The sequence below is a fragment of the Mchenga conophoros genome, linkage group LG18 (genome assembly GCF_057382185.1).
Source record: "Mchenga conophoros isolate Kocher_MC1m ecotype Shallow Benthic linkage group LG18, M_conophoros_male_GT1.1, whole genome shotgun sequence".
NCBI lineage: Eukaryota > Metazoa > Chordata > Actinopteri > Cichliformes > Cichlidae > Mchenga > Mchenga conophoros.
Window position 1 is genome coordinate 26,282,221 of NC_140543.1, and position 72,089 is coordinate 26,354,309.

Below are 72,089 nucleotides of genomic sequence, written 5' to 3' on the forward strand. Positions count from 1 at the left end.
ATTCCTACATAGGGATGGGTATCGTTTAGGTTTTATCCGATACCGGTGCCAAATCGGTACTTTTGAAACGGTGCCGGTGCTCAAACGGTGCTCAAACCGGTGCTTAAAGAATGGAGAACACAAAATTGGTCCAAAAACCTCTCATGTTCAGCTGTTTTTTGTAAAAATATAACAATGTTAGCCTTTTCTGCAGCTATGGGGCATATATGGTATCACTCTTGGCTGGAAGCAATGCTTAAACAATGGAAAAAACACAAACTTTGTCCTAAACCTCTCATGTTTAACTGTTTTCCACTTTTTCTTTGGTCATTTTAGCCTTTTTAGCCAGGGTGAAGGGAGTATCTGCCATCAAACAAGAGGACAGCCGCATGTAGCTATGATGATGTTTGCTAGTTCACCTTACATGCATTAATGTAATAACGTGGTTAGCCTACTCAATGTAAATTAGCTACTCACGCAGAGAAGAACGGCTGCTGCCACCATCATCCGTCATCATTTCTGCTACACTGGCAGGGCTAGGGGCCAGGACTCTGCTCTTCGTGTTTTTGGGGGATGTTGCATAACAGCCAACCCACCCGCAGTAGATGTGCTCGGTGTGAGGTCTCGCAGCAAGCTATCAAATACGGCGCATTTCTGGGCTTTTAAAAAAACCGCTATGCGTCGCCAGGTGTTTCATCGGATTTGAGGTGTTACCTCCTTTGACAGTATCACAGTATCAGCTTAAAGCACTTGTTGCTGCTGAGTTTGCATATTTTGCTATGAAGTACAGCCAGACTTTTAACCGCTTCGCCTTGGACATTTTTAATCTGTAGCTCTGCTCTAACAGAACGTACGTACCTGGCCCCGCCTACTATCCTCGGAAACGTAAAATGATTGGCTAGAAGTGTATCACAGCTCAGGAAAAAAAAGCACCGAAATAAAGCACCGAAATGTGCGCTGCTTTTCGGTCTGGTTACTACCGTTTATGTCAGAACCGGTGCCATCATGGCACAGGACACCGGTACCCATCCCTATTCCTACATTTTACATCTGGAAGACACTAAGAGCAGCTAGATCAACAAACAGAAGATAAACATGATGGATGTAGCTTACCCGGGTCCTTTCTAATGTACAACAGCGGACAACTCTGTTGATTTACCAAGAAGTCTGATTGTATAGAAACCTATGAGATGAAAGATCCTACTGCTGACTTAGGCTACGTTCACACTGCAGGTCTTAATGCTCAATTCTGATTTTTTGATCAAATCCAATTTTTTTGTCTGGTTGTTCACACTACAAATAAAATGCGACAGCAAACGCGCTCTAGTGTGAACGCTCAAAGCGGCCCGCGTGCGCAGAAGAAGACGTCACACACAACGCGCTCTGTTTAGACCCAGACCAAACAGTATTGTTTGACTGATGGGCCTTAATATAAAGACTTGTTTCAGACTTTACGTTTCCCAATTTTGTTGAAGTCATAAAGTTATTTTGTTATTTACATATGGCCTAATAATTATCCTTATTGCTGTTTTAGAGAGGAGCAGTGCTTCAAAGGATAGTTGCAGATTTCTGTCAGAATCTGCAGATTATACCGTACAAATAAAATATTCACATTTCTCCAGCGTTGTCTTCCCAACAGTTTCACTGACATCTACACAGGATGGCCAGGAAGCGTTCCCGATGTCTTCTCCGGCGCTTCTCCGGTGCTTCTCCGGCGCTTCTCCAGCGCCGATAATTGGCGTCTGTCTTATGTCAGTGACGTAAAAGACGGATTTAATGCAACATGACCATGAATGAGCCTGAATGAGGGGTTAAAAGTGCTTCGTGGTGCAATGGAAATTAAATCAGGCTGGAATGGAAGAACAAAGTTTCAAGAATATAAAAATCTAACATTTCTACATTTACATTTGCTCTAACATTCACATGTCAGCCAAAGCCGGTAAAAACAGTCCTTTAACATTTGTGCCTGCAATGAAATGTGTCGTAGTGAAGGACAGACCCTTACACCTAAATTGTAACAGTGGACAATTATTACTGTTATTAGGCACTTTTCTACCCTTTTATAACGTCTGAGTCAAGCGCTCAAGAAGCTAAGAGTGAAAGGAGCAGAAATTGTGTTAACTGATTAACATCAATTGCTGCTTCCGTTCAGTGCACTGATGTCAAAAAGGAATGATCTCACTTGAGGAGAAACAGATGAATGGTTATATTTTTTGCTTCATCATCCAATAACTTTCTATTGTAAAGCAAACAATAAAAAATCAACTTAAAAATTAAGCCCAAGTTCAAGGTCACTGCTTTACTTTTTATGAGAAAATAGTTTGTGTGTTTTTTCATTTCAATGCATTGTACAGGAAAATAATATAATCTGCGCTTTTTGTGTGCAGTAATAACAAAATGTGACCATTTATTGAAAGATCCTTTGCCAGTACAGGTACAATCTAGCTACCTTGTAAATTCGTTTATATTCACTCTGTGTACAATAAAATACAATTTAACAACATCTACAGAATTCTTTAGATGTTGTTAAATTTTCAGTCAACCTCTGAATGATGATCACATTAACAGTAGCTGAAAGTTACTAAAAATTTCGTCTCGAATATATATTGCACCTTTATTATACCTTTACTTATATTATCTATACACTGTACAGTTTAGATATTTTTAGTTTTTCTATCAAACTTGTGCATGCTTTCTAGCATGAAATAATTTCCTTCAGTGTCCCAGTAACTCTTTTAATAAAATACTTACTTAATTGGAATATGCATGTTTATCAATAGGTTGACCAATAATGTTCTCACAATTCTACAGAAAATATGTATTTTTCACCAAATAAAACTATAAACAAGCACAGCTGCAGTGCTGAGGTACAACTTTTTCTTTGAAGTTTCCCAGTTTGTGTAGCACGGTGTTTGCAGACAAGTCGTAATCTTCCATGGAAACTTGGCAATCTGCTAGCAACCAAAGTGATCATGAGAACGTTTCTGATGCAGTGCTCTCTTTGGTACCATTTTCCACCAGCAACCTCCAGGAACAACTCACATACTGGTCAGGAAATACTCGTTCTCCCACTGTTAGTTTTATCATGTCCAATGTAGTGGACAGCTATTGAGCTATATGTGTATGATGTCATGTATGAAACCTCTCTTATTAGCTTTATGGTTCAATACATAGTGACAGTGTTTGACCAAGAATTAAGTGTAGTTTGACACATAATCAAACTAAAACCAGGAATGGATGGTTGTACACTGTTGTGATACAGACTAGCTTTGTTCTAAGCCAACAGGTGGTTTGCTTAGCTTAGCGTGAACATGCTATAGCTTCATATTTGATGAAGGATGGGAATTTGAGGGGAAGAGGCAGCTATTTTTTCAATCTTCTCTTTTCGCACAACTGTCTAGAGAGCAAGAATTTGCCAAACTGTGTGTTTCACAGAAAAGTTTACCTCTTCATATTTATCTTGACAAAAAAATGTGAGCATTCCTGTAAAAATACAGAATATGCTAAAGGCGAAATAGGCTAACTTTTTATTTTTTCAAAAAGTAGGAGTCGTGTGTGTGTGTGTGTGTGTGTGTGTGTGTGTGTGTGTGTGTGTGTGTGTGTGTTTAAACCAGAAAAACATATACTGAAAAGGGTTTATGAAAAGTGCCACCACTTTATTAGAATCCTCATAAGCAATAGATTAAATTGGAGCACTCAATAATTACCCAGCAAGGCTATGAAGTGCATTTTTGCATATATGTGCAATGTTCAAAGGCACCAATCATCATCAAGTGCATTCATTAGTGCTGCTATCATGACGCCATTTAATGGATGGTGAAGCACTTTTACTTCCTGAGTGGTGTTACTGTTTAGTTACTTTTCTCTACACAGCTGCTCGTGTCCTGTTGTGTGACAGGCTTTCAGTATTCTAGGTCAGCCATCCAATGCTCCAGTGCGACTCAAGAATGATAGGGCATGTACAGGGAAGAAGCAAAAATAGCAGCTGGGCCACAGAAGCCAAGGCTTTGACAAAGCCTCGGACATGTATGTTTCCTGACCTGAATAACCAAGAGAGCTGCCAAGCGCTCAACCAAACCTGGGATAGGACCAATTTTCTTCCACATCTATCTGCACTTACCACTTCTTGTTTAGCCCGCCGCTTCAGCTTCCAGTAAGGGAAATGGCAACTGACAAAAATGCTTAAAAAATCAAACGATGGCAACAGGCAAGCTAATCAAAGCTGAATTCATTTATATTAATAAATCTCGGCGTTAATGTGCTGAAACAATTGCTAATGTGCCTCAGACCCTGCGCCCTCCCACGAAAGCGTGGGGGCATTTGCTGTTTCGTTTCCAAACATCTTTCCTGTAATGCCTGTCCAATTACTCACACTAGAGAGGTTTCGGTCCAATCGCTGTCTTCGCTCCAGAGTTAAATAGCAAAGGCGAGACCTCATCATCATCCATTCCATTTTGTTTGCACTTTCACATTCAGCACCTGCCAAGTTACTTTGCCATTCCATTTTGGAGAGAATTTCAAAGAACAATGAGCGCACAGCACCAGGTGTATCCATGCTTTACACCGTGCTCATCAACTACAATTCATTCTTTCGGAATAAAAGGTGCAGCAAAAGTAATTATTCAGTAAAACACTTTTCTAGTCAGGCGGGAGTCTACGGCACGTTATCTGTTCAAAGACAGACAAGTGTGCACAACTCATTGCTGAACGCCGGAGCTCTTGAGTAAAATTAATCATTTTTTATGTTATTTCAACAGAGATGATTTTGCATGCACACTGACACATACATGCTTTATGCCAACGCCTTCATCTGCTGCATTGGAACTCTTTTCCCTCACTTCCCAATGTGGGAGGAAATCACAATGTCATTCTTGACTTGTACTTACTTTGGCACATCAGATGTCAGCCGGCTATAGAAGCGGTTGTTTTCAGGCACTGCCTATTAACACCACCACTGCCATGTCAAGGCCTTTCACATCATCTTCCTGGACAATTGTGATGTTCTCCGCCCTCTTATCATCCGCTGGAGGAGCCTGATTCAGCGGATGGTTGAGGCGCGAATGATCAAAATCATCCACATTTGTCCTAAAACTCAGCAGGCGGCCGAGGAGGGGGGGGAGAATGAGTCAAACGAATCATGACAGACAGTTCAAATGGAGAGGCGAAAAGCGAAGACGCTGGAAGAGAAAAAGAAAGACCGCTGGTTTGGGGTGGTGGAAGGGAAGTGGGCATAGAGAGGGGAAAGAATAAGAGTGTGAAAGACAGAGGAAGAAACAGGGGCTGGAACTTTTCAATTACACCACACACAGACAACAAAGACCCAGATTTCAACAGACTATAACAGTCTGTAGCCCTGAGGGGAAAAGCTCATTTAGTCTTTTTCAATTCTCATATTCCCTCTCCACACAAATTCCTTGTTGGAATATTTAATGTATTTCTTTTGTTGCACCATCAAACACCGTCTTCACTATCATTACAGATGTCCCGAAAGCAACAGTCGACTACCTGGGGAGGCAAATCCCCCTGTTGGCAGATTACAAGAAAACTATCTGCTGCTTTAAATTTCAAAGCATTTCAGTTGATTGAGACGGTCCAGATGACTGTCAGCGGCACTTACAGTGAGTAAAACCATTTAGGCTTTAAAGATATAACCCCTTGTTACTGAATTGAAAAACTGTCTTCCTTTGAGTTTGAAAAAGGGAGGAAAAAAAAGAAAAAAGAGCATCCCCTGACATCCTAGGAGTGCTTGCCTAACAACATTAAAGAAAAAGGGAAATCAATTGAAGCAGACTATTGATTTAACCCCATCATTGTTAACAGACTCTCCTTGCAGCCCATTTAACAGATGTCATTCAGGCTTTTTTTTAGTGAGGATGACAAACAGGGTGACAAGATGAGACAAAGGTATCTAGTGGGGAGCGTGATGTAGCCTCGCTCTGGAATTTATCTGCTTTTTTATTGTTGTGGCCCTGAAGAGGAGACATGAGAGTCTAATTAGAGATAATTTCCTGCACCTGTCGACACCAATACTCAAACAGAAAGAACTGATATCCCGCTTTTTCCTCTTAATTTGATTTAATAATTGGTTTACAGCAGCGGCTCCTCTCAGTTCATTAGGCTTTGTGAAAATCTTGTGCGGGAGGTAGTTGTGATGATGCTGCAAGCGTGACTAGAAGGGCTACCAGATGTCTCCCTTTATGTGGGACCATCCTCCTGTCCTTGAGACACTGTCCCACATTTTCACTGATTCTGGACGACTTAATTCGATTCGAACCAATCAAATTCAATTTAGTTTTATTCATACAGAGCCAAATGACAACAGCAGTCACCTCAAAGCCCTTCATATTGTAAGGTAACAACCGTACAAAACCCCAACAATCAGACGACCTCCTATGAGCAAGCGCTTGGAGACAGTCATGGCGGGGCGGCCATCTGCTCCAACCAGTTGGGTTGCTCTGTGGAAAAGAGCCAGAAATTAATAATAACTAATGACTCAAAGGGATGGTTAAACACATATAGAGTGACAAGAGAGAAGAGAAGAAGAAACACGCATCATGGGAAGCCCTCAGCAGCCTGAGTCTATTACAGCATAACTAAGGAAGAGTTTAGAGTCAACTGATTCAGCCCTAACTATAAGCTTAATCAAAAAGGGAAGTTTTAAGCCTAATCTTAAAAGTAGAGAGGGTGTCTGTCCCAAATCCAAACTGGGAGCTGGTTCCACAGAAGAGAGGCCTGAAAACCGAAAACTATCTCCCATTCTACTTTTAAATATCGCTGGAACCACCAGTAAACCAGCAGTATGAGAGAAAAGTGCTCTGTTGGCGTTATATGGTGCTACATGGTTAAGATGGGATGAAAGCTATTAGTCAAGACTTTGTGAGAAGGATTTTAATCCCAATTCTGAAGCTAACAGGAGCCAATGAAGGGAACCCAGTCTCTTTCTAGTCCCTGTCAGTATTTCTGCTGCAGCATTCTGGATCAACTGACATGCACTTTTCTAAAGTCTGGCTTTTACCCAATGTATATGAAGGGAAGGTTTTTTATTGTAGTCAGAAGAAGGTTACCCCGTCTAACAGCATACTCATGAGGGAAAGGTACAAGTCACAGAAAGTTGCAAGCTTTGCAGATTTTGGTGAATTTGATGGAAACTACTACAAAGAAAATGAAGCGGCAGTATGAGTCTGAGAAATTGAGTTTTTGTATTTTTCATTTTGCACAGGGGGGAAATATGGCGTGAGGTGAAACTGTATATGTGTTAGAACTGGATAGAAATTGCTAAAACTGTTATATGTGGCTTTAAAAAAAGTCATGCTATTCTATGAATGCATCCAAACTGAAAGCCAAAAGTGGAAACCAGAAAGAAGAGCGGAAGAAATAACAGAGAAATCAAAAAGAATGAGGCAGTATATAAAGACTATCACATGATAACACAGGAGACCATTAGAGCAAACTTAAGCTTCATTTTATCTTTATTGTATTTGCTTAGCAAAGAAAGTTGGAAATATAATATATATCTGGTCTGTACATAGTAAATAACAATTCAGAAACATGCACGCTTTATTGCATTTTTATTTTTAGGGTAGAAATGAAAATGTCAGACTACTTCTCAGCACTGTAGATGAGCACCACTTTGTGCTACACACTCACAGTGTTTGCCCCACCCTAAAGGTGACCGGATCCCCAAAAAAAGGGGGAGGATCCAAAGCTCCATATGTCCCATAAAAGAAAAACCATCATTAAAAAAAATCTCACGTTCATTCGCAAATGGTTTGAACATTCAAAATACAATTATTTTGCAAGCCACAGGTCGAACATTTCCTCTCCTTCTTCTGGAAATGAAACATCCATTTTTGTTGGAGAAGCTGTATTTATTTTTTTTTTTTTAAATTATGACGCTTGGTGTGGAATAGCGAGTGCACCCCTGAACCTGAATCACACAACCCAAGAAACCTGCTCCCCGATAATAGCCTGTAATTATTCTCCCCGGCAAATCCAGCAACGTGCAAGTGTGTGTGCCATTTAGTCATGCAAGCTGCAGGCCCTGAAGCTGTGGCACAGAACTAGTAAGGGGGGGGGGGGGGGGGGGGGGGGGGACAAAAGAAACACCGCGAGATAATTAGCCTATTATCAGACTCCGTTAAAGACCTTTAATGGGCAATATTCACCCAGGGAGAGACAAGCTGTGATGGGATATAATAATGAATAAAGTGAAGGTAATGGTGAGTGATGGATGCAGTCCTGATGCATCATCACTCCACTCATCTCCAAACTTAAGTACACTCAGTGATCATACTGTATATATTACCCTGCCAGCCTCATCATGATGCACTTGCTCGCCCTCTTGCTATCTCTCTTGGAAAAAAAATAGGGAAGAAAAGGTCTCTTTGTTGAAGCAGGCACTCATTCATCCACCAGCTCACACACAGCAAAGAGGAGATATAAGCGCCTACAGCGTCTGTCAAGATTTGTTTTTTTCTTTTAAATCTTTTTAAACAGACAATTTAGCGATCAAACAGAGCTACAGGGTGTCCCACTCACTCTGTTTAAATCTGCCCCCCCTGTTCAACCTCTGGAACTATCTGTGACCGCACGGACGTCCTCGCAATGAACTCCGCCGTCTCACCGCCTCCGCCGCTTCAACTTCTCACCGAGGAGCGGATGGATGCGCGGATGCTGGAGCAACGTCTTCCGAAATAAAATAAAAAAAAGAAAAGAAAAGAGAGAGAAAAAGTTGGGCGGGAGCAGAAAAATACCCAAGTTGGAGTAGCTCTCTGTGAAGAGAGGACACATTACGAATTCATTCATTGTGTCGGATCGCTGATTCGGAGAGCTTTTATTCTTGGCTGTGGCGAGATCGCAGGAGTTCATCTTCGGGCGCATCCTTTTGGTTCTTATTGCAAATCAGGTGAGTGCGTCTTCGGCAGAAGGAGGAGGAGAAGGAAAAACGTTTAATTGCTATTATTTCTTGTTCATTAACTCTGAGGTATCACTGCTTTGAAATAATTTTTCCGACAAACCTCCAGATCAGCGTGACGCGCTACTTTTCAGCCCTGATTATCTGTCCTCTCCTCTCAGTCTGGAGAGAATGAGGTGTCGCTGGGTGAAGCATGAGCTGTCAGAGAATCAGTCATAAGCGGCTGTCTCTGCTATGGGAGGGGGCAGCTCTCAGCCTCTGGCTCTGCTGGTGCTGTTGCTGGACCTCCAGGGCCGCCACTGCCACTGGAGCCGCAGCCGCCGGACGAGGCGACGGCTCCCCCGGCTCCCTGGGCTGGCTGCTGTCGGATAAGGGCCCCTTCCAGCAGTCCCTGGAGTACACAGAGGCTGCGGAGAGGTACCAGCAGGGCTTCAGCACCAGATACAAGATCTATAGGTGAGAAGTGTGTGTGTTTAACGCGTGTAATGTTTTGTGTGTGAGAGAGTTTCAGGTATGGATTATGAGTAGGCTACTTGCCTTTTTTTTTTCATTCCAGACGTGTTACTGGATAATTTTACTGATGAGCAATTTCAGCAAGAGAGCAACTTATCGGTGACAGCAGCTGCTGTAGTGTGTGTGGAATGCAATCCTGCACACTCTCAGGATTGCTCTCACAGGTACCGCACCTGCACCAAATTAGTTGCAAGCTGATGAGCAAATCAGAAGAACTGCTGTAAGCATGCAGAGGGCCCTTTCCTGCTGAAAGCTCATCTGTCATCTGAATAACAGCAGGCATTTATTCCTTTCTTTTGCTTTGTTTCTTTATTATCTTCTTCTTTTTAACCTGGTGCTTTTTGCTGTTGCTGGTGTTTCTAAATGACCCCTGCAGCAAGAGTTAATGCCATGGATTGTGCGTGGACAGTCGAGCTTCATCCCTTCAGGGACTTCCTGCAGTATCTGCCAGCTGCACTTTGCTGCCTTTCCAGAAACTTTTCCTAAAGCAATATATTTCTGCTCTGATTTAACTTTTAGGTATTTATCGATCATTCCCTTCATGGCTCGGGGGTTTGAGTTGCAGACGTGCAGTAAAAAGGTCTGAATTATATTTTGTGTTTATAATTCGTGTGGAGGACCCGTGTGTGTTGATATTTTGTCACTGTCCCTGCAGTCCTGCGGGGTCGGTTTGAGAAGAAATTTTCATTTCTGTGGCAAAAAGAAGAAGAAAATCGCCAAGGGTTTAGCAAAGTGAAGGAAAGACTTTGTGTGCATCTTTAGCTGTGCTATAAATCAATCGCTCCATTATCTTTTCCCAGAAATCTTTAAGACTCTGGTGTTTATCTCGTCGTGACACCTGTGTTTTTTCAATGGACCCAGTGTGACAATGTCCCAAGAGTCCTCTGACTTGAGCCTCCTTGTTTCCAGTAATTACTGGAAATCATTAAAAAAGTATCAAAGAAGCAGACAGCTTGGACTGGAAAGGCACTCATCACTGGTAATGGCTGGCTGACATCTCACCTCTTAAGGATCTTTCACCCTACAGCAGTCAACCCTGTATCCTCTCAGATGCCTTGCTCACATATTTTAAGCCAAAGGCTGGTTTTAGGATTAGGGATTAAGGATTTTAAGGATGACTCTAACTGAGATAAAAACCTGCTGTAACAAGATGATAACTGACAGGAGAGTCTTTTTAAAGCAGTTTTCATCCTCTCTGCCTAATGAGACTTATTTAATGGTTTAGAGATAAGGGAGGGCATTTAATAAACTGTGGGAACACTGAAGGCATTTTTTTAATAATAACTGTATTTTATGCACTCCCTACAATGCTGTAGACACTTCATATTTTCTATAGGTGTGCTGTGTTAAAGTGCCGGGGGATTTAAATTGCAGTTCTGCTCTGACCTCTGTAATAGCTGCACACCATACTAAAGCTCACGTGGCTGTCAGTCATGTGGAAGCAAAGCATGCGATTACGCTGTCAGCTAGCTCCCCCCCATACAGCTGCTCCTGTATAGTTTCAACCCCCCCACCCCCCAATAAAGTGTTTTCATCACTTTCTGATTGCTTTCTATGCGTACAGTAAGCCTCCACGTTTACATAAGCCAGCCCATTCCTACAGCGCTTCTGTTTTTCCACCAGTGCATGCTGATGGAGTAGCTGTAGGCTAACCCTGGGCTAGATCTGCAATATTCATCTGTCCACCAGAGACAGACACTCATCCTGTCCCCTCGTTACGATGATTGGCCGTAATGACACACTCCACACAGTCCCGGTTCCCCCAATTATTTCTTTGCCGATCATTTTTCTCATGGCAGTGATTTGATGACCTCCCAGAAGGAGAGGGAGGTACACAGAGCAGCAGGCAAGCACCGTGGGAGAGGTGGATGTTAACTGACGCTGCAGAGGGAGGGGCTGTGGGGAATGGAGAGCGAGGGTTTGTGAGTATCTAGAGTTCAGCGAGGCTCGTGTCTAAAGGGCACGGGGTGACAAATCATGGCAGCTGATGTCGTGGGGCTTTATTTTCTTTATTTTTTTCTCTTTTTTTTGCACCTTTCCTGATGCTGTGGGGGTTGCCACTTTGGAACCCAACGAGTTTTGTTGTACCCAGGCGCAGGTTACTCAAAGCTGACATCGGTCAACTGTAACAGTGATTCTCAACTTGGTGCACTTATACACGGGGGAGGGGGAGGGTATCCACACGTTTGATTTTCGGATGAACATGAGGATAAATCTGTGCTGCATTACTATTACTTTTGAACCAGAGTAATCTCCAAGCTTTTAAGATTTAACAAATAGGCAGGTTGAAAAGCTATCTATTCATATTTTAATTTTTTTGTCAGCCTGGTCTATTATTTTTTACTTTATCATGGTTCTGAGAATGAGTGCTGCTAATCTGTTGAGATCAGTGATATATTTGCACTCCAAATATATTTGCTGTACCGCCAGCAACTTATGTCCAAAGATTAAGACAAATGTGCACACTATGTCTTATTTTTTAAATCCGCTAACAGTCTGCTGTCCACAGCCTAAGGCCTCGGGTTGCCATAAAAAATAAATAAATAAATAAACAGAAAAATAAACCTTCTTGCTTGGATTAAAAGTGCATTAAAACTAGTTAGCAAGTTGGCAGAGCTCTAATAGAGCGGTGCTCTATTAAAGTGCTGATTGAATGGTTAAATCATAGCTGCTAAACCCAGTGCTAGTAGCAGAACCGATTGTTGTAATACTGCTACAATCTATATAATGTATTCACTCTTATATAATAAATACTGTTACATGAGTTTCAAATGAGAGCATTTAAGGCCAAAAGAAAGAAGAAAGAAACAGCTGTCTTATATAACATCCTTTTTTACAATTGCCTGGTAAAAATCTGACAATCGATAAACATTCAATCACTACTTGCCGTATAATCCCTTAAGTAAAAAAAATAGAAAAAAGGTTTTTCAGGGTAGTTTCTTGTACATCAGAGGCATATTGTTAAGCTCCGCTGAGCATTACAGCTTCATCGCTTGGCGTTACTGCTTCCTCTGTGTCCACCATGTATGTGAGCCATAAGTATACAGCAGCGTGTGCCTCAGTGAGGGTAACACACTTTCAAATATTGCTTTCCTCTCAACGCAGCTTGTTAAATAGCAGCCCGGGGCCTTACACACAATTAAAGACCTTAACAGAGTGAGCAAACCTGTGTGTGTGTGTGTGTGTGGTGTTTCTAGGGAATTTGGTCGATGGAAGGTGAACAGCCTGGCTGTGGAGAAGCTGGACAATTTTGGTGGCGGAAGGGGTTTGGCTTTGCCCCTCGACCCTGACTTTGTGCACGCCATCCGGCAGTTGGGGAGGAGACCAACCCTTCAGATGATTACAGAGAGTCTAATCAAGAAATACGGCACCCACTTTCTCCTCTCCGCCACTCTGGGAGGTACAGTAGAGTAGTCTGAGCTTCAAAGCGAGCCTGATCCACATAGCCTCTAATGTGATTTTTGTTCATTTTTTTTTCTAGCATATGGGGCACAGATTTTTTACTGTCTGCTGCTTTTGAATCAACAAAGCATGTAATGATTTTTCTGGATCAGTGTTTTTTGGCGTACAAAAAGGAATCAAATCGCCCCAGATTAGCGTACAACAAGTGATTTGTGGTAGGCGGGAGAACGACAGATATGATATTTTTGTTTAGCTGCCAAACCGGCACGGTTCCGTGAACAGAGGTTTGTCACTGCTGTGATATGCTGTCATTTATAAGCAATTAGTTTTTCTCTTCTTTTCTTAAGCTAACTGCTATCACAGAGCATGCTGTAAATGAACGGCACTGATTTGAGGGAAGTATTTGGCTAAAAAACAGTAGCTGGCAGTTTTCTCTTACGCCCCAAAATACAGCAACTGGTCGAAAAACCAACACTGGCCATGCACTCTGTCTGTTAGTGTCTACAAAATTATTAGAAATTCGTCATGAAACCCACCCACAAAGATGCAATAGTCGCAAAGTGTTGTTGATGTATAACAACGTCACACAAGTCACAATTCCCAGTGCTTTGGGAAGTTCTTGTCAGATAGACTGAAACCCAGTTTATACTGAGCAAATGGTCCTCCTAAAAGGCAATATAGAAGCTTCCTGATAAAATAAACACTATCAACACTTCATGTACCAGACGTCAGTTTCACCCAGAGTCACCTTTACCACCTACAAACATCAGCTACATCGCTCAAAAACTGAATGAGTTCAAGTTCAGGTGAACTGTGTTATTAGATTTTTTTTTTTTGGCAGCACTGTGGTCTGCAGGATGCATTGTCTCAGAGGTCAGAGTGGATAGATGCATCAACAAAATGTGGATCTTCAAAGCATAAGACTGTTTGCTTGTTATTTTTGCAATCATCACATGTAAGAGTTTTGATAACCACCTGCCACAAGGGATGCTTGATCAGTGTGACTCGTTTCATATAACTGCTGCTGTAATACTCGGCTATAGCAGTGTTCAGAGTTAAGACGATGTCAGCAGACCAAACTGGGTGAAAACGATTATTAGCCTTCACCAAAGCAGGGTCAGATCAGAAAACGTAAACATGTGATTTAACAACGCAACAGTTTTGTGTCATTTTGGAAAAAGAAAAATGCTCATCATCTTTCTAGATGATTTTTAAGAACATAAGATGAGATAAGATGCCACATTTTCACAGGGCTTTTTAGCCACATCTTTTAACATCTTTTTAATATCTTCATATGTGAGGACAGCTGCCTGGTTGGAAACCAGACATGAGCAGAAACAGAATCAGATGAATGATTGAATATTTTATATGGGGGAGGTGAGGGCAGGTTAAACTGGCGTGGCTCTTCTGAGGCACATATAATCCCATCTGTAGGGAAATAAGAAAGACTAACAGTCTGGCTTATTATAAGGAAAATTTGTATTGATCCTTGTTTGACTGGAGGTGGGCATATTCATATACACTGACAGTGTACTCTCCTTACAGAGGTTCAGCTGCGCTGACAGTTTAATTAAATTTAATTCGAAGAGCTTTATTTCCCTGCAAGTTTAAATACGAATTATCACAGAAGCTTTCAAATTTACAAAGGTCAGGCCGCACGGAGTGATGCTTTTCGAGCGCTAGTGGTGAGGAAACAGTTGGAGAACAGTGCCAATAAAGTAAGTACAGATAAAGTGACTCAGACCTGCTGTGACAGTTATGGCATGTTGTTAAGGTTCGCTGAAGAACACCTGCAGCTCCCTTCAAAAGGCACTCATTCCTCATCTGGCTCAAATCTGAGACGCTTTTGAGGGAAAGTAAAAGAATTTATTAATGTCCTCTTGACTCAGTAGTGAATGCAGCTATTTTCAAATCTGTTCTCTGGTGAACGTTGTTCAGATAGTATAGGAGAGAAAGACCTGGGAAAATATAACAGGAGGAAGATGAGGTGAGTTGCAGAAAGAAATTAACTACTAGGGTAGGAAGTTCAACGGCATCACAAAAAGACTGCAGTTTTCATTGTCAGGGCTGACTTTCCAAAGTGCACGTGAATCTATAAATCTTATACTTAATCAAACGTGTCTTTTTTTCTTCTCACTGCTGGTGATTTGACCGTTATATAGAATTCATCTAAGAACAGCCCGGCGCTAACCTGATTTTGTTTTCCAAGTCATTTTTTTCCATCATAATTAAAATAATTGAAATAATTAAGGAAATTTGATTAACGACGGTGAGTGAGCTCTCTTTATTCACCAGGAGTTTAATAGATGCAGAGACCTTGCCTGTGCCTTTTCCTCTAATCATCCAAACCATCAGTTCCCCCACAGTACTTAATGACTACTGTGCTTTTCTATCTAGTCTGAAAAGATACTAATGAAAGGTGATTAGTGGCGTTCTGCTGGAGCTAATGAACCTCTCATCCCTCTGCCTAAATGTTACCAGGGGAGGAGTCTTTGACAATATTTGTGGACAAAAGGAAGCTCAGCCAGGAGTCTTCGCCCTCAGGGGGCGAGGGCAGCCGGGGCAGCAACAGGAACTCAAATACTACAGGGACCGTGACCCTGGAAACTCTCCACCAGCTGGCTGCTTCCTACTTCACAGACAGAGAGAGCACCCTGCGGAGGCTACACCACCTCCAAATCGCATCCACTGCCATACGGGTATGTTGAAGGAGGGAAATTGTAAATACAGCAGCAATCTGCTGGGAAATGAAACGCCAGACATTCACTGCCTGAAGGTAGCCGTGTTGTTCTCCTGCCTTGCGGTTTGTTAGCCTCAAGCATTTGCATGAGGGAAAGCCTGATATGAAGCTGGGAGTCGGGCTGGGTGGGTTTTTGGTTTCTGTTAAAGTGAACGTGGCTTCGGGGAATGACTTTGGGGAGAAAGAAAATAACTTCTGTCTTCGTCGCCTGGCTTAAATTGACCCGGCGTGGGTCAGTATGGACCAGTGAAATACTGGGGGTTTTTAAGGCGGTGTTTTTTTTCTTTAGTTTCCTTTTAAGTTACAGTATCCATGTAACCCCGTGTTGTAGTATTTCCACTTTGACCTAGTCATTTGTAGCATATGCTTACATGCCTACATGATCTTAGACATGCTGAATGCAAACAAACAAAAAGTTTGGAGTCTCTTTAAAATGGAAAGAAAAAACAGAATGCTATTATATGCAAATCTCTCAAACCCGCATTTTATTCATGATAGAACATAGAAAACATGTCAGATGTTTAAATTGAGAAAAATGTATCATTTTAAGAAAAATATTAGCTCATTATGAATGCCAGATGTTTTTAGCTGGAGAGGTCTGGACTGCAGGTCGGCCAGTTCAGGACCTGGACTCTTCTACTGTGAAGCCATGCTGCTGTAACAAATGCAGTATGTGGTTTAGCATTGTCTTGCTGAAATATGTAAGGCCTTCCCTGAAAAAGACATGATCTGGGTGGAAGCATATGTTGTTCTAAAACTAGCGTATACCTTTTAAACACTGATGGCATCTTTCCGGATGTGCAAGCCCTCTCCTCTTCAGTGATGATGCGGCATCCATGTTTTCCAAAAATAATTTCCTGTGTTGAGTCGTCTGACCACACAGGTCGTGGCAGACGGCCGCCGCTCCCTGAGCCAGGTTCTACTGGAGATTTCTTCCTGTTAAAAGGGAGTTCTTCCTTTCCACTGTCGCCAAAGCACTTCTTCATAAGGGGTCATATGATTGTTGGCGTTTTCTGTTTCCTTTGTGTAATTGTAGGGATTTTACCTTACAATATAAAGCACCTTGAGGCAACTGTTATTGTGTTTTGGCACTATATAAATAACATTGAATTGAATACATGATGGCTACATTTCTGGATTGTGTTCTCATTTTGTGCCTTTGTCTGTTTGATGGAGCTTTAACCTGCATTTGTGGATGGCACAATGAACTGTGTTCACAGACAGTGTTTCCTTGAATCGGTCCTGAGCCCATGCAGTGATTTCCATGGCAAAATCAGGCCTGTTGTTAGTGCAGTGCAGCCTGCAGGCCTAAAGGTTACAGGTATCCAATACTGATTTCGGGCCTTGTTTCTTGCACACAGAGATTTCTCCAGATTCTCTAAATCATTTGATTTCATTAGGTACTGTGTTGCTAAAATCGTAGAAAACAAGTTACAATTTGTTATACATGTACAATGACAATAAAAGGCTATTCTATTCTATTCTATTCTCAACAACAGAATAATTACTTAGTTTTTGATCAGTTTCCTTGCTGCTGTATTTTAATATATGATCACGATTAAAGGTAAAAATTAAATGGTTAAAATAAATATAATGGAGTTAAATTCACCACAGATGAAGCATTGTTATGAAAGTATGAAATAATATAAAATTAAATATCAACTTGCAGATGTTTCTTAGGATTACTGACACATTTGCAGAAGAAAGTTTTAATTCAGGACATTTGGCTAACTCAACTTGAAGACAACTTACACTAATAAATCCTTTAATACCAGCTCAGGGACTTTTCTCCCATAACTTATTTAATCAGGTAGGATTAAGAGCGAATGCTTATTTACAGAATTGGCCTGACACTTAGGAGATTCACCTGTTGTGACTGCAGGGTAGCACTAAGTCTTTCAAATTTGTTTTTCCTGTTTTTTCCCCTCACCAGTGGTTTATTATCATGAAAATCTCTCAGCATGCGAGGAAAACGGGAACAGCAGATTTTGAAAAATGAAGCGTCTGACTGTTTATAGCTGACCACCTATAACACCCTAATTAAGTGACTCTTCAAGCAGTATTGCTCGAAGCAGGCTTTCTAAGTTACCCCGCACTCTGTGGCAAGCTTTAAAGAGGGGAGCGAAGCGAGGGGCGGTTGTGTGTCCTGTTGTATGAAACACCAATCATCCATTTTATCGTCTGAAGTGGCTATTAGGGTGTGCGCATTAATCAGCCCAAGGGGCAAATGTAGATGCTAAAGTGAGTAGCCACTGATGAAGACAAGTGCCCTCCCAAAATGAGAGCGCATTCCTCTGGTTATGCATCAGCTTGATGGATTAAAGATATCATTCCATTAATTTTCAGCCAGGCTGACATAAATTCATTTGCCATTTTGCAGCAGGTGTGGAGTTTAGGCAGACTGAAGATCAGTGTGAGAGAAAGAGAGGAGAGCAGAAGAAGATGAACACTAGATTTTATGAGATAAATAGCCGTGCATTAAAATCACAGATGGTAACAGAAATTCGGTGAGAAATGGGAAGGTGTGTGTGCGTGTGTGTGTGTGTGCGTGCGTGTGTGTGTGTATTCCTAACTTTTTTGGGACCAAAAATAGGAAGTTTACTATACTTATGGGGACCAAAATCCTGGTCCCTGCAAGTTTGAAGGCATTTTTGAGATTCAAAATGTGGTTTTAGTGACAGGGTTACAGTTGAGTTATAGGTTTAGGGTTATGGTTAGGCATTCATTTTTCATGGTTAGGGTTGGGGTAAGGGGCTAGGGAAAGCATTATGTCAATTAGATGTCCCCACCAGAGATGGGCAGTAATCCGATAATTTTTTTCAAGTAACGAGTAAAGTAAGGGATTACTATTGCAAAAACGGTAATTAGATTACCGTTACTTTCCCGTAGGAACGCTGCGTTACTGCGTTACTAAAACCGTGATTTTTTTTTTGCGAGAATGTCTTATGACAGTGACGTAAGCAAGTGCGACATTCGTGAAAACAGCTGTGTGCAGATCAACAATGGATAATATATCGATTGTGGGAGAGAGTATGAGCGTGCAGCGTTTAAAGCGTGGAAGTACTGACCTTACTTTGATTTTGATTCCATAAAAAGTGACAAAAACATTAGTGTCCGTTGTGCGTGGGAAGAAAACGTCTTTTTACAGCGAAAAAAAACCCCTAAACTTCCAAGCAAGCACCGAGTGCGCTATGACATAATGGGAAATTCACAGAGAAACTCACGGATTCTTCCACACCGCTGCAGCACACCTGCACCAGGGTAAACCTCCGCCTACCACAGTCCTGCTTTACAGGTGAAAATAGAGCAAAAGGGCCGCTGAGTCTTTGATTTTATTTATTTTCTGCTGTGTTTTACTTGCATTTATTTGAAAGACTGAGTGTAAACACAAAAAAAACAATTATTTTATGTGCTGGAACGTGCAGAAAATAGGTTTAAATGTTAAACTAATTTATTCAAGTCAGAGAATGTCGCATATAATTTTATTTTTGCTTGATGCATAAAGTTAAAAGATTAAAACTAATAAAACAAGTTTTAAAAAAGGAGACTTTCTCATTTGATTACATTTTGTATGATGGATTATGTAGAAAAAGTAGAATTGGGCTGAAAGAGCTATCGCTTTATCACCTATTCAGGTTGTAAATCGTGTTTTTAAAAAGTAACCAAGTAACTAAGTAATTAATTACTTTTGAAAATAAGTAATCAGTAAAGTAACGGGATTACTTTTTGGGGGAAGTAATCAGTAATTAGTTACTGATTACTTTTTTCAAGTAACTTGACCAACACTGGTCCCCACAAGATATAAATACCCGATATGCGTGTATGTGTTTTTGAATTTCTAGCTTTAACATTGGGATTGTTTACTGTTAGAGATGCAGAGAAGTGAGTCAGTTTAAAGTTTTTCAGTCAGAGGGAAGTTGATTTCCTTCCCTCACATCAGAACAAATTATTCTGTGTGAGGAGAGAAAGCTTTCTAATTGAAGACCTTTTCAGTGTTACTTCACCGTGACTCATTGAATACCAAGCTCTTTTAAGACATAAAATGCATCTTTGATGAGGATTTTTATGTTCTTTTGACCTTTCTTTAGAAAAAGAAAATATTCAAGTAATCCATGCAGAACCAAGATTATCAGTTGTTTTCTACCTATTAACGCAGATGGAGGGGTGAAAACGGGGGCGACTGCTGACAGAGCGAGCGTTCATAACACTGTTTTCTCTTCATGTGCTTCCAGGTGACTGAAACAAGAACCGGGCCGCTCGGATGCAGCAACTATGACAATCTGGACACAGTCAGCTCCGTGTTGGTTCACAGTCCTGAAAACAAGATTCAGCTGCAGGGTAAATTTTAACCTTAAGATTGATTTGGGAGCCAGTAGTTCATCTGCAGAGCACGTTCTGTTGGTTCAATAAAATTTGAGCGGGCTTTGGCTACATGTAGGTAAACTGTCTGAAGACTGAAAGAGGGTATTTGCTGAAATGCAATCACAAAACTAATTAACCTTTTATTAGCTCAGACAGAATACAAAGTATTTACCCGGTTATCTTGCATTCCAGTTGGAAAGAGCAGAGAAAAAATCAGCAGAATATCCAAGGGTTCCCCGACTGACTAACTCTAACCATGATAATGACCACCAAGTCCTCCAACTAAATAATCGTATTGGACATTTGTCCCTTCCATTTGATTGAATCATGTAACGACATGCAGGAATGTTTCCACTTAAAAGAACAAAGTCTAGATGAGCGGGCAGATCAAATGGTCTTTGTTAATCAGAAGACTGGAACTGAAGTATCATGTGGAAGTGCTTTAAATGTCACTTTTATTCAGTGTTTACTTCAGTTTTACTTGCTGTTTGGTTGGGTTTAAGCACCAAAACTACACTAAAAAACTGAAACATGCTCAATTTCACTGCTTGTGATGGACCGAGCAGTGAAGGAAAGTCAAGCACAGGTTAAAGTCCAAAAACAAGTTTTTTTTAAATTTACCCAAAAACAAACTTGGTTAAATTATACAGAAAAATCTAAATCTTGGGCCCATAAAAGAGGTCAAAGTAACAGAACTCTACTTAAAAGCTGACAACAATACTACTAACTCAAACAAACTGAACTCCCTAAACAAGTCAAAGGGGAAACTTAAATCAGCCCACATAAACACAAAGGGGTAGAACACAAAAACCCCTAATTCCATTTCCCCCCCATGATCCAGAGTTGTGGCATGACCCAATTTGCAGGTCTCATATAGGCTTGCTCCGCCTCTTAGCTCATCAACCAAGGGAGTGGGAGCAGCTGCCACTGAGGTCACTCAGAAAACAAAGAGTAAATCATACACATAACAGTGTAAACTACAACGTGCGCACTTATTTTAGAATACAGTATTATGCGATTGTACAAGTAAATTAATTCTAAACCAAAACCAATTCTTTATTACCCTCTAAATTAAATCCTGTATTTAAAGACATTAAAATGAAAGTGTAGTGTTATGCGTAAGTCTCTATTGTAACACTAATGTTTGGTAGACATTACCACTGTGTGGCTGTAACTGCAGCCATCGCACTGCTAAACACACGTTAGAAAGCTTCATTGATTCATGATCATTTGAATTTAAAGATCCTGATGCACATTTTGCAGACAGTTAAGAGCTGTCCACACAGAAAGCGATTCGCTTGTTGTGAATCACTTTATCATTGCTGACTGGTCACTAGTGGAAATTCTAGGCTTCACTCGCCTGGGTAGCCATCTAGGATTAGTCAGAGCCTTTGAGTTAGGGTGAAGTCAGAATTTGTGGTCATCATGTGATTCATCTAGACTTCAAACAGTTTGCAGAATAGTCATTTGTGATTAACCCTCATGTTTTCTTTTTTTTTTCAGAAAAATATAGTTAATTTGATCAGACTGATCTAAGACTCCATGTTTTAAAAAAAAAAAAAAAAAAGGATTTCGGCACATAAAATAAGTTGTATTAGTCTGCATACAATTTAGCATGTTTTATTCAACATTTGTACTTTTTTGGTGTGCCGGTCGAAAATGACCGATCGTTAGTAATGAGACAACGATTAGGTGCCAGTAGTGGAGGTTTTTACATATAGCCAAGCTTGTTATCGCCTCCCTAAGCTAAGCTAAATAGCTACAGTAGTTATTATTTCAATTATTTATTTATTTTATTTATAGCTACTAAATGTTCCTGAGAGATCCATGAAGCTTATTTCCCACACTGTGAAAATTGCTTTAATGCTTTAATGAAGGCTACATCAGCATATCCATCCGCTGTCTTCAGGTTATCCTAATCAGGGTAGCGGGAGAGCCTATCCTGTTCCAGGTGTACCCTGCCTCTTGCTCCGGGTATACATATGATGCAAGGCTGCATCAACATAACCATTAAAAAAGACATTCGCATATTTGTTCATTCCAACTTCCTTCCTGCAATCTACAATAATCCACTGTTTAATACTAAAGATATAAATCTTTGAAAATACAGAACTACTTTATTTTTTTATCATTTTTTTTAATTGTTCCTTTCTAGTAGTAAGTAAACGTCTGAAAAGGCTGAGTCAAACAGGCTAGAGGACTGCTTTAAATGGTGGATTAATACATATTTGTTTATCTTGGAAGTACAGCGCAGGATTATGTATGTAAGATTAATCATTTTTAGACAACAGTAAACTACAGCAACTAACAAGACGTGTTCAAATGTTTTCACTTTTGCTACTCAGACTGCTTTTTCTATGAGGATGAATCAGCCGCTCTTTCACATGTTTAATAGTTTATTAATTTTTTCCCTCGTGTGTCTCGTCTGTGGTGCTCCGCAGGGCTGCAGGTCATCCTTCCAGGCTATTTGCGGAGCCGCTTCATTCAGGCAGCTCTCAACTACGTTGGCTGCAAATCTGAGGGCCAGTTTGTTTGCAAGAACAGTGACTGCTGGTGTGACTGCAGCGTGGACTTCCCACAGTGTAACTGTCCTCGCTCTGACGTGGCCACTCTGGAAAACAACCTGCTGCGCATCAGAGACGCCTGGAGGCTGACCTACAAGGAGTTTGAGGAATCTGGTGAGTCAGAAATTCCTTCAAAATGGGACTTGAAAATGTCAGCTTGAAAAGTGCTTTCACAAAAAAAAGAAAAAGAAAACACACGGGTGGAACAGTGGCTTTTAAAATCCTCCTCAAAAGTACGTGCTTTGGGACTAAGGTCATTTTTTTTCCTCAAGAACAAAACACTTTAAAGTTTAGTCTTAAAACAAAAGTCTTGTTTTATGTTCAGAATGCTTTCTTAGCTGTCAAACTCTGACAGCTGCCAGACTTCAAATCAAGAGACCTGTCAGTCATTGTGTCAAATCAAATGACGGCTTTGATGCTCTCAAGTTGCTTAGGGCTGCTCTTAGTGATTTTTCTTTTAAATCCATCTGTTCTCATCAAAGTGCTGTGAACATAAAAACATGTACAGGAAATATCAAACATGATTTGTATTTTTTTTAGTCTAGGAATAGTCTCACAAGCGACCCTCTAAATCCACTACATGTTGCTTTAACGCAAAAAACAAGATATTATTTGACTGGTGACCTGCAGAGGTCCTTAAAACAGATACTAATACTTTTAGACAGAGCCAGGCTGATTGTTTCCTATTAAATTTACTTCATTGTACAATTTTCATAAATTTTATCTTTAAAATAATGCCAGTAATTCCCTTTGGGGAGACACTCATCTTGCGTCCATTTAGACACAATGGGAAAACAGCCTATAAAACCTGAAATCACTGAACTGCTTGATTCGAACAAACATTTTTCTCAGCTCTGTGCACAAAAAAACTCATAAAAAATTATCTACATAAACAAATGAACAAGCTATTGCACAAAACCTGGCCTCTGTCCAAGCACGTAATAATGTGCTATTGCTTTCTTTTTCAGACTGTAATTACCGTAAACACAAAACCATCGCAGAGGAAGTTAGCAGCTTTGACTGACACTTACCCTGCAGTTACACAGATATACGTCGGCACAAAATCAGCAGCGGCTTTAAAAACAGAGCCCACTGTATCACAGCACAAAACACTGCAGTGCTGTAGGTTATTCAGATGTTTGAAGAAAGTTATAGCGCAGCTTTGTTGCCTGTGATGTCGACACTGAGTGCACTGGGTTTGTGTCTCTTTGTGTATTTGAGATTAGAAAGGGCGTATAAAGAGAATGGCAGAGAGGATGCACTGCGTCGTTTTTTTGTACTACTGAGAGGTGACACAGTTCGTGATATAAGTTTCCTCCGGCATCAAAAAATGTCAAAGAAGTTTAATCAGGGGCACCGCTCGTTTCTCGTTAACGCGGCAAAATGTCTCCCTTTCATATTAATAATGTCAGAAACAGCAATTTCTCTAATAAGACTTGTTGCCTTAAAGGTATACAGTGACTTATTCTGACAACAGGTGTGACATAGAATATGAAAATCATTTGTTCCCTCCTGAAAAAAAGAGGCATAAAAGATCAAAACACGCCGCGCTTTGCAGCTGTTATTTCTCCTTTTTGGGTTGTTTGATTTTCAGGGACAAACAATGAGGAATGGATGCGTTTGTGTGTTTTTTTTTTTTTTAATATTGTCACCCTGCGGTTTATGGCCACAGGCAAAGTTTACTTATTCATGTTCTCCTTCCTACCAGAGGAGTTCCAAAGCTTCGTTGGGAACCTGCCAACCCATTTCGCTGTAAACACATCTGTCGTGGAGCACTTGTGGAGGATGGATGCCAACCTCCTACAGCGATACAGGCAGCTGGAGACCAGTAGCAACCAGCTTCTCACCAGAGCGCACCGCACCGCTAACAAGCTCTTCAGTCTTAGCAAGAGGTGCCGAAAACAACCCAAAATGATCCAGCAGAGGCCCAGGTAAGAAGCAAGCAAGGAACATGAGGGAGGAGTATTCATGCTGCTGCCCGTTAAGCCAAGGTGCTCCCCAAAACTTATAATTGTGAAAATGATTTATGCACCAGGCAGTGAAAGAAAGCAGCAGAGCGAGACGGTACTTATTAGAAGGCACTTGAGGGAAAAGTAGTCGTGGAGTAAGGTGAAAAGTGCTGACAGGAGGGAAGCGGCTTCTCTGTTCCAGCCTCAGAAAGACGAACGGAATCCCAGCTGGCCAAACGGCCACGTTTCACTGTCGGCAGGTTCAAACTACATCACAATCAATCCAGCGTCTTTAAACCTCTCATGTCATCTCATTTCTTTTCTTTTTTTTTTATCAGAACCCGTGGACAGTAATATAGTTTGCTTATATATAATTCCTATATTTTCTTTTTACTGTTACAGCTGCTGTATCAGCAGCACTGCCACTTGGACGGTCTATTCGAGCAGCCCTGACCACGTTGGTCATAACTCCAGTCAGATTTATGCCTCTCCTATGAACACTCTGTGTTGATAGCTATTTCTGGCAGGGAAATTAACTAAATGACACGATCCATCAGTGTACTACTCAAACACAGACACTGTCTCCTCAGTCCACAATCCAATTACACTCTTTATCAGACTCCTTCTGCTCGTAAAAAAGAAATTCAATAGTAGTTTAGGATAACCGGGAAGATCATTTTTCTTGGTGTGTGTGTATGCGTCCTCTCATTCAATTTAATTACACTGTTTTCAAAAAGTTAGTAGCAGGATGCTGTTAAAATTTAAATAAAAACACAAGCATTGAAAATCATTAAAAACCTACATTTATCTGAAAATGGTACAAAGGTTTTGGAAAATAATTTTTTTTTTTGTCATTGTTCAATTTGAAGCCAGGTAAACTGTGTCCCTGCTGCTGAAACAACATTTAATTGTTTCATTTCTTAATGCTCCAGAAGATCTCGCTTCAGCACACAGACAATTTTTATAGCAACATTAGGAATGGAGTTTGGTATTATCGTGCTAAAATCAGCAAGACAGTCCCTGGAAAAGACGGCTGCATATATTGCTCAGCAGTAACGGCAGTTTCACAGATGCGCAAGTCACCTGTGCCACGATCACCAGTGAACCTCTTCAACTTTTGAACTGTGGGCTCATTAAATGCCAGGTGGTAACTCTCCTTTGTAGAAGAAGGTCATATTTACTTTATAACATCACAAGATAGGAGGAAATCAACCCTTTTCTCTTTTTCACTCGTCTCTGTAGTTTTCCTAATAACTGCATTGATCCTATGCTCATATCGAGGCTGCTAGCTTGCGGCTGACTCAGAATTCAAGACAGCTTTAGCTTTATCCACTTTGCCTTTGTTTGCTTCTTTGAAATGTTCATGTTCAGCTGTGTGAAGGTCACCACCTCCTCATTGTGTCTTTACCTAATGACGCGTTAGCATGGCTATCTGCTTGCTGCTGTACATGTGTTGAGCGTGAAGGACTAGCCGGTTACCTGTTCAGGCTGAAATTGTCCGACTTCTGTCCTTGGTCCCTTGACCTTGTTAATATATGACTTTTATTGCACGATAGAGTTATTACTTGCATACTCTCAACTGGTCCTGGCCTCCCTGAGCCTGTTTCTCCTGCAGATGTCTTCAAGTTGAAAGGGAGTTTTTCCTTCCCGCTGTTGCCAGGTGCTTGCAAATAAGGAGTCATTTGATTATTGGGGTTTTCTCTCTATTATTGTAGAGTCTTTACCTTACATTGAGGTGCATTGAGGCGACTGCTGTTGTGATTTGGTGCTTTATAAATAAAATCGAATTGAATTTTGATGCAGTAATGAACTGTGTTCACTGAATCATCTTTAGAGCTTTTCCTCGCTTTTTTGATGCCGTGCCCCCCAAAGACCTGAAGATCACAGCCTTTTATTATTGGATTTGTCACTTACTTGCAAAGATTTGTTCAGTTTCACAGAATCTTTTTTAAGACATTATTGATTCTACATAATAAAATCTCCAAATTTGTGAGACACATAATAGGGCTCTTTGAAAAGCGTTCCTACGTGGCTATATTTCTAAAAGTAGTCTAAGCTTGAGATAGAAATAAGAGTAGTGGCTGCACCACAGAATGAGAATTCAGCAAATTACAATATTCATTTTGATCTGATTTTCTGTTATGACTCCAGCTGAGCCCGAGTTTGGCTCAAATTGTTTTTTGCTGCACATCAAAACAACACATTGTTTGTGCAAAGCTTGATTAATCTTCTTAGGCAAAACATTTTCTTTGTTGTATAATCACAAAAACATGAAAAAGATGCAAAGTGACAAAGACAAATGAGTTATTATATAATAACCAATACAGCAGCATCCCTGAAGCTGTACTGAAACACTTGTTGTCTCTCCTTCAGGCCTCTGCAGTTCTGGCTGAGCTACGCTCTCTCCGTCTTGTACTGCAGCGAGAACAATCAGGTTGGTGTTTACAGCGATGAGAGCCGCAGCTGCTCCTGCCCCTACAACCATCCACCTTGCCAGGGTCTGATCCCCTGCTCGGTGGGTGACGGTCCCCGCTGTGCCTCATGTTCCACAGAGAACCGAACTCGATGTTCCAGCTGTAACCCCGGCTTCACGCTGACCCAGGGAGTATGCCGGTCAGCCGTGCCTGACCCCACCGACCCCTATCTGGGTTTGGAGAGCGACAGAGATCTGCAGGATTTGGAGCTGCGCTACCTGCTCCAGCGGCGTGACCCGCGCATCGCCCTGCATGCTGTGTTTGTGAGCAACGACGTGCGTGTAAACACTTGGTTTGATCCCTCGTGGAGGAAAAGAATGCTGCTCACGCTCAAGAGCAACCGGGTCAAGTCCAACCGTGTTCATATGCTCCTCGGACTCACGCTACAATTTTGCCTCACCAGAAACAGCACTTTTGAGCCAGCACTGTCGCTGTTTGTGAATCCCTTTGGGGGCAGCCATTCGGAGAGCTGGACCATGCCGATAGGTCAGCACGGATACCCCGACTGGGAGCGGACCAAGCTGGATATCCCCTTGGACTGCTATAATTGGACGTTGACTCTGGGAAACAGATGGAAGAGCTTTTTTGAGACAGTTCATTTCTACCTGAGGAGTAATATCAGGGACCCTGTGGGAGTGACAGGAGGAAACAGGAACATGACACTGTACTATGAGTCTCTGGAGGAAGTGGAGCCTTCCAACAACATCGGCTACATGAAGGTGAACAGCATGCAGCTGTTCGGTTACAGCGTGCACTTTGACCCCGAGGCGATCCAGGACTTGATTCTGCAGATAGACTACCCGTACACTCAGGGATCGCAGGACTCGGCCCTGCTGCAGCTGGTGGAGCTGCGCTACAGGGTCAACCGCCTCTCGCCTCCGGGGGCCCCTCACGTGGATCTGTTCGCCTGCCTGCTCCGCCACAGACTCAAACTGTCCAGTGCCGATGTGACCAGGATACTCACTGCCCTGCAAACTTTCAGTGCCAGACAACCAAACTATATGGAGTACGAGGCAAATAAACTGTGTAGTTAAGCGCCTCCATTTGATGTTTTGTACTATTTCCTTGCCACAAAACAGGCCTGTATCCATTGTCAGCTGGATTGGTTTACATCAAGTGTGTGGTTTGTTGTCCAAGACTGTGCTGTACATACACAATGTGCAATTAAAATAAGTGTTTTTACCAAGATTTTGGTGTAGTTTTATGGATTTAAAGCACCTGAAAATTGCTTAAGAAAGGAGAAAATCAACAATACAGTGTTAATTATTTAGCGCTGATAGTTTGACAGTCAAATACTGTGCTATCAAAACATTTACATTTGAGTCTCCTTTTGCACAAAATCAGAAATGTCCTCACAGTCTTCCTAGCTTGTTTTATAGTTTTCAGCTCAATCCCACTGGAGAGTGTGCGCTGTGTTGTTTTTGCCCATCTGGAGCCTCAGAACACAAGGTCTCCATTCAGGGAACAGCGTTAGCGCAGATTACTAAGTATATAGTGAAAGAAGGGGGAGGCTGGGAGTAGCCTTCCTCTGTTTCTCTGCTGTCCCCATATGCCATTCACAGTTACTGTGATAGATGAGCCAGGGTGCCGCAGAGACATGCCCAGCATCAAACAACAGTAAGCAAAGTGTCAGTGACAAGGATAGTACTCTCACCCTGCGCCAGAGCAAGTTGGACCCTCACAAGTGTGACTCTGGCCAAAAGGGAAATCAGCTTTAATCCCCCCAAGGGCTGTCGAGAGTGGAGCCGCAGGCTAGCAGCATGGAGCAGCTTTGATTAGACGAGCTTCTAAAGAGCTTGTAGCAAAGACGCAGCTTCATCAGGATTCACCAGACACGTTGCTCCCAAGATTAAAGCCAGACACAATTTGCTCCGATGCTGTCATTCAGAATGAATGTGAACGAGGTACCTGATGCAGTTTTGATTGTAAGATGAGGTGCTGAGCATACTACAGCTATCACCGCCCTACTGTCATTCACATTATGATGTATCATGCTGCAATTTTGTGGGAAATAAGCTTGTTTTTTTTTGTTTGATTTTTTTGGTTGGTGGTTTTTCTTTTTCACTTTATGTGGCAAAGCTTAAAAATGTGCTCAAGGCGCTGGTTTCATTATTAGTTGTTGTTTTTTTGTTGTTGTTTTTTGCATCCTCCATAGGGTTTCTTTGAGCTTAAACATTGATTTTGCAATGTTATTGGTCAATTTTTAGACACAGCTTTATTGTCTCCAGGCTGCCATTCTGTTACTGAGCGATCAGGCATCACAGGCTCAGCCTTTTTCTTTGGGCTCTTGTTTTAGAGTTTAAAAGCTGTTTATGGTCTGGAGTTTGTTGTAGCAGTAATTTAATATGCCAAAGCTGCACTGTGTGTTTTACCTGCCTGCAGGGAAAAGTGTGTGTGTGTGTGTGTGTGTGTGTGTGTGTGTGTGTGTGTGTGTGTGTGTGTGTGTGTGTGTGTGTGTGTGTGTGTGTGTGTGTGTGTGTGTGTGTGTGTGTGTGTGAAGGAGACACTATTCTGGATCATATCCCAGCAAGAGTTAACTCCCTGGGTTAAATAGTGAGCATCTGGTGTGACTTTTAAAACCTTCTGAACGAGAAAATACTCTGCATCTGGGTGTTAAATATGTGGCGTACTGTTACTGGAGGCAGTCCAGGGCACCTTTGGGGTGAGTATGAAGCAGAAAGAGGGTTTTTTTTTTTTTTTCTTGGCTCAGATTTGCTAAGGCAGGTTTTGATTTTAGGTTCAATTTGTCCTTAAGATGAGTTTGAAAAAGTTTCTACTTCATTTCACTTCAGTTTGATTCAAAGCTCTTCACCATCCTCGACCGATTTTCTTTCAGAGGTAAAGAAATAAAAATAGTTCCTGCATTAGTGTTTTCCAATGGCAAGCATTTAGATTAAAAAGTAAAGGTTACATTAACCACAAACCTAAGTGCTCAGCCCCCGAGCTTTTGAACAAACCTTTTAAGAATTTCAGAATAAAAAATATCAGGATTATTTACAAAGAAAGGGCCACAAACAAGGATTCAGAATAAGTTTTATCGTGCACCCATTAAAGGAATAATTCAGCTACTACATTAGGGATATTTTTGGAAATATACTTTCTTGCCAAGAGTTAGAAGATTTATATGCGTCTTACTGCTGGCATAATAGATATGAAACAACACAAACTCTAAGCTAGTATATTGTTTTTGTGCTTTCATGCTTTCATATTTGTAGGCATTAAATTCCAGCTGTTAATGTTGTGATTAGTTTGTTTTTAACTAGTGTTAACCAGTTTGGTTTTGGTCTGATGCAGATTTTTAATGCTGGTAGACGGAGCTTCCCCTGCTTCCACTGTTTTCAGGTTGTAGCCTCATTTAAAGATCCATTATGGATGTGTCGTCAGTGCTGATGTGGAATGGATGTATAGCACATGTGGGCTGGATGTGTAAAAGTGCAAACACTGTAGTTTGATGACGCTCACTAAGCGTGTTACCTGTCTGTTTTTTGATGTCCTACTATTGAGGTTTCTCACATGACTACAAGCATACATTGCTCAAAAGCTGTGTGCCATGTAGGAAGTGGTTAAAATTACCGGCCATGAGGGAAAACATTTTATTTACCAACTTCCTGTCAAGTGGTTCTTTAACGTTGCCGGCTGAAATCGGTCACAAAGAGGCCACTGCACCAGAAACTTCCTTGTGATTGCTTTGGTCACTAGCAGGTCCTCGCAGTCGCCTGTGGTCTGCAATCACTGGTGAATACTAGCTTAGCTGTAGTAAAGATGCAGGTCTGTATGACTACGTTACTTGCAACCTACGTTGTCACCTCGATTGTCCACTTCCAAAATGACAAACAAGTTAAAGTCACGTGGTTAACGGTCATGTGACTCCAAACCGTCAACATTCTAATTTTGGCCATGAAATAAAACAGTTAAGTATTTTTCTTTTAGCTCCAACAAAATGAATCATCTATAAATACACTTTCTCAACATTTGCTTTAAAAAAAATATATGATACTTGATATGATTTTAAAATCCTCTTAGTTATGTCAATAATTTAAAATTAATAAAATATAACAGGAGGGCAACTTGCAAAAATTGATTTCACTTTTACAGCTGAATAAACCTGAAAGTTTAATGATAAAATTACTATGTTAAAATACCAAAAATTGGATTAAAAGAGTCCGGGGCCTGATTACTTTATGTTCCTGCTGGTGTGTAATAGCCTGCGTCTGGTGTCCACCAGGAACACGATGGTTCAACAGTTGAGGTAAACAGGATGCTCGGCTGCACACTTGACCCAGATCCACTAATACAGCCTTTGAGTTAGTTTTGCAGATGTCGTTCATGGCACTGATGTTTTGATTTGCCTTTGATCAGAGTTGCTCAGCGCACCCTGAGGTAATTCCTATTTTATTATTTTTTATCTTCTATTCAAAGCTTTAGAATAGCTCTAACATGCTTGACCCTTAAACACATTTTGCAGATGCCATTGACTTCAGTTCCACTTGCAGAGATTTAAGCATCAATAAAAAGTCAAGCCACCTATCACAATACAAATTACAAGACCTGCTCTTTGATATTTCTACCTTCATTCATAATTTGCATATGTGCTCATCTGCTAATGGATTTTGGGTCAGATTCTGTGCAGTTCAAAGCAAAGCAAAGCCGGGATAAAGAAAATGTACACGCTTACACTGAGAGGTTTTATCTGTGGGAAGGGCATGAATGCAAGCGGCTCTGCACTCATACAGGGGGCAGAGACTGAGTGATATGCAAGAGCTTTGTGTTGGCAGGCTAGTGGGCCTCAGAGGAAACATGAGTTAGACTAATGTGTGCGTCTGTTTAACAAGCATGCTGGTGATGGGAGGCAGGGGCTCAGAGACGGGAAGAGTTTATGGAGAAGACGACCCCATGGGAGGTATCAGGAGTAATAGCTGACGATATGTCAAGAACAGCCCAGACAGCTTGCTTTATAGGCCAATAGGGATCAGTCCTTGTAAACTGAATGTAGATTGTCGATTTTTTTTTATTTTCCACCTTTTAGGAAAACAACACACAGAGGAGGAAGAAAACGGGTTATTGATCACTATATTTCAATCTAGGGTCACACTTTACCATTTGTTTGTGTTTTCTTAATCGCAAAGCCTTTTCTGGGCTTTAATCTGGCTCTTTAGTGAATGCGATTGTTCGCTTTGTGTCTTTAACGGTATGTCCACAGGTGCTATTAGTGCTCAGTGAGAAACCCTTTTGCGGGTGGCCAGTGGGGACATTCATATAACTTTACTCCCTTTCACTTGAAATTCTGTCTGCTGAGAGCTATTAAAACCCCATTCAATTAGCATAAGGACATGTTAATTTAGAAAATTAAGAGTGGGGCTATGTTCTGCCAGCAGTAATGAGGAGCCTAATGCAGACTGGAATAATGATAAGACATCAAATAACGACGCCAATCCTAGCAATGTAATATGGCTCTTGAAAAACCAAATGAGATCAGACACGCTAATGTTTGAACGCAGTGCCAGGGCTTATAAAGATATGAAATACAGCTTCTCGAAACTGTACCCCAAACATCAGCTTTGTTTTTAGAGTTTGACTGATGGCTGTTTAACGCCACGCTGACGTTCTCAGCCTGAAGTGACGCTGCCACCAGTGCATCATTAAAATGTGTCTATTTTCACGTCAAAAGTGGAGAATATTAAGTGTTTTTCCTTAGCGTCTTACTAGTGACAGGGTGGAACATCCTCTCAATCAGCATGAACTGTGGATCGTCGTTTGACACTAAAAATAACACAGAAAGCAGCCGAGGCTGATGGACTGATGAAATGCTGTCAGTCTGGCAGGGTCACAAATACTCTGCTAAAGTGTTGGGAGAACGCAGAGATACGTGAAGCACTTAAATGAGGAGGTGAATAAAAAAGATGTCTTTGCAACAAAATAACTCCTTTCAGATCTGAGCAACCTGGAAACAAAATATTTAAAAGACGCAATAATAATGTTGGCAAGGAAACAAGTTGTCTGCAGAACAACAAAAAATTGTTTTGTTTTTGCTACTTGGAACATTGTCCGTCGTGTGATAAAACAAAATGAAGTTACTGATTAGAAGCTTCAGAATATTTCAGACCTGGCTATTGGTTTCCCCACTATCAGCCACAATCAGCTTCATCATCTTATTTCATTTTGAGAGCCGTGTGCTGCACAATGAAATGTTGAGGATCGCTTCCTTACCGAGATTAACAACAACAGAGGCTTTCGGATTTACATAGTCTGTTTATAATGAGTAGTGCTGGTGAGCCTCCTCTCTCCACACACACACACACGCACACACACACCACACAAAGCAACCAGAAGGTTGCAATTCTTCACCCGAATCTCTCATTATTGCCGCAGCACTAATGACGCAGTGAGGATCAAGGTGCTGTATGGAGATGAAAGAGGAGATGCAAAGGATTTACAATGCTTCCAAGATCACTGATAAAGCACAGCGTAAACAAAACTTTGCCTGGGGTTCGCACCACCAGGGAGTTGGGATTTAGTCTCCTGATTCAGCGTCATCCTCTTTAAACTCGCGGCATTAGTGAGGCAGAGAGCAGAAATCCTGATGAGGCCCACCAGAGCTCCAAGCTGCAACATTTGAAGACAACCGCTCACTTTGGATTCCTTTTTTTTTCCAAGGCTCATTCACAAGCACTGTATGTTCTCTGTACTCATTATCCTGCTGCTTGTAGAAACCCTAATGTTTCCTCTAAGTGGCTCCAGAGAAGAACATACTGTATAATCGTCCATTAATCAGCGGCTCGGGACGACGTGTCAGCTCGGAACTCGAGCATCCTTGAAGCGCAATCATATTTAATGATAATCCTCAAGGCCATTTTCACTTGCTTCCAACGCCCCTATCGGCATCTAACTATGTAAGTGCGGAAGCATCCCCCCCTTTGTTTTTCTGTGTGAATGACATAAAGTCGAGTGAGGCAGATGCGCAATGTGCTGTAAGCTGCTGGATAATGTTTCATCATCTCAGAAGTCTCTATCTTCACCGAGATCTCGAGCAGTTTTCAAATGTTTACCCCCCACAACTTCCCAAAAGCATTATGTAAGCTACTTTAATTATAAATAGACACACTTTCTCTTTCTTAAGGGAATAATACAATTACATCAAAGTCCACTTAACGTAGCCCCAACGTTTGTGAAAGTTGTGTCCTGATGCCAGCGCGGCTGGTACTCTTATGTTACGTGAAGCTGCTCCTGCCACGGCGCATATTTGTCCCAAATGGTGACTTGAATTGACTGCCTCATATATTCAATGCCATTAATATTTCAAATCATAAACAAACAATTAGTTGTGTTCATTTATTCAGCAGTGTCGGGTGACACCTCCGAGGCTGGCAGCACATGCAGGCAGCACTCCTACATCACATTAATCAAACGGAGGCTGACTCGTGCAAAAACAGGCGTCTGGAGAGCGTTTTTTTGCGATTAACAGCGAATAAGTTCTCGTATAAAAGCATTCAGAATCAGCACTTCCAGCCCTGTTGGGACTGCTGGAAAGCAGAAGCTGCCATAACTGGATGAACAGCAATCTCGCAGCCAGGGAATCCTGCGGCCAATTATTGAGAGGAAACTGCCATTTTCACGGTCAGCTCCCAAAAAAACTCCACTGGATGTAGTAATTATGTCCCTAAATCACAAGCCATTAATCTCTCCAAATGCAATTCACCAGCAGAATAAATAAGCAGATCAAGATGTGAACTGTTGATTCCTGAGAGTAGATTTATGTGGCTGCCACTGTAATAATGATTGTTGTGGTAAATCCAGGCCAGTCTTGGAGCAGAGGTGAACGGGGCGAAGTCACATCACTGATGACTAAGCCAATGACTAAGCTCACCTCGAGTGAAAATAAACCACCTACCTAAATGCCCTTTGAAAGTTGTGGTGTCTTCCCTCACTAAGCTGTCTCTTCAATTAAGGACTTTAGTAGGTTGTCTGTGCAGAAGCAGCAGCAGCAGTCAGCTTAAGTGGGTCACAGTAAATCCAGTCAGGTGGTCCGAGCACTTCATGTCTTTTTGCTTGTATACCAAGTAAGGCCACTGAGCTTTAGTTCCTGCAGCACACACTGACTCACAAAAGGGGTGCTTGCACACACACACACAGATACACAGACTCTGATGGAAGCAGGCTTTTATTCTCTTTTTACATCGCAGCTTCATAGTGAAAAATACAAAAACAAGGCTAAGGTTGAGCAGGTATCTGCTGCTGTGTGAAGCTGGAATCTCACCTGCTACAAGCTGAATGGAAAAGTCTGTGTCTATTAGATAAGAGGCAGTTACATTGAAAATGTTTTTCAACTCGACTTAGAGCAAGATTTTATCTAGGCATCCATCCGTTCATCCATGTTCTTCCACTTATCCAATTCAGGGCCATGGGGCCCATCAAAGCTGTTACTGTGCAATAGGCTGGGTACACCCCGGACAGGTCACAGCCTATCGAACAGCTAACACAGAGAGCCACACAACTACTCGTGCTCACATTCACACCTACGGCCAGTTTAGAATCACCAGTTAACCTGTGCACAGAAAGACCAAAGCCAGGTGGCGGATGTTATACCTGTATAACCATGCATGTGACAAATAAAGAATCTGGAATTGAATCTATTATAAATCTATTTGTATTATATAGAGGTAGCCTTTATGTCTTCGTTATCAATATATAGAGTCAAAGACAGGACTGAGTGAGACTGAAGGACAATGGGTTTCTGGTGAGTTCATTTGCTGCACCAACATTTTGCTGGTTAGGAAAATTAAAGACAAATGGAAATGTAAAATAAAAAAATCCCTTTGAATTGTGTGTGAACACACTGTTAGTACAAACTGTTCTCATGCAGAGCATTAAATACTGCTGTTTTTTCAAAGGTGCTGGGTGTCTTTTGGCATTCTCATTCTGATGCACCAACCACTGCACCACTGGACATCAAGAGCAAACACTGAAAATCAAAAATAGTGTAAAGAGGAGGGTGGAGGATTAAACCACAAAACTGTCAACCACCCTGACAGCTTTGTCAGTTTTTTTGTTTTGCACTGAGGCTTTGTGTTAAGTCAATCTTAAAGTTTCCTGCTTGCTTTATTTGGTTAGTTTTAGGAAAGTTGAGTTAAAATATGCCCCTTCAGTATATTAACCTGCATGCTGAAGACTTTGGTTAAGGGCATCCAATTTAAAGGGGAGGCTAAGGGCTGTGGACCAGGAGTCTGTATGTGACGCCAGATCAGTGAAGGTCACAGCACAAATCTCTGGGAGGCAGCAGCTTTGCTGTAACCTCAGTATGTAATGCCTTGGGAAAGAGGGCAGTCTTGTTAACATTTCTTAATTAGCTGTAAACTCAAAGTACACCCGGGGCTGATGGGAATGTTATTATATACAAAGCAACAGAGTTCACCTTTATTCACAAGATGTCACCGCAGCAGGTCCACGTTTGATTTGATTTACACCAGGTTGCCTTTCAAATGCAACCATCAAAGGATCTGTGGATTGAACCAGGTATCGTTTTGCTTCTTAGACCAATGTCTAAACCACTAAATACAACAGAATAGATTTCTAAAAAGGTGTAGGAAAAAATGTTTATTAATAACTGAGCTAGAGCCTCAAACAAGGCTACTACAATTCAGTCTAATATCTCATCTCATGGCAAATCAAAGGTGCAAATGTTCATCTCAAAAGAGGAATCCATCGTTGGGAAGATCCATAGATGCTTCACTGGTGACTTTTTATTTTATTTTTTTACTCGCCCATAGCACTACAGGAAAAGTTGGGGGATCACCAAAGTTGGAACGATTCTGCCTTGGGAAACGATGAATATTCATAGTCCTCCATGGCAGTCCAGCCAATAGCTGAAAGGATATTTCACTTAGAAATGCAAATATCCTCACAGTAGGGCTGAGGCGATCACCGAAATAACTTCGATTCCTCCTGCAGGGGAGTCTGGGGAATCCATAGCTGTTGAGATATTTCAGTCCTGACTAAAGTGGTGCACCGACAGAGTCACGTTTGCAGCCCCGGAGCCACGCTGCTAGCATGGCTACTAAAAATACAACTGAGTTGATCTGAGTTGACTCAAACTGTGACCAAAAGAAATCACAAGAATGAAAGCGCCTTCCCTTTCGATATTTTCAGCTTTCAAAACATGCAGGAAGCTTTAGCTCGCCACGTTGCTCTCTGTCACCCTGATGAGGAACTCCTATAACACACCCGTGCCCTTGTTGAGCTATGCTGTAAGCCCGCCATTCTGAGCTATCGCTTTTAATTTCCACACACATTCATCAGGAACAATAATGAGGCTAATTTGAGGGTAAATAATTGTCACCTGCCCGTGTTCCTCACAGCGGTAGTCTCTAATGACTCCTCGCTCTGCTTCCAAACACTGCAGGACCTGGAAAGTGTGAGTATATTCTTTGAAAGTGAAGCGTGTCTTTCCTCCCTGCAGGTAAATGCCTCTGTGCTATGAGCATGCACATTTTTCAGATGATGATGATGAAAGAGCGGTTCAAGTCCGCCTGAAGATGAAAGACATGTCTGTGCTCCTCTCTGGATTCATTACTCTCAATTCAGGTGTCTTTTACACACTCCTCTGCTTTACCTTCCTTCCACCTTTCCAGCCCTTCCACTCAGCTGTCAGATCCCCCTCTCCGTGGCTCAATGAAGTCATCTTCACCCAGAGACGGGATCACAATGATGCTCAGAGGACTTTGATGAGCAAATTGAGACAAATCGGCTGAATTTCTGCAGCTCCTGGATTGCACGCCCAGCACTAAATGGCCTCCTTGTGGCAAATCCCATCCTCATCTTTTAAAGATTTAACAGATAAATGCAAAATCCATGTCCACACGCACACACATGCTAATAAAGTGAAGGTCGCGTGTTTTTTAACTCTTTCTTTTGACGTGATTGACTGAATCCATAAAACGGGGTTTGTCATTTTCGCTTCTCTTGCCGCTGACTAAATTGGGCAAGGTAGATGGCTGCGTGTTGTGCTATTTTTTGGAGTGTTTTGTGTTTGTTTTCTTGTTACATTTCATTCTTATTTGTTTTTTTCTTCCACACTGAAATCCATCATTATATTCTCTTTCTAAATCTTCACAAGATCTAGGTTGGGTCGTCTCTGTAGATCTCTCACAGAGAGGAATTTTTGATGAAAGCTATACTGTATAAATAAATCTGACTTCCAGCAAAGATCAAAACGTTCTGAATGCCTGGTTTTTTCGGCTCATATATATTTTGTAAACGTGTTGTCTATCCAGTATTTAATTTGGCACCTCAGAGTTGACTCGTGTGAAGAAAGAGTGGGGTTTGTTGTTGTTGGTTTTTGTTTTGTTTTGTGTTTTTTTTTTCCCTACGGAGGTTACTGAAGGATTGCGAAGCAGCAACAGACAGCGTGACTTTGAAAATAATGGAGAGAGAAGGTGCAGAGCGCTTATTTCATTGGCTGTCTGTAGCGGCTGTTGTTGCCACTGTGACAATATGACAGCGAAAACAAATTACAGGGAACAAGGGTCGGGAGTGAGAGTCTACCTGATAGTCAAACCTGACATTGTTGCACCGTTACTCAACCTGACTGACTATCTGACACAGTTGATAACCTCGTGGCTTTTCTGTCTGTCACTGGGTATCCTCCTCATGTGGCCTACTCGACTCCTGGCAGGAGAAGAGGAGAGATGCGCAGGGTTATTTCACAGATCATAAAGCGTCAAAGACATGCAGCGTGACGAGCGACAGCTCTGACCAGAGACATTGTCCTAAATCGCCCAGAAGATGAGAGCGATCTAGGAATAATATCTTAAATTCCCGCCTATGAGATAAATGAAAGTCAAGGGAATAATGCATTTGGTGGGGTGATGGACTGTGTGAATGGTGAGAATGAATCCCACTGAACCTGATAAAATGACTCACACGGTGGCCGTACTGGGCAGAGAAGTTATAATACATAAGCTGTCACCTCTCCTGGGTCAATCTAAAAGCTTTCTTTCTTTTCTTTCCTGTTCTTTTACTTCTTGTTATGTAGCTATAGCCACATTACAGCCACACTCTCTGTCAGTGCGCTGATAATCAGACTGAGAAGTGTGCAACATTTGACCCTAAATCTGTATGGCAACTTATACAGAACTACATTTACATTCACTATCTAGTCACCAACTGTCCCAGCTTGCCTTCTGCTGCTGGACACGTAGTACACACAGTGGGTTTATCGCGATCTTGAGGTTATAACAGATTGCGGCAGATGCTGATGACATACATTAGATTAAATCATAATATTAAAACTGATGAGACGAAAGACTTATTAGAGCTCTGGGGAATTTTCCAGAATTCCCAGGAATTTCCCGGCTACTTCAGTCTTTAATCGGTCTTAATTTTTTCTTTACTTTGGTTTTTGTTACCATTTTTCTTTATAAATTTTATGAAGACGATCACCTTTTGAAATCAAACGTTTTTAGGAAAACTCGATGGCTTCATTTTCGTTCAGTTTTGTGTCAGTACGGTTGTTGAATCACAAGTCTCCACCATCCCGACCGTCTGCGAAAATCTGCAGTGTTTCATGTGTAAACCGCTCTCTGTGTGCCAGTCAGTTTTTTCTTTTGAAATAATGAGAAGTTAGTTTTAATATCTTTGCTGCTCTACTGTTGCTGCAGTTTTGATTTTGTTTTATTGGGTTTCCGTTTTTCTTTTGAGTTTCTTATTCCTCGGGGGTCTTTTTTAGTTGCTTCAGTGATTTCCTATCAGCTCCTCCTTCTGTCTCTGTCAGTTAGAGGCTCTGTTTACTGGCTAATGTGAAGTTTTCTTGTTTCCCTCTTCTTGTCTGTTGATTATTTTCTGTTCTTTCACATCGTGTGTTAGTTTTGTTTCCTGTCTGTGTGCTCAGGACTCCCTGACTGTTTTCACCTGTTGATTTTTTCACCTTTGTTCTTCTTCCTCAGTTTCTTGTGTGTAATAAGTCTTCTGTGTACAATATAAACTCCTGGGTTCACTGTTGTCAGTGTCAAATCATCTATTATGTTTCCCTACATGCTGCCTTTGCTGCCCCCTGTAATCGCCTATTTTCCTTGCTCCTCGTGGAGTTCTGGGTTTTTTGGATTAGCTTTTTGTTGTTCTTGTTGTTGTCTGTTTTTTTTTGTTTTTGTTTTTTTTTTTATTCAAGCAGCCATTAAAGCTCCCCTTCTTTTTGGACCAATCCTCAGTTCTACACTTCACGCCACAAAAAAAAAGCAAAATATCAGTTTCCTCCATGTAATGTAATTATATTTGCATCTTCTGTTGTTCATTTGAAAAAGCAAATGTTCAACCTTTACCTGGTAGCCACCAAGTCATATCCCAGCAGAACGCCCAATCACATTTCCTGCCTACGTCAGGTGATACCCTGCAACATATTTCATTTGTAACATAGCTGCTACTCAAACTGATTTGCACAGCTCACAGTTGCTGTGCTCTGCAAGCCGCTTTGCAACCCACCTTCAGCTTAACTCCACACTTTATCATGAATCTGACTTAATCGGTCTCACTGACGCCTCCTGTGTTGTGTCTTGGGGTCTTTCCACAGCTCTGCTCCCTCCCAGCTTTGCACATAATAAAGCAGGGAGGTCCCTGAACAGAGCCTTGCTTCCAAATAGGAATAACTGCAGCTACAAATAACAATCTTTTTTCAGCTATAGTGGCACTGACTGAAATGTATTTAGCTCATATTGCAGTGGGTGATAACTGAATGTGCTTGCCATGAAGACGATTTTTGTTCGGTTTTTTATTCTGTGTATCATTACCATGTGCTGTATTCATTTTTAAATTCAAAATAGCAAAGAAAAATGTGCAGACAATCATCTTTACTGCCATGGGATTAGGTCAGTATACTGATGGGCCTCAAAATAGACATTGTAGTTATTTGTTGTACTGTTTGAATAGGCTCAGTAAATGCAGCAGCTCACTCACTGTTAGCAGGTCTAAGGGATTTAGGTGTCCTCTGGGCCATTGCTAATTTTCCTCAGACTCCTGAGGTATTTATAAAGCTAAAATGTTTAGTGAATAACTTTAGACTAAACCGAAATGACAAACTGTATGTGTATTTGCTTTTTGCCATTTGGGAGCTACTTCTAAACTCGGGTTATGCTCTTTTGTGAATGCAACCTAAGTGTTTTCAGAGTACAGTCTCACAAAGCTAATAATATGGCTGTAGACTGCTACTATTGTGCCTCTCTTATTCAGTATGGTTGGAAGCCATAAAATGCCCTCTTTGTGTAGATTTACTAAAAGTCACCTGATGGAGTGAGTGCTTTTTTCCAGGCCATTTCCTACGCACTCAAAATCCTTCACAAAAAGGCACCGGGGCTGGAACTAGTTCACTCTACAGAGGAATAAAATGTGTGATCACTTATGCATACTATTTTAATTAAATGACTGGCTACTAAAATTAACCTGCATATAACCCCCGCAAACCACATCAGGAAACAGCTCTTATGTATGTATCACAGTCATGAGAGGTGTTTCCAGAATGACCCCGGCCTCTTAAGACATGTTATCCTCTATTAGCACGACATTAGACTCACACAAGGCATTCACTAGTGACTCCTAATTAAACACAATCAGCGCAGCCTAAGTCTTCATTCCTGTCTTGATAAGCCATAAGAGCTCTCCGGGGTAAAGTGAGCGCTAACACGCAGTGTGGGGGGATTACGATTAGCTTTAAGATCTGCTTACTTCCCGCTGCCCTTGTTCGTCCTCAGCAGTCTGTCTTTAGCAGGCTCAAACTCCCAGTGAGCTAAACGAACATGCACTTATATCACCAATGTGGTTGTTAAAAACTCTCCAGCGTCTTCATCTCACTCCAGCCTCAGAAATTGACAGCTTAAGCTGCGCCACGGTGAACTGGCTCACATTCGGCATTGGCCTCTGTGAGTACCGTCACCATATGTTAATTTGACAACTGAAGGCTTGTTGAATTACTTAGGGGGGTTGAACTACATCTAAGTTTTATTACTGCTATGGCAGATGGTTAATGATCCACAGCAATGATAAAATATTTTATAATGATCAAACTCTAACAACTCCTGGCAGCGGTGCTATGAGATGGGTGGAAGGAGACAAATAATTTAACAGCCTTCTGTCTGTAGAAAGCTCTGAAACATTTTAAGTACACTACGAAGACAAAGCAACTGAGCCTGCAGCGGCCCAAACGCCACATGTTTCACAGTGGACTGAAATCTCTGTCAGTGCCCTAGACTGACATTCTGAGGCAGGAGTGTTTCGATGATTGCAAGTTTAGCTCACTGGGTCGAGGGTTGTAATGCCGTTGCAGAGTTTTGCCTTCGAATCAGCCCCGAGCTATTTGCTGGATGTCTGACAGCTTTCCTGTCCACAGGCTCTGGCTCAGGTCTACAACAGGTCAGCTACCAATCCAAAGGTTGGTGGATAGATTTCTGGATCCTCCAATCCATACTGACCACTGAGTTGTCCCCAATGCATCCATCATACTGTGAGTGTGAGTTTGCATATAGATAAAATGCAGCATGAATGTGTTTGTGACTGGCTGAAAGAAACTTGTATTAGAAAATGCTTTAAATGTTCAAGTTATAGTATAGCACCAATGCATTTGCCATAAAAAAGATCCCAAAAGTAGTCTTTTATGTGTGTTGAAAACAGGCACAAATGAAGCCGGTTCCTAACATGCACCTGCATCGCTCTCTGTAGGTACCTGTACTTTTGTGGGCAAAGAAAGATAAAAGCCATTTTAGCCACCATGGTTTTTAGTTAGCGACCTAATCCATCGATCATGAAACCTACTACTGTTTTGTTTTTTTAATGTCAGCATTTAATAGCATAAATTCATCCATTATAGCAGCAACATAAATATGATAAGTTTAGTGTTATACTTAGTTCCCCCCGACAGAAAAAAAGTCTTCTTTGTTAGAGCTAATGGTCTTATAAGAGCACAGTCCTCTAAATAGCTCCCTCTCACTGAAAAGACTATCAAAATCTCTTTGGAGGGAAGAAAAATAACGTCAATGGCTTTCATCTCCATTTATGAAATTACCCTTTTAGCTTAAGTGCTCTGATGAATTTGCTCAAAACTGAACATATTGCAGATGAATTTTTCCTCTCTCTTGCTCCCCCCATAACAAGTAATTCTCGCTTAACATGTGTGTGACCAAGTGGTCGGCGGGGTTATGCACAAAATAAATAAACTTAACAACGCCACCTAGGGGAATTACACCCCCAGGAAATATATTTAAGAAAAATAAATAAAAGGAATAAAAGAAGACCGCACAGGTTCAAGGATGCACACTGAGGCAGGTTGGCTTCCAATATTAAAACAGTTTTATTTATAGGAATAAATAAAATATTATAAATAATATTTTATAAATAAAATATTAAAAGTCAAGATGTAGCGTCATTATTGACAGTGTCCTACAGTAAAAATAAACAATCGTGGAACTTGGACTTACCAGCAGCCGTGGAACCAAAAGAAAATCACACCAAAAGAATCACTGCAGACCACCCAGTGCTGTACAAAAGAAAGTGTGAAAACGACCCACCACCTGAGGTCCCAGGGCCACTGGCTCGTCCTCCTTCACTGAAATAAAACACAGAAAAGTATGTTAAAAGAATAAAAGGACACTGAGCGTCAGGCTCGCTACAAATCATAAAAAGACTAAAACACACGTTAATAACTTTAATAAAAGAAATCTCACTCACACACACACACACACACACACACACACAGGAAAGGCTTATTCCCCACGGGTCAAACTACCACTCGTGCTGGTAATAATTATTCTCAGGCGTAGGCCGGTCTGGCTCCCCACCGGCTGAGACCGGCCACCCAGGCGATTTAGAGTCCCAGCACGACACTCGGGCAGAGAATCACTTCAGCCCGATCACAGAAGTGTGGGTACGAGCAACAGTCCAGGGTAAAATAGAACACCAGGCGAACCCAAAAAAAGGTAAGCCTACTTAATAAAAACAAGATAAGACAAAACGAGACAAGACAGCAGACTCCACCAAGGAGGAGTTCACAACAGCAACTGAGAAGGCAGTCCACTCTTCCAATTTAGGTTGGACAATTTACCATGGAGAGGTGAGTACAGCAGTGAACCCTGAAACAGATAAGTGTAACCTTAAACTCTTATAGCTATGAATGCTAATAAAAGTAGTTCTAACAGCTTACCCCAGGACCGGAGGCACTATACTCTCATTGGTGGAGATACCACGAACACCTCTCTCCGCAATGGCAGAATTAAACAGACTGCTGCGCTACAACAGGCCGGAAAAGGATATTAACACCAATTCCAGTATTCGGAGGGAATCCAAGGTTAAGCGAGAGCATACCTGTAGCTGTCGTATAATCGGCTCTTGCTGATCAATCCGTCGCAGTACGCCAGCATTTACTGCTGTATCGTACCAGAAGCTCGGGAGGAATTAATCCAACAAGACATCGGCTTAGCTTTATACAGGCTAGCGCCACCCTGCAATCAATGTGCAGGTGGGTTCCCAATTAACCCGATCACCTGATACAAGGAGCGAGTGCAGTGGAAAGAGAGCGAGGGTGGTAGAGCGAGCGAGAGAGAGAGAGAATGAGAGAAGAAAAACAACGGAAGGCGAGTAGCCCATCTGGCTACATGTGCTTGGATTTCTTTTGGATTCTCTTTGAATAAAGCTTTACAAACAGGGGAGGGGAGACGTGAGTCTCCTGGGGCCATATTGTACAGGGTCAAAGCTTGTGCTTTATAGAAAAGAGAATAAGTGAGGCTAAATGTACTTTTTACCCACCAATCAGCCAAAACATTAACACCACTTGGCCAGTTTTCTCTTATCCAGCCACCAAATAGTGCAAACCAGGTACAACCATGGGAACACGGCCTCTGGCATTGGGATGTTGCCACCTGATTCTTCAGATCCTGATAGTTTAGGAGTTTGGACTTTGTGGATCGGATCTTTAGATTCTTGATCGCGCTGGGATGCAAGCTTTGAGGGCTGGGCATAAATGCCTCAGGCTCTTTGATAGGTTCCCCGACCTGAGAAGCACTTATAATGGGCACATTGTTCTGCTGGAGGGGATTGCTGTCATTAGAGAGCGCCATTGGTCTGCAATGGAGTTTTGGTGGCTGGAATGTGACTATGTGTAGTTCACTCAGATGTCTAGCAGCCCATTGGATTTTAATGAAATGGTCAGTATTGTTCCTCTCACCTCTCAGTGGGTTTTAATGTTTAATGTCATTACATTTACTTCAGTGCCACGAGTTTCTGGACAACGACAGAATTTTCATATTTTTGCTAGTCAATGTGTGATGGAAGTGCAGAGTTTCAGCTCTAATTCAAGACGTTTATCAAAAGTATTGCATTAAGTTTTATATACAGTCCCCCATTTAAGAAGTTCAAAACTAATTGGACAATTGACAAACAAGTTAAAGTGAACTTGTACAAGAATGATGGAAAGACATAAGTATGGAGAAGGAGAGAAACAGCTCATGATCTGAAGTATGCCACATTATCTGTCAAACATGGCAGAATTATACGATATGGGCACGTAAGGCTGCCAGTGGGAGTGGGTCACAAGTGTTTATTGTTGATGTGACTGCTGATAGAAGCAGCAGGATGAAGTGTACAGGGCTGTACTCTCTGCTCAGATTGGACAGATTGAACAAAGCTTCACAGCAAAAATGGACAATGAGCCAGGACACTGCAAAACAAACCCAAGAGTTTGTCAAAGCAAGGAAATGGGATATTCTTCAGTGGCCAAGTCAGTCACCTGATCTCAGCCCAACAGAGCATGTTTTCAGGTATTAAACATAAACTGGAGGAAGGAAGACCCACAGACAAGCGAGAACTGAAGGCTGCCTTACAGAGCAATTGGTGATGTCCATGACTTCTAAACTTCAGGCAGTCACTGTCTGCATATTTGAATTTTATATCAGTTCTGTAAACTATGTATAAAACTGTCTATAAGTCACACACAGTTAGTGCAATACTTTTGTTAAAGCCCTTGAAACTCTGCACTTCAATCACGTCTTGATTGTTTGATTTTAAATTAACTGCGGTGGCGTACAGAGACAAAGCTGCAGAAGAACTTCGCCATTATCCAAATATTTATGGACCTGATTAGTAATGCTGTCTCAGCTCTATTTTGGGGTTAGCGAATCAACATGCTGTAATACTAAGACGGGGAAAATGGAAAACATCACATCCTCTAACCATAAGCACGTTGCAGTGTCATTGCTGGCACGCTACCATGATGACATTAGCATTTGTCTCAAAGCACCACCGTGCCAGAGACGCGGCTTCACGGTGATGCTCGCACGACTGTCGAATCTTAATCTTCTATCCAAACTGTGTGAATGGACACACCAGACTCAATATACAATGGTTAACAGAAAACCAACATTGATTTTTTTTTACAGCCGAAATTCACGATCACCATTGTCAGTCTTGGGAGTGCCAAGATAATGTGATTCCAATAGATTTATAACAATCAGACAGAGAATCGGCTCAGGAGATTGAGCCATTTCACAGAGCAGGGGATAAATATCATTACAGCCTTAACTCCAGCCGTTATTTCCACTTCTCATTGCAAGAGAGAATACTGATTTAAGCTATCATCTTCAGACAGGTACTCTTATAGCAATCATCCATTCCCATTAGGCTTTAGTCACACCCACTGATTCAAGCAGACAAAATAGGTCTAGAAGAAAGCTACCCTATAGCACAGATTAGTTAAACGTCACCAAAACGTATTCATAAAAATTGCTCGCGGTGATGTACCAGAGCATCCATCTTTTGTTCATTCAGAGAGAAGAGATACAGCAGAGATACAGTTGAAACGTCTGCATTTCTTTAAACTAAAAACTGGCATACGTGATAAAATATGCTTACGCATGCACAACTGTTCCCGGTGGATAACACATGAAAGCATTATAAACATTTTTCTTTGTTGTCTGCTGTGGAAATATGCAAGATAATGTGCTCCTTTGAGGAGGGGGGGGGGGGGGGGGGTGAAAGACAACAACAATGCAGAGTATCTAGGGGTTTCTGCAGGATAAGGACATTGATCAGGAAAACAAAAACAGTATTTTCACACCAGGTTCTGTTTGTTTCTGCTATCTACAGAAGATGGTGCACGTATCCAAATAATGCACATGAACAGTGTTTAGGACACATTCATTAGCTTGTTGCAGGCGTACATGCTCACACGCTCCTATGACCTATGAAACGGTGCATTCCTTCAGGTTCATGTCCATGCCTGGTGTCCATGTCTTCATTTCTTCTATTTGGACTTCTGATTTTCACATACCATTTGTGCAGCGGTCCTTTTTTATTCCACCTTAACAGTTTTGAACAGTGTAAGAAACTAACAGATTGTTGTTAATGTGAAAAGATAGGGAGGAGCGGCGCATAAATGAGAAGTGCTGCAGGATAATTAGGATGTGACGCTGATTGACGCAGCGCAGGCGTGACTCTGCCTCCATCTGCTGGACAAATGTTGAACATCACAATAACTCAAGGTTAACGTGACGCACGTTCCTACTGCCTGTTCAAAAACTGCGGAGCCGTTTTTTCCGAAGCTTAAAATCCTCCATAGACTCATAAAAAAGTAGATGTGCCAGGTAAATTTACTCCACTTCTCTGTTGTGGCAAATAATGAATCACAGAGTGCTGTGCAAAAGTCTCTCTTTTATAAATATATATATTGTTTCCAGTGAGTCAGACTTTCTTGATATTTTTAAAGTTGTATGAGCAATAGTTTCCAAGTCTTTCTGGGGGGGTCATTAAATGGTTTTCTCTTTTGGCCTTGGCTGCCTTTTCAAGCATTTTCAGCTCAGTCCTTGTAACTGACTGTTTTCACAGGAAGGCAAGTTTATTTATATAGCACAATTCAACAACAAGGTGATTCAAAGTGCTTTACAGAGACATTAAAAACAAAAACAAATAAAAAGCATGATTTAAAATTGATTAAAAAAAACAGTAGATAAAATCAGTAGTTAAAATTTAAGTTTTGAAATTTAAGCTTAAAAGTGTGGATTTAGTGCTTTATTCAAATGCAGCTGAGAACAGGTGAGTCTTCAACCTGGATTTAAATAAACTGAGTGTTTCAGCTGATCTGAGGCTTTCTGGGAGTTTGTTCCAGATATATGGAGCATAAAAGCTGAATGCAGCTTCTCCGTGTCTGGTTCTGACTCTGGGAACTGATAAAAAAAAAAAACGGATCCAGATGACCTGAGGGATCTGGAAGGTTCATACTGGGTCAGGAGGTCACTGATGTATTTTGGTCCTAAACCATTCAGAGCTTTATAGACCAGCATCAGAAGTTTAAAGTCTATCCTCTGACGGACAGGCAGCCAGTGTAAAGACCTCAGAGCTGGACTGATGTGGTCCACTTTTTTGGTCTTAGTGGGGACTCGAGCAGCAGAGTTCTGAATGAGCTGTAGTTGTCTGACTGATTTTTTAGGTAGACCTGTAAAGATGCTGTTACAGTAATCAAGCCTACTAAAGATGAATGCATGGACTAGTTTTTCCAGATCCTGTTGAGACATCAAAAGGTTTGTCTTTTGTTTATTTGCTGATTTGTCTGTTTGTTAAACCATTTGACTTTGACCTGTGAATAAGTCAAGCATAAAAAAGACACGTAATTCAAGGGATGAACCAGTTTTGTGTCTACACATAACAGACAGCTTAGTAAAGAGCCAGGTTTCAGTTGTATCTTTAGGCACTTTGTTACCAGCGGCTTGTCATAAAACACATTTTTACTCATTTCTTTAGATTAATGTCTGAAAAATGTCAAAGATGTGACAGAATATTCATATTTTTTATTTCAATAAAGTGGTTCCACAAAAGCTATTAACTAAAAACTTGAGATATTGCAACAATGGCATGCAGTGTGGATGTCAAATTTTTTGAGAAAACTGAGGATTTGGAGAAGAAGTGGCGGGAATGCAGCAGATGAACAGTATCTGAAAATCATGTCCTTAAGAAATAGGAAAAAGAAATTCACCAAAGGTATAAAACGGGACTTGAAAGATACATCTGGTGCTTCGGTTGATCAGCTACTGTTCACTGAGGCCTCACCAGAAATGGTCTCAGTAGCTGTCAAGAAGCCAAATTTTAAGCAAAACAGGCAGAAAGGGCTGAGGTGTGCTGAATTAAACAAGAACTGGACTGAAAATAGGTGCCAACAGGTCTGATGGAGTGATGCATCCCATTGAGAAAATGTTGATTAAATTGTTGTCAGCATGTACAGTTGTCCAATTTCATTGTACTGTTGTACTATGTATGGCTGTGCAATGACAATAAAGACTTATCTTATCTTACAGAGGAGTTTCTACAGCGATGGAGGCTCCGTCACAGTTTGAGGCTGTATTTCAGCCCGTGGTGTTGGGGATCTTGTTAAAATTGATGGATAAATGAAGAAAAATATAAGCCACCATGCAATACCATCTGGAAAGCATTAAGGTACCAATGGCCCTATTTTTCAGCATGATCCCAAACATACTGCCAATGCAGTAAAAATATACCTGAAAAACACACAATGGAGCACTATCAGTCATGAATCGGCCTCCCCAGAGCTTGGACATCAGCTTTATTGAAGCAGTGTGGGATCATCTAGACAGAGAACAGGCAGCCAACAAAGCAGAGCTCCGAATGTCCTCCAAGGATCGTGGAGAACTATTCCTGAAGACTACTTAAAGAAATTAAAAGAAAACTGCTTGAGAGACTTCAGGTGGTCATACCAAATACTGGCTTTAACACTCATAAGAATTGTATAAACTCTTTTTTTGCCTTATGTGCTGCATGTTTGCATATGTTTCACTAAACTGAGGCACATGTTTCCCTTTTTTCTTATGCAGTATAAAGAAATCAAAGCTTTTGCGGAGTCCAATAAATCAGAGGAAAATATAGAACATTTTGTGTGTGCCAGATCTCTCATATCCCACAGACTGAGTGAAGCAAAATGTATAATCCACAATGTGTCCATCCTAACCCTTCTGTCATTGTGACAAGCTACCAGGGGACCATGTGTTTGATGATAAATAGGACTGAGTGTGGAAATGTAGTCTCACTAAACACTGGAATGATAGCACCAAAAAAAGTCAATGGAGGAATGCCAGGCGAGTGAAACTGGAAATCACGTGGTGTTGTGTTCATCGGCCCGGCTAGTCTGTGACACGTCAGACCCGAAAATACCAGGACATCCTTCAATGTGTCACCTGCTGAGTTGTGTTTATACCAGCATGCCATTTAGGGAAATCATGATTGTTTAATCTTACCCTGTAGAGAAAAGGACAGCCTTTTTAGCCGCATTGTCCCTTTGACGATAACGATGATATGTCAGGTGCTTCTTTGACTTTGGTTTCTTTCCAGTACTCGATCTGTCCCCAGAGCTCGGTCACAAGCTTTTTATTTTTGTAAATAAAAACAAATCCATTGAGATTTCGAAACGCAGCCAAGAGCGTACTTTCCTCAGAAGGAAAACCAAAGTTTGGAGGTCACTGCTGATAAAGGCCGGATGTGTTTTCCACAGCTGGGTAATTTGTAGATTAAAATAATATTGTCACACATGTGACTAGCGTTGGCTCATCAAATGATGCATAGTATTCCCACCAAGGGAGGACAAAATTCCCACACATGTCTTGCCCTCCTTGGATGCTGGGGAAAGCTACCGAGATTGGAACAATATGGCAATATGGGAAATTTGTGGATCACTGCTGTCAATTAAATGATAAAACATCACTAAAAAGCAGCCTGTAAAAGCTTTAATACAGATAACAGCAAATTTATAGCAACAATAAAAGCCACTGTGCACAGAAGCATGAATTTATATTCTTCACTCCCACTGTTAGTGTTTGGAAAATTCAGACCTACATTAACCTTTTAATAATGTGTCTTTCTCTTTTTGGTATATACAACAGAAACATTTCCTCTTTCCACTCACCTCACAGCTTTGTAAATCAAGACCGTCAGTGAAGAGACGCTGGGTTACAGAAGGACACACAATCCGTCTGCACTGCGGTTATTACTTTTTCTCTCTTTATCACAATAACTCAATAACTGGAAAATTTCAGAAATAATACATTAAAAAAAGGATCAGAATGGAAAAAATGAAATAAGGATATAAAATTAGAGGAAGGTGATGAGACGTGATGGCGTTCAGTCATCTAGGCCTCTGCCACACATGCACTTTTTTCCATTAATCATTAGCAGCATGTGCCACAGATGTATGACAGGCTTGCACAGTCATAATCTTGTGACTGCAGCTGCGTGCGCGTAAACATCACTACATCCAAACTAGAGATGTTACTGTCTTGACATTTATGTGTTTTTTTTTTCTGTGGGAAATAATCTACCTCCAGTTTAGACCGGCTCAGAGTCAGTTGTGGCTGAAGCCAGTGCTTGAGCCTTATCACGTACTCCTGACTGAGGGGAAACTTCTGGAGCCGACACAAAAGCGGCAAAAACTGTGGGTCCTCTAGGTGCCACGTGAGTCTGACTCCAAAAGGGAGTGAGTCCCCATAGACTCCCATGTTACAGGATTAGAAAGCATATTTACAGGCTGGTACAGAAACAGTTTTGATTTCTATGGATAGTTTCCCCCCCTCATAACAGCTCTGAGTGACCTGGGGTGACTTGCTTTTATAACTCATCCACATGAATACTAGAATTAGGCCTGTGGGCGTGCTGATTGACAAATGTCTGTAAGCTGGAGTTGATCAGAGTCTCATAGGCAACCACAGACTGCAAGAACCTCTTCACTGTGTTTGTATTGTTGGAGGCTTTTGGAACATTTTTAATGTTTGAGCTTCAGCTTTGATGGGTGCAAATTCCAGGAATTTATTATTGGGCAGTTGAAAACCATTTAATAACACTTATGAGTGTAATATTTTTTTTTGTTTTATTTATGTATTTGTTTATTCATTGTTTTGAAAAAAAAATAATAATTTAAATGATTAGTAATAAACATCAAGTGAAAAAAAAAAGTTTCAAATTTGGTTGGTCTACTGACCTCAAAGGAGGTTAGAGGTCAAATGTGACATCAGTTCAATTCATTTTAATTTAATTTATATAGCGCCAAATCACAACAGCAGCTGCTTTAAGGTACTTTATATCGTAATGTAGACATTACAATAATACAAAGAAAACAGAGAGGACCCCAACAATGAGACGACCCCCTCTGAGCAAGTGCTTTGATGACAGTGGGAAGGAAAAACTCCCTTTTAACAGGAAGAATACTCTGGCAGGACAAGGTTGAGGTAGGGGCTGCCATGCTGCTGTGACCGGTTGGAGGCGAGGGAAGAAGACAGGACTAAAGACACGCTGTGGAAGAGAGCCAGAGATTAACAATAACTAATGATTCAATGCAAATTAGTGTATAATTAGCCTTCCGCAATTTTAGACTAATAAATTATTAAGCTGACCTTGAGTACTTCAGTTGGGTGTAAGCAAATTTTGAATGAATTGTTAACCAGACCCCACTCTACACCCAAGTTATCGTGTTTAAAGACAGAATGACATGCAGGGACACAAACGCTACCAAAAAACACAATGTTCTTGGCCGAGGTAAAATCTGGGAAGTGAGAACCAGCAGGAGAGAAATTTTGATTGGGAACATTCTTAACGGAGTGAAGTGACCCAGAAATATCTGCAAGGCAGCCACAGTAAGTGCTAGTTGAGTGCTCTAAATGCCAAGGAAAGGTACTTGAGTACTTCCTTTATTACCTCCTTAGCAGAGCATTCACTGGCTCACCATTTTTGACAGGAAAGTTGATAATGTCAGCCCACAAGCCAATCATCATAACAAAAGACCAACATACTGGAACGGATGAGTGACACACAACGTGAATTGCATCTGCCATTGCATTTAACTTGTTAACATGCTTAGATTTTATGCTGTTTTATGTTTATTCCGATCATTTATTTTCAAAACAAAGAAAATGTCCGGAATGACTAATATAATCCTTTAAAGTTTGGAAATGATCCATTGGAAACTAAACCTTTTTCAATTGGTGTGGCCCTGACCTTTGACCTATGACCTCAAAGCATTTCAAGGAGTTTGGAAAGCAACTGGAATATCGTTTAAGTTTAAAGTTAACTTAAAAGAAATCCAGTCACTTTCTGTCCAAGCTCTTTAGACTACCATGGCTGAGAGCCTACACAGATCTCGAAGCATCACAAATTAAAATTGTGTTTTTTATTACCTTTGTCCATAAGATATGAGCAAATCTTTGGATTCCATAAGCTGTAAAAATGTAAGATTTTTAGATCAATTCATGCAATGCCTGATTTTGCAAAATGTCATGGTGTCATAAGATAGATAAGATAAGATAAACCACACGTGGGAAACTTTTTGGTCACGGCAGAAAGTACAGTTACGAGCAGTAAAAATTAAGAAAAAAACAATAGACTAGAATAAGATCAAATAGAATAACATACTATACAAAACAGAATAAAATACTGTACACAATAGAAAAAAATGCTTTGTTATAGTAGGAAAATAGCCCTTGGTACTATTGCATAGCAGGAAGACAGGGCGAAAGTTACCATTGTGTATTGAATGTGTGTGTGTGTCTGTCTGCACATGTGTGGTCATCTGCAGAGACCATGTTGTGGAGTCTGACAGCAGTTGGAAGAAAATCTCTCCGTCCCACATCGTGGGTGCCGCAGCCACTGAAGGAGCTGCTCAGTGCTGTCAGAGTCTCCTACATGAGGTGGGTGATGTTGTCCAACAGGGATGACAGCTTAGCCATCTTTCTCCTGTCACTCACAACCTCCACTGGGTCCAGAGGAGATCCTAGAACAGAGCTGGCCCTCCGGATCAGCCTGTTCAGTCTCTTCCTGTCCCCAGCAGAGATGTTGTCACCCCAGCAGACCACACCGTAAAAGATGGCTGAGGCCACCACAGAGTCATAGAAGGTCTTCAGGAGTGGGTCCAAGGTAAAATGCCTTCCTTGGTACGCATGTCCCCAAAGGCCTAGTTGATTGTTGTGAAGTTTGAAGACGAGCCGTAAAAAATTGTGGGCGATAGAAAAAGTTTTGAATGATTTTCACATTTGGTGTGACCGTGACTTTGACCCAATTTTCACCTAAATTAAAATGGCTCGAGCTGTTATTGGTATCTACCATCACACAAAATTTGAACACAACATCTTCAAAACTGTGGGCGCTAGACTGCAAAAAACAGACAGACAGAAAAACTAAACCGATTACGTGCTCCCTCGTTTCAGGGACGAGAACAATCGTTCCATTTAAGCTACATCGTTTCTTTAACACTAATAATGAAGAGATGTTTTTATGTTTGCATCAAGGGGGAAATACATCTACATAAAACAACATGGCTATCACACAGGGGACAATACATCTATAAGAAGATGAATTGTGCCTTTGGGTCTTATAGTTTTATCACAGTAGATCCATGTCAGAATTCACCATCAGACTTTTAAGCAGCCTATTGAATCTGCTCTGATTCTCCCACATCCCTGTGATTTCACTTTGACTATTTACTGGCATCCACAGACTACAAAAAGAGCAGATAAAGGAATAGTGAGACACATGTGATCAATCAAGACAATAGTAAGGGCAGGGAAAGAACAAAATGAAGGGACGAGATTACTTTAAAAATAAAACGCTTAAACTGAAAGAGGGACAAAGAATAAGTCGTGCAGAAAAACATGAAAGCATACGTGCACACACACGGGAAACAGAAGGGAAATGAAGCAGGACCACAAGGACGAGGCAAAAGATTACAAAAGAAATCAGGGATCTTTGCAAAGACCTTGACGTGTCATTAGTTTCACCCTTGATTTGTGTGACTGGCTTCTTTTCAGGCTGCATTTAAAAATGTCCTATCGATATATTAACATCTAAAGGATTTATCATACTCGTGACAGCTTTTAATCCACAGCAGAATTATTGACATTCCTGTTTTATAAACTCGGTTTTCAAACACATCACGCTCAGGCTCCGTGGCTGAGAGACTCTCTGGTGGAAATCACCAAAATAGGATCCGAAAATCCCAGAAGACCCTGGGGATATTTTAATAAGGCTAAAGATGATTATTAAAGTTCACTGAGGCGTAGCTCAGCAAAAACTTATTGCACTGCAGTGCATGTCAGATACATGACTACTAATGCATATCTGCGACATATGCTGTCACATAAATGATTTGCATTAGCAGTCATATCTGTGACGCTGCCTGACAGCTTGTGCTTTTTTTGTTATATGCGATTTTTCCATTTTTCCATTGTGCCGCTTTGATTGCTGGCTGGTGTTTTTGCCTGAACAGAAGGTTTACCATTTTACCTTCACTAATGACTCACTGCTGCCTGAGACAGTCAGCAGTGCTGAGCCTCTTAAAGGAAATAGAGCACTGGTTGCTGTGTGGGTAGATGTTTCATACTGGCACTCAATGGCCTTGAGCGAATTTTAAAGCATTTAAAGTGACTGTTGTACAGTATGTGCCGTGTCTTTCTGCACTTCCAATCAGACACGGAGCACTGTGAAACTGTCACCGTGCTCATTTAGTAGGCTATCTCCTCTCCTGTTAATGTGAAACACTTTGTCTTGTTTCAAAGATTTGAGGGAGCTTTTATGCAAACACGGTCATTAAGGACCACATTATGTTAAAACCTTCCAACGTAAGTGGGAGGATTTTGGAGACAATCCAAAAAGGCAGGGGGGAATCTGGTGCATTTATCTTTTTAATTGCTTGCAAATGACAGTGTAAACTGAGAAACTGTGATGATTAAAGGAGCATTAAATAATCCCTGCCCTTACTATTCCCTGCAATTGTCCCATCCTACACAAAACTAAGGAGCAGCCCAACCTGCTCCAGCAACCAGTGAAGAGAATCTCATATCTGCTTTATCATTGTCTTTATTATGGATGGATCATAGACCCAAAACTCCCGATGACCCTGATTTACTCACTGCTGATGTGTCCAAGCTGCACGTCTGCCCAGATTGCGTTTCTTTAACTAACGTCTGCTTGTGAAAAACTGTACAGATATCAACATTCACAAGTGGATTACATGATTTTCTTGGAATATCAGATTTCTTGACACCTCATGCAAACCAGCTGTTGTGGCCTGTAAATAAGTGTGCTTTCCATTTTACTGTGAATAGGTGCCAAACTTCACTCTGAATTAGGGCTGTGCGATATGACAAAAATCTCATATCCCGATATAAGACATTTATCGTCCTGACAACGATATAAATCACAAAAATGTAATATTTTCTGTAAATTCTGTGAATCTCGGGCAATTCGACTTGCGTGAAGTTTTTCCAGCTTTACCTGGATTCCAGTGTTTTAACCGATGCATGAAACTATACATATACCTACGCTGTGTTCACTGCATCATTCCATGTTTGGCACTGATCACCACCTGCACTCATGTATATATCATGTATATATCTATCTATCTACTTAGCACTTTTAATTCTTATTCTCATTTTTATTTTCATGTCTATTTAAGCTTAATTTATAACAGTATGTTTGCACTGAAGCACCGCAGCAATTTCCTAATTGTAGATAACAGCAATGTTATGTTTGTCCATACTGCCTCCTGTTGCTGCCGTTACGGAGAGTTCCAGCAGGTGTCGCTGTAGTTCTCTCTAGATGTTATGTGTACTTCCTGTTACGAGCGTACGGACGTTCATGTTGGCTGATAATAAACGCCTGGCATACAGTTACAGCGGACTGGTTATTATAAGCAAAACCTACATGGTGTCAGAAGTGGCATGTATTAGAAAGCCTGCACAGTCCAAGAAGAAAAGCGGAGCCGGTAAGGACGACGAAAAAAGCAATCACCGCACAACATGGCGGACGGATTCCGGCGCCCAGATCCTCTCATCTTTGACGGCAACGTCGCTGAAAACTGGCGTAAGTTCAAGCGCGAATATGACATCTTTATCGCCGCTGCCCACAGTGACAAAAATGCTAAGACTAAGGCCTATATACTCCTCAATCTGGCGGGACCAGAGGCCATTGAAAGAGAGCGATCATTCACGTATGCCCCCGCAGTCATATCAGCTGAAGGCATAGTAGAAGTCGCCGCGGAATCGAGGGAAGACCCCGCATATCTAAAGAGAAAGTTCAGGGAAATCTGCAACCCAGAGACCAATGTCATAATGGAGAGGCATAACTTTAACAAAAGACAACAGAAACCCGGTGAAACCATTGAAGCATACGTGAGCACGTTAAAGAACATGGCCAGAACCTGCAGCTTTGGTGCACTACAAGACGAGTTAATCAGAGACAGATTAGTATGTGGTATAACCAGTGACAGCGTCAGACGTTCCCTTCTTAAAGAGACGGAACTCACTCTTGCCAAGGCGGTGCGTATATGCCAAATAAGCGAGCTCACAGATCAACATAGCAAAGCCCTCTCTACACCAAAGCATATTACATCTGCTAGTGTGGACACTGTACAGATTAAACATGGCAAGTTCAAAAGGAAAATAAATAAACCTCTAACGGAAGGAAGTACTCAAAATTGCAGAAACTGTGGCGGTTCGCATCCAGCCAAAAGGGAGCAATGTCCTGCTTTCGGACAACAGTGTCACGTCTGCAAAAAATACAATCATTACAAAAAACAATGCAGATCAGCAAAACAACATCACAGAGGCAAACAAGTGAACCAAATTTCAGAGGATGCTGACCCAGACAGTGATGAGACATTTTGCATTGAGCACCTAACAATGGAGGGTGAGAACAATCACAACAAAGAAGGATACTGCACAGTCAAAGTTTCTGATAAGGCCCTCAAACTAAAAGTAGACACTGGGGCAAAATGTAACGTAATCTCACTAGACACTTACAGAAAGATCGGCAACAACGAAACCCTATTCAAGTCACAAAAACAGGTAAATCTTGTTGCTTTCGGAGGCACGAAGATCAAGACCACAGGCACAGTTACTCTCAAGTGCAAGCTAGCTGGACAGTTATATGACCTGCAATTCCAAGTTGTAAAACACGATGTGCAACCCATCATCGGATTAAAGGACAGCGTGCGAATGAAACTGGTTAGTTTCAGCAAGGAAGTCTACCAAGTTGACACAGATCAGGATGAGACACTAGCGCAGAAAGTGTTTCATGAATACACAGACCTGTTTAAAGATGAAGTCGGTGACTTACCTATAACTTACTCAATGAAACTCACTCCAAACGTGTCACCTGTCGTCAACCCTCCAAGACGCGTTCCTGTTCCTATGCAGAAAAGGGTTAAAGAGGAACTTCAAAGAATGCAGGCCCTGGGAGTAATTGAACCAGTGGAGGAGCCCACGGAATGGGTATCCAACATGGTCGCAACACACAAAAAGAATACAGATGATGTTCGTATCTGCATTGATCCAAGGGATCTGAACAAGGCACTAATGCGACCTCACCATCCCATGCGAACTGTGGAGGAAGTAGCTGCTCAGATGTCGGGAGCAACCATCTTCTCAGTTCTGGATGCAAAGAGCTCCTTCTGGCAAATCAAATTAGGTCCTGCCTCATCTCTTCTCACTACATTTGCAACACCTTTCGGCAGATTCAAATTCCTGAGGATGCCCTTTGGCATCAACACCGCTTCTGAAGTCTTCCAGAGAGCCATGGAACAAATATTCATGGGATATCCATGCGCAGTGATAGTGGATGACATCATAGTGGGAGGCAAAGGAATAGAGGAGCATGACAAAAATTTAAAAAAGATTCTGGAGCGAGCCAGACAAGTAAAACTCAAACTGAATCCAAAAAAGTGCAAGTTCAGACTTAAAGAAGTGAGCTACGTGGGACACATATTCACTGACGAAGGACTAAAAGCAGATCCAACTAAAATCTCCGCGATCAATGAAATGCCACCACCAGAGGACAAGACGTCTCTCCAACGTTTCCTGGGAATGATCAACTACCTGGGCAAGTTCATCCCAAACTTAAGTGAACTGTCGGCACCACTTCGTCAGTTGCTTCACAAGGATGTGGTGTGGAGCTGGACTCAACATCAGCAGGATGCTTTCAACAAACTTAAAGCATGCCTCACTAGCCCACCAGTACTTCAATACTATGACATGCACAAGCCAGTGACTCTCACATGTGACGCTTCCCAGCATGGTCTGGGGGCTGCATGCCTTCAGGATGACAAACCTGTGGCATATGCATCAAGAACTTTAACTCCAACGGAGAGAAGGTACGCTCAGATAGAGAAGGAGTTACTAGCTGTAGTGTTCGCATGTTACAGGTTTTACGACTACATCTACGGAAAGCCAGTGGTGATTGAAACTGACCATCAGCCTTTGGTCACAATCCAAAACAAACCTTTCCACACAGTCCCGGCACGGCTACAGCGCATGATGCTACGATTACAAAAGTTCAACTTGACTCTGGTGTACAAGAAAGGCAAACACCTTTACATCGCAGACACACTCTCTCGCACACCAATGCTGGATGAGCAACCTCTAAAGGAAGAGGGGCGCGACTTCGAGGTAATGTCACTTCAGCTCATCTCACCAAAACGCCTACAAGAGCTCACCGAACACACCTCGAAGGACGCTACCCTACAGACACTTGCTCGCTACATCCAGCAGGGGTGGCCAAAACAAGCAAGTAGCGTGCCTATAGAAATAAAACCATTCTTCAGCTACCACGATGAACTAATCATCGACAACAATGTCATTATGAAAGGCAACAGAGCCATCGTTCCAGCATCACTACATGAAACCTATCTGCAGGAACTACACAAGGGACATCCAGGCATGGAGTCTACAAAAAGGAGAGCAAGGGACAGCGTATTCTGGCTGACAATAAACTCTGACATTGAGAACAAAGTCAAATCATGCAGCATTTGCAACAGTCTAAAGCCTCACCAACAAAAACAACCCCTGAAACTACACCAAATTCCTGATCTTCCCTGGTCCATCACAGCCACAGACTTATTCGAATGGGACAATCGCCACTACCTTGTGCTCGTGGATTCATATTCTGGATGGTTTGAAATAGATAAACTTGAAAACCTAACATCGGCCTCAGTCATTAACAAACTCAAACACCACTTCTCAGTACATGGGATACCACAGAAACTGTACTCAGACAATGGCACCCAGTTTATCAGCCAGACCTTTCGTGAGTTTGCCACACACTGGGAGTTCATACACGTCACAAGCAGCCCTGAGTTCCCTCAGTCAAATGGACTCAGTGAAAGAGCTGTCCGGAGTGCTAAAAGACTCCTTGAAACATCAAAAAGAGATGGAACTGATTTCTATTTGAACCTGTTACATCTACGCAACACGCCACGAGACAACATTCTTGGCTCACCAGCACAGAGGCTGCTATCAAGACGAACGCGGTCAACCCTTCCTGTGTGCAAAAAACTGCTAACACCAACAGCAAAAGTGACAACCACTATCAAAACTCAACTCACAAAAAAGCGTAAAACTCAAAAACAGCACTACGACAAGTCCAGCAAGCTGCTCAGTCCATTAACACCAAACGAGGTGGTGAGATTACAAACACAGAGAGGACATGACAAGATTGGAGTTGTAAGTAAAGTATGTGCTGAACCTCGCTCATATGTCGTTGAGTCGGGTGGAAAAGAATACAGGCGCAACAGACAACATCTTCTGCCTGTGAGCGAGCCTCAACCCGAAAAGCTCGCTACAACACAAGATGAACTGGACTCATCTCGACGAGCGGATGAAACTGAACCTAATAAAACACAAACCAACAAACATGAAACAGTTCAAGTTCAACTCGACCCACCACAACATGGCACAAAACAGTCAGAACAGGTGATAACACCTACAAAATGCCAAGTACGCTCTGATGACAACTTGTACCGAACCAGATCTGGTAGAGTGTCTAAACCGAATAGTAAATACGTGGATTAAAAGCACACCGGTTCTGTATTTTCTGTTTTGAAATGTGTTTTATCTCGTGTTATCTTGTTGCATACTTGTCGCAGTTATGACAATGATTACTGTGAATTTCATTTGATATTTGAAGCCTCATTTTGTTGTGTAATCCATAACCTGATAAGTTCTTCCATCACGGTGGTGTTGTTTGATTTGGGTTTGCCTGAAAAGTGCAAAATTAAGAAGAAGAAAAAAAAAACTGAAAAGGGGGATGTAGATAACAGCAATGTTATGTTTGTCCATACTTCCTCCTGTTGCTGCCGTTACGGAGAGTTCCAGCAGGTGTCGCTGTGGTTCTCTCTAGATGTTATGTGTACTTCCTGTTACGAGCGTACGGACGTTCATGTTGGCTGATAATAAACGCCTGGCATACAGTTACAGCGGACTGGTTATTATAAGCAAAACCTACACTAATGTTGTAAACCCGCTCAACATTTGGCAATAAAACCCTTTCTGATTCTGATTCTGATTTTTAGACATAAGTTGTAACGGCCACCATTTTCTTTCAAAGTTTGAGTCTAAGACTAATTTTTTAGCACCTGACGGCTCTTTTGTTTTTCTTCTCATCCGTAAACTCATTACTCTTTCACGTGATTCAGTTTATTTTGAAAAGTCTCAACAGGATCTTGAGCTTTATTGTGAAAGGTTTGCGTAGAAAACAAACAAGCGGACAGCGGAGCCACGCGATGGTTTTACCGTGGTTGTTGCTATCGACAACATGTAAAAACAGGGGCTTGACCGTCAGTAGTGTGGTTATGTAAAATATAAGAGAAAGAGAGAACTTATAGAAATTAATATAGCCACTACAGTGACCATCAAAACGATGAAAAAATATTGCTGTAAACAGTTTATTTTACGACACCACGAAACAAACCATAGCGTAAAATGAAATGATAGACTTTTTTATATCGTCATCCGATATATATCGTTATATCGAACAGCCCTACTCTGTGTCTATATGTGACACAGTGGTGCAGTGGTTAACAGCCTTGCCTCACAGCAAGCAGGTCCTCAGTTTGAATCCACCAGACTGCTCTCTGAATGTTCCCTTTGGTTTCCTCCCAAAGTCTCTCTAATGGACCTTTCCAAGTTGTTCCCTGCTTATCACTCTCTGCGATCCAGAGTTGAATGATGACCTTTACCCTCCTTCTGAGCTCTCAGCTTTTGGCTTATTCTTCAGCCACTGAAACATAAAGCAACTAATTTAGGTTTGAAAACATATAGAAAGTGTACATCTACATAGTTGGTCTTTAAAAGATATGATCTTTCTTATTAATGTCTTAAATGATTTAAATCACACTCATCAGAATTCTTCATTAATCAAGTGAACACTCAAATACTAAATCTTTCCACAATAATAAAACTTCACTAGATCACATCAGGTACATTTTGCAAGCTTTGAACAATTATTAGACTGAATAAAAATGTATTATTTTTGACAAAATAAAGAATATGTTGTTGAAAAAACAGCAAAAAGCAGATCCACAACCTCCCAAATCCAAAGGCTTGTGCTAATGATAAATGTCACTCGTCCATACCTGTAACCATAAAAAGCCCTTGATCGTGCCACTGTTTGACCATTTATGGAAATTATGATGGATTTTTGACCACCGGAAGATTGTTTCATGAGCTGTGACAGTCGATTGCTTGACAATCTGTTTTGTATTGAGGAATCTACGCATCCATTCTGCTGTTCTCAGGTTTTGTGTGGCATGTTTAACCTATTCTTTTTTTCATATACATCAACATTGTATAAACATCTGGCTCTGGAAGCGGGAACAAGGAGAGGCTTCCTCTGCTCCAAATAAGGTGAGCAGAGTGAGCAGAGCCTCACAGAAAGAATTCAGTTTTCCTGTGAATTGTTGGAGAGGGCAACCGGCTGCGTTACATTCCAGGGAAGACGCTTTGTGATACAGTGATGATTGTGTAGCTTTTCTTGAGAATTCCTCCAATAATATGTTGCAACACTTTGATAAGTTCTTATTTTTTACAACTTGATTTAAGACTGAGCACCACATGGATACAATCATGTATTACACAACAGGGGCTGAATCACTTCAGGAGAAACTCTGGGATTAAGCTCTACATTCCTAGTTTTGCTGTGCCTTCTCTCTCTTTTTAACTCATGCACAACATTTTCACCTCTTTAACTTAGATCAAAGGCTTTTCCTGTTTGAGTGTTACATATCAGTGAGATTAACCTTAAACTCATTGGGTCATTTTAGGTCTTGTGTTTCCCACCAGCAAAATTCACATCTTAGTTTTGTGTTGCAGCTAAAGAAACAATCGTCCTGCATAATAATTCTCTTGAACTCTCTCCAGGACTTCCTGCAGTCATCTAACAAGTCGTCATAGATATCTGACTGTTGCATAATCTGTCTACAACATCTGATCCCTTGAGGAATGAGCAATGCTCGCAGGGATCACTTGTGCAGAGGACGTCGCATGAAAACAGAGGGCAAAAATGAATCAGGATTATGGACAGAAGCCATGGGATTCAATCCACATATTCATTTTCAAACCATCAGCAGGCAATTCGTCCCTTTTTGCACACTGCTGTGTGCTGTACGTCCAAAGAAAATGTAGATTTAGCAACAGTTTTCTTTCTATTTAACTTTAAAAATGAGGCATGTGTATCTACAGATAGGTGACAAAATAAAGAGCCTGCATTAAGAGTTTCATTAAGATGTTAGCCCACTATGTGCCACCAGAGCAGCTTCCATTTGCCTTGTTTTTTCAGTCTATAAGTCCCTGTGACCCTATCAAGCATATCTTCTAAAAGATGTTCTGTCATTTGGTGTTTTGATGACCGAACAAGAATTAAACCTGAAGTTTGAAAATCTCACAAATGCTGGGCTGAAATCTTGCTTCAGGGAAGACCATACCATCAGATTCACATTGGCTTCATACTAGAGGTGGGCAGATCTATCCGAATATGGATACTGTCAACACCAACACTGGTATTAGTTTCAGATGGATACTAGCGCAACATAATCGATACTTTGTACAGCCTCCAAAGTTGTTTAGAGACAGGCACATTCTAGCCCCCCAAAAAAGTTTAAAAATACATGAAAAGCTTCACAATATGTTTTGTTGTTTGCTAGTTGTGGAAAGTAAAAATCATGGTGATTCAGTGGTAATTAGTCTCATGAGTCATGAGCTGCTTTTATAGGACAAAAGAATCAGTATTGGTATTGGCAATAAGGGCCCAACCACTACTTCATACTTATCAAACCCTTCAGTGAGCGCTCCTCCCACCCTATTGATTGGGCATTGTCATTTTGATAGAGACCCCTGCCGTTAGCAAAGAAATGTTTCATCAGAGGGTGAACGTGACCACTCAGAGCAACTGTGTATTGATTTGCACTGAACATTGCTTTGCTTGAATGTGCTAGAAAGAGCGTATTTATCGAATTGGCCACATAGAGCTGATTAGCTCTCAAGTGACCAAGCAACTTTAGCAACAGGAATCATGGTGATGATACAAGAATACATTTCTTTCCCCAAATATGATAAAAATCCTGTAAATAATCTTTTTTATTATTATTATTATTATATTGAAGCAAAAAAAAAAAGATTTATCCCAATACTGTTTTTGTCATCACTTTGTGCATTGAGTATCTGCCTCAGGGATTCTGCAGCAGGAAATTGAACTATACTAGGACCAGTGGATTCACAGATTCATGATAGGAGACATTTTTATAATGAGAAATATCCCAGTGGTATCTTTAAATATGAGGCTCTACTCAGTCACCTGAAGGTTAATCTTTAACTCTCCCCGCAATGGGATTAGTAGCTTGGATTTTAACTCTAATGGAGAGAAATGAAGAACTCACCGTCACAACAATACAGGCTTTCCCAGTGCTTGAGAAGGAGCCTCATATCCCACCTTTGATTTTGTCTAGTAATGACAATATCTAGACATATCTCAGTACCTTACAGATGGACTTCCATGGATGGATTTCTGAATGTCTCAGATACACATAAACACTTTAATGTTTCTGATAGGAGAGCGCGTGGCACTAAAGTAATCCCCTTCTTTTTTCGCAAAGTACCATCCTAAGTTTCACTTAGGTTTGTAGGTCGATACCAGGAAAATCTGATGTGCTCTAACAGCCCTGTTTGTCCATGTGTTTAGTGCTAAGTAGCAAATGTCAGTGTGCCAAATTACATAAGATGGTAAATATTATTCTTGACAAGCATTAGCAGGTTAGTGTGAGCATTTTAGCGACCTGATGTTAGATCGTACTAATGATCCACATTCACTGTTTATTTCCGGAAAGCGCTCAGCTCTTATTTCCCCACTCAAGTGTTGCCAAGCAGACCGAGCTCTCAGCGATGTGCTTGCCTAGATACATTTAACAGGCCTTTACCAGAATAGGCTTTACCCGACCCCAAAACAGCACATGAGCACTTAAAAGCGTTCAAACATTTACTTGCTGTTGCAATGGAAGGAGAGGGGAAAACCCGAAATGCTACTGGTTAAAACTGTATTAACGATGAGTGTTATTTTTATAACTCTGCGTACAAAGTGGAGGGTTTTCTCATTTTTTTCTTTTGTTTTTTTGTTCATTCATTTTTAATGTCTTTAATGTATTATGATGACAAGATAACGCTGACACGTTGCCAGACCCATTGACTTGCATGGTCTGAATTTAGCAAATTAAATGATAAATGTGGACTAGACAGCAATGAACAAATCGGGCTGACGTGACATGGATGTCTTGTTTCCAGGAACCTTGTGAACCTGCTGTTCCCGCTCACCAAGTTGTCCTAAAATACAGCCATATTTCAGAATTAGAGATGGCACATTAGCACTTGATATTGTTGCTTATCACTTCCTATAAAAATGATTTTCTCTTGCCTGCATCTAATTTTTTGGCAATGTACCCAGTTAGCCATGTGTCTTCCCGACCTCCCGGGGGGGTTTTGTTAGCTTTGGAGAAGGAGGATATGTTTCAGTGCCAGCAAGTGCAGATTCATTAACCTCCTGCAGAGACTTCTTTGGAAAACTCCTTTTCTGCCTGTGACTATTCCAGGAAAAAGATGAAGCTCTGCATGACTTAAAAAAAAGGTCATGTGCATGATCAGGGGGTTCATAATTAAGCTAACCTAGTTAATTGAAGCAAGAGTGTATCAACAAAGTATGATGTTTTCTTAAATATGCTCATGCAGCTTGATACCAGATGGGTGAAAAATAGCTTGTGCATGTATTAATAAAAAAAAAATAGTGTGTCAGGATTGGAAATATGCTCAGTTTTATGAGCTGGTTGCAAGAGAAAGTTAATGAGAGACGTGTTTCTGGCACTGGATACTGTGACTCTTCTTTCACATGTGCAGTCACTGATGTTCCACTGAATCTGAGGCTAGTTAACACTGATTCGCTGCTTTATCTCCAGCTGTTCAATGGCCACTTGACATTTTGATAATACATAGATAGGATCACGTGCACCACTTGTGGCCAGTGGCAGTCTTAGTTGGAATGCATTAGGTAAGCCTCCACCTGCGTTGTCAGCTGAGTGAATATGCAGATCATGACTTCTCTGTCCACTGCCAGATGGTATCTCTCAAAAAAAAGTAAATAAATTTTTTTTAAAAACAAGATTTGCCCACAGTTTCTGTTGTTGTGTATTCCATCTTTGACTTGTTCTGCCTGCAAGCTCAAAATTTTTAAATATAAACATGCGGACCCAAGAGGAGGGAATAAGTTGGTGTGGTTGTTGGAAGTCTTCCAAATAGAGGCCAGGGTCACATCGACTGGGAAATGGCCAGAGTAGCTGGGAATTCCACGGTGCTGGTTACTTCCCGCAGTCGAAAACAAAGCTTCCAGAAAACACAGTGCGACAGGATGCAGAGTCAGTCTCCTCCTTACATCATGATAAGTTTGATTACAACACAATTTTTATTGTGAATTTATCCCAGATTAATCAGCTTAGAGTAAATTGAGGGTGAATCCACATAAATTTGGCATATTTATACTAGACTCAACAGATGAGCATGGGAACCTTCTTAACAGTGGAGTTATATTTGCATTCTCTGACAGTTAAAAGCTTTGGGGTGATTTATTTTTATTGATCTTAAAGGGAAATTAGCATTTTTTTCACCAAAATATACAAGTCTATGACAGAAGTTCAAAGGAGGAGCATACATTTAACTCTCATTTTCACCAAACTACACTGACAGTCACTAATATACAGTATATTAGTAATTTAGGCCGGTGTCAAGTCAGCAATGCTGTACGCAGGTGCAAGTCCATCTTTGGATATTAAGAAGAAATTAACTGCGTATAGAATCTATTTACGCTAAAATGCTGTTTAACAAGGATGTTGTCTGTGAAGGTTCTCAGTCATCCAGGTCATCATAGTCTGAGGAGCTTAGAAAGAAAAGCTCTTTCGAGAAGCTTCTTCAGTTGTTTAACGAGGATGTTGTACATATAGTGAGGGGCTATAAAGTGCAGATAGGCAAGCAGAAAGTACAACAAAGCTTCACAACAACATGACAGATGTGATTAATCTTAGAAAATAAATGCTTTAGAAAACAAAGCAAGCCTGATATGGTGAGGGAGGAAATGAAAAATAAAGCGAGACAGAGATTAACATAAAACCAAACCGTCAGTTTGACACAGAATGCATTTCTTATTATCATTCTAGACTTTTTTCTTTAGTAAATCCTCTTCTTCTGACACTTCTTTATGTGTCTGATATTTGTACAACCATTTATTTTTTTTATCTCCAAAGTCTTTTTGCTTGCAGAGTTGACAGCTCCTGTTACTTATGTACACGAGTTTTCTGTTAAGCAGTTTCTCTTGTTTGTGTCTCCAGAAGTGGACTTGTCAAATGAGATGGATTTTGTCTTCTTCTACTTCCACAATAAACGTGTAAATTTCACACTGCTTACTGCTGCAAACAACCCATTTTGTTTTTTCTAAAAGTTAGTCGTCTCCGATTTGCGTTGGACCCTTAAGTTTCTCAACTGCTTACAGAGAAGTGTGCAACTGTTCGCAGATGAGTCGATGCATAACAGGTGACAGTGCGGCCTCTTTACAATCGATCCCACGCCAGCAACTACCAGCGACCTCCAGCAACCTGCTAACTTTTCCCTAGTGAAGATGGTTGCCAGGGGGGTTCACTAAAGCCGGTTGACTGGGGCCTTAATTACAGAAGGTCAGTGTGTATGAATGATCTTGTAAATTTCATATATATATCAAATAGTATTTAGCATTTATTATCTCTACACTCTGATAAGAATGTACCATAGCAAGGCGTCCGCTCGTCTGTCCGCAATACACACAAATTGTGCTCAAGATCAGCTCAAAATGAGCTCGTCTGTCACTGTTGTTCTGGTTGAACGGCTTTGCATTCTGGGACCTGCAGCTTAAAGCATCAGCTGCACAGATAACCAGTAGGTGTTACCAGAATCATCCAGAGTATATGGAGCTGGGATAGTAGACTGGTTCGCAAACAGTTACACTTTAAATTAAAATGCACTTATTTGACATTACGGTGGTGCCCACCTGAGGACCATCCAGTGTTTACCTTTCTGTGACTTTCGTGTTTGGTTTCCTTCAGCTCTGAAGAAAAACATCTGCTGTGAACACTCTACACTATGTGTTGCTGTGTTTCGGGTAGGTAGTAGTAGTAGTATTTATTTATTGTCATTGTCAAGAACTCACATAACTCATATGAATGGTTTTAAAGGTTTTATAGTGAAACAATGAGTACTATTTATGTCATATGCTGATTTATCTTACTGGGAAATTTGCTGAACTGGCATCTAATACATGCAAAATAAAGTGCATTTTGTCTAAAATTTCAATCATTAATAAGTGTGTCATATTATTTTAGTCTGCCAGTAAATTGACACACTCGGATAGTCTCCTCATCTTGCCTTGACCAGAATATTCTTATTATATTTTTCAATAAACCTAACTGGGGCAGAGTTGCTGACTGTGAAAGATGAATGGTGAGGAACAAGACAGGTTTCATAAAATCAAATATTCTTTAAATGACCCAGTTTTTGCACAAGTTTATGGCCCATTAATTTTATCACGCTGTTGACTGTAATATCTTTGTGCCACTTTCTATCATCCTGTGTGTGTGTGTGTGTGTGTGTGTGTGTGTGTGTGTGTGTGTGTGTGTGTGTGTGTGTGTGTGTGTGTGTGTGTGTGTGCCACCGTTGTTTGACCCACACAACATCAACAGCAATAATCACCCTCTGTGTGTCTGAGTCACTGGACTTTAATAGGTGCAGGGACACATCCAGGCCTTGTATAACTTCTGAATTTTCAGTGATATAACATCAATTGTATCATCTCTTGTATCACTGATGCAGAATCATTTCATATCGTGAACTGTCTGTTTACAAAAAGGAGAGACACAGAAGGATGCAAAAGGTTACATAAGGATATACATGTAAGGCAGGTAACATTAAAGAGTAATCACTACCTTGAACTAAGGTAACACAAAGCACATTGTAGATCCAATACTGCTGAATGTATTTGATGCATTTTGAAAAGTCTTCTAAGCTACAGTACCATATATCACCACTGCATCACATCACATACAAAAGGCTCCAGCAGGTCAGCTAAAGAACATGATGAAACCACTGACCCAAGAGTGAGACTGCGAGGCACTGAGCTCCACCTCAGCGCTGTGAATTTAAGACAAGTTCACAGTGACTGAAAAGGCTTAATTCAGTTCAGTTCAATTTTATTTATATAGCGCAACATCAGTCGCTTCAAGACTCTTTATATTGTTAGCTAAAGATCGTTGGCGAAGCACTTGGTGAGAGTGGAAGGAAAAACTCCCTTTCAACAGAAAGAGTAACTTTCAGTTCATTATTATCTCTCTGCCTTTAAGTCTCTACTTCACTGTATTTATTCTCATTAGATTCCTCCTGGGCTAAAAGAGAAAGGGAGAAGTATGTGGAAAAAAGTTATTACTTGTAACCAAGCATACTCTCTAGTAGTAACTGCAACACTTGATACATTTTTGCACTCGTTCTTAAAGATGACTAAATGCTGCTTTCCTACAGCACCAAAAAGGAGATGAAGCAGTCGCTCTGCCTTATCTTTGTACGTTTTCCTTGCAGGAATGTAGCTTGTATTTCACTGGAACAAGCAGAAGAGAAGCTCATTAGTGTAGGCCCGTTACAGGGAAAGTATTGTTTGTGGCTGCCGCCAGAGGAAGGTGGCTCAGACACTATCAGTGAACTTTCTGCCTTCATGTCCGGCTGGCTGCTTTCCCCTTCCTGTCCATTTAGTTAAACTCAATGAGAAATGAGCTATTAGTGGAGTTTACTGTTTGCTGGCTCCCTTACCAGTCCAAAAATAGATTTCTCGGATTGAATAACCAACCTTTTTCTCGACCCTGCGGCTAAATATGGAGACAATTACCTCTGTTTAGTCAGGTCCTGGTAAGAAAAGACAGGCAAGGCTGGAAGTGCAGACGGCGTGTTTTTTCTATGACACAGGCTGAAGCTAAATGATTTCTCCATCGAGAAAAGATAATGAAGTGCATAAAGACATGCATATGGGACTTTTGGTCCCAAGGAACAATTGCTGTTATTTTATATAACTGTGAGGAGAAATCTTTTGCTTTTTGTTTTTTGTATTTTTAGTACTGAAACCATTTACACGTTTTTTATTATAGTTTAGTTTTAGTTTGTTTTTCCTGTTTTATAATTGATTCTTTATCTATTTTCCCATTAATAATCAAAAGCCTAACCCTCACCTGGCAGACACTATAGGTACTTGTCTTGGTCTTCTTTTACTTGCCTCCAATTATTGGGGTCATTTCACTCAGTTATACTCTATACTGATATCTGACAAAACAATTCCCTCCCAATTCTATCCTGGACAGAGAACGTATCACATGTATGTTTAAAAAGCTTAGAAAGCTAAAGTCAAAGCATAAACTATGAGAGTAATTAATTGGGGGGAGGTCCTTATTTATCTCATATAGTGTACTTTTTACTTATTTTACTTGCAGTCCGCTTATATTTGATATCTAGATACTGAATATTTTGTATATGTAAACATTAGGGGTGCAACGATACACAAAATTCACGGTTCGGTTCGGTTCGATACTTTGGTGTCACGGTTCGATATTTTTTCGATACAAAATAAAATGTTCATGCCTTTTTAATTTGTCATTTATTAAAATTATAAATATATATTTTAACTCAAAAGTACAGTTTTTAAATTTAACCCTAACCCTTGTGCGTGTTTTTTATTTTGACAGCGAATGCGCACCTGCGGACCACTTATGTGCAGCCCTGGTTATTTAGCTCGTCATATTGCAGCCACAGAAATTCTTTTGTCCATGAAACCATGAAGCTGCACTTTCTTTTTGCCTTATAGTCTGATTTGTCATAACTTTTCCGTTTTGTGGTAAGCTTTTCTTTGGCTGTCACTTCTTCACCCTGACCTGTCTTATTTGGCTCAGCAGAACTAAAATATATATCTGTCTGTGAAGGTCATCGTAGTCAAATATATATCCTGCTGCTTTTACACATGCACTCACATAAGCTCAGCGATTCTCTGCGCGATCAACCTCTCACATGTTTAAGCTTGCTGCGGGAGATTTCACTTGTCATGTTTGCATAGTAAGCTACCGATTAATAAGACGATGTCAGAGGAATTGGTGCACAAATTATCATCACTCACAGATCAGTGCTGTCATTGCAAAGTGAAAGCAAAAAAACAAGCGCAAATTCAAACGCGATTTCAATATGTCACATATTGACAGTGGCTCACCGATGCCAATGACATAATTACCCAGCTACATTTCTGAAAGAATGCAAAAGCATTGACATATATTTTTCCTTCCTACAATAGCCCGACGGGCAGGGAAGAGATAGATTTTGGTAGCCTGACTGAAAAGATCGCTAGCCCCGGGACGTCGGGCTAGCGATATTGCGAGCCCTGTATCTGATTGAGGAATCACTCATCTTTGGAAAAGAGAGTTTATTACAGAGAAATGGCTCTTTCCAAAATAAAAGCTATACTATCCGCTTCTTCTGGGCTATATTCTCAGCAGCATATTAAACATATAAGGAGAATCATGTGCTAACAGCTGTCTAAATGACTCGGCTAAAGTTAGTAGCATGCTTGTTGTTTTTGTCTTTGCACTAGGATGATGTCGGCGTAAATGTGCAGTCATATTCGTTGTGTTCCCACTAGTGCTTTCAGGTTAATCTCGTTGAAATGACCTTAACGCCACAACACGGCAAATCTCCGTTAACGAGCTACCGCCGATCGCTCCGTGCATGGGGCTAGACAGCCAACACGTTAACGAGCTAACTGCGCTAACACACT

At 41.1% G+C, this 72,089-nt stretch overlaps 1 protein-coding gene and 1 long non-coding RNA gene across 5 annotated transcripts; one reads left to right on the forward strand and one right to left on the reverse strand.

The window, feature by feature from the left end:
• Positions 1-8,330: 8,330 nt before the first annotated feature.
• On the forward strand, positions 8,331-27,931 carry LOC146553973 (BMP/retinoic acid-inducible neural-specific protein 3-like). 3 transcript variants are annotated; one of them, XM_085255987.1, is made up of 8 exons: positions 8,331-8,884; positions 9,003-9,349; positions 12,604-12,806; positions 15,290-15,507; positions 19,781-19,886; positions 22,352-22,588; positions 24,183-24,405; positions 26,797-27,931. In XM_085255987.1, the coding sequence occupies exons 2-8, from the start codon at positions 9,087-9,089 to the stop codon at positions 27,929-27,931; spliced, it is 2,385 nt and encodes a 794-aa protein (XP_085112113.1). In that variant the 5' UTR covers positions 8,331-8,884; positions 9,003-9,086. The 3 variants fall into 3 exon arrangements, with proteins under 3 accessions (XP_085112113.1, XP_085112112.1, XP_085112114.1); XM_085255986.1 differs by having other exon boundaries at positions 9,055-9,349; XM_085255988.1 differs by lacking the exons at positions 8,331-8,884; positions 9,003-9,349 and adding an exon at positions 9,641-9,925.
• A 131-nt stretch (positions 27,932-28,062) lies between these two features.
• Positions 28,063-44,513, reverse strand: LOC146553974 (uncharacterized). 2 transcript variants are annotated; one of them, XR_014889641.1, is made up of 3 exons: positions 44,232-44,513; positions 44,071-44,156; positions 28,063-43,476 (listed from the first exon to the last, which is right to left on the reverse strand). It is a non-coding gene; the product is annotated as an uncharacterized LOC146553974 (long non-coding RNA). The 2 variants fall into 2 exon arrangements; XR_014889640.1 differs by having other exon boundaries at positions 43,657-44,156.
• Between the last annotated feature and the right edge of the window lie 27,576 nt (positions 44,514-72,089).

What these genes read in the sequence shown, in the direction of transcription:
- LOC146553973 (XM_085255987.1), top strand. Translation starts at nt 9,087, where the DNA reads ATGAGCTGTCAGAGAATCAGTCATAAGCGGCTGTCTCTGCTATGGGAG. An exon ending in CCTCTCCGCCACTCTGGGAG is followed by an intron (nt 12,807 to 15,289) that starts GTACAGTAGAGT and finishes AAATGTTACCAG; the next exon opens with GGGAGGAGTCTTTGACAATA. An exon ending in CAAGGAGTTTGAGGAATCTG is followed by an intron (nt 22,589 to 24,182) that starts GTGAGTCAGAAA and finishes CCTTCCTACCAG; the next exon opens with AGGAGTTCCAAAGCTTCGTT.